General features: G+C 49.2%; 4 protein-coding genes across 8 annotated transcripts; 2 read left to right on the top strand and 2 right to left on the bottom strand.

The window, feature by feature from the left end:
• Positions 1–6,218: 6,218 nt before the first annotated feature.
• DOK4 (docking protein 4) lies at positions 6,219–19,892 on the top strand. 2 transcript variants are annotated; one of them, XM_059043852.2, is made up of 10 exons: positions 6,219–6,424; positions 11,438–11,545; positions 12,067–12,285; positions 16,126–16,233; positions 16,392–16,506; positions 16,772–16,891; positions 16,988–17,177; positions 17,873–18,011; positions 18,178–18,301; positions 18,417–19,892. In XM_059043852.2, exons 3-10 carry the CDS (start codon positions 12,220–12,222, stop codon positions 18,533–18,535), a joined length of 981 nt encoding a protein of 326 aa, XP_058899835.1. In that variant the 5' UTR covers positions 6,219–6,424; positions 11,438–11,545; positions 12,067–12,219; the 3' UTR covers positions 18,536–19,892. The 2 variants fall into 2 exon arrangements, with proteins under 2 accessions (XP_058899835.1, XP_066876218.1); XM_067020117.1 differs by lacking the exon at positions 6,219–6,424 and having other exon boundaries at positions 11,451–11,545; positions 12,070–12,285.
• Positions 19,848–28,955, bottom strand: POLR2C (RNA polymerase II subunit C). Its single transcript, XM_059043857.2, has 9 exons — positions 28,181–28,955; positions 27,947–27,996; positions 25,718–25,786; positions 25,523–25,575; positions 22,482–22,610; positions 21,983–22,034; positions 21,684–21,852; positions 21,465–21,539; positions 19,848–20,865 (listed from the first exon to the last, which is right to left on the bottom strand). Exons 1-9 carry the CDS (start codon positions 28,264–28,266, stop codon positions 20,721–20,723), a joined length of 828 nt encoding a protein of 275 aa, XP_058899840.1. The 5' UTR covers positions 28,267–28,955; the 3' UTR covers positions 19,848–20,720.
• A 1,571-nt stretch (positions 28,956–30,526) lies between these two features.
• Positions 30,527–43,756, bottom strand: COQ9 (coenzyme Q9). The gene is made up of 9 exons (XM_059043854.2): positions 43,600–43,756; positions 41,158–41,326; positions 39,851–39,986; positions 34,842–34,984; positions 34,497–34,581; positions 33,328–33,432; positions 31,889–32,044; positions 31,540–31,593; positions 30,527–31,231 (listed from the first exon to the last, which is right to left on the bottom strand). Exons 1-9 carry the CDS (start codon positions 43,667–43,669, stop codon positions 31,196–31,198), a joined length of 954 nt encoding a protein of 317 aa, XP_058899837.1. The 5' UTR covers positions 43,670–43,756; the 3' UTR covers positions 30,527–31,195.
• On the top strand, positions 43,296–57,494 carry CIAPIN1 (cytokine induced apoptosis inhibitor 1). 4 transcript variants are annotated; one of them, XM_059043855.2, is made up of 9 exons: positions 43,296–43,834; positions 48,484–48,665; positions 49,504–49,656; positions 51,049–51,128; positions 52,580–52,742; positions 54,184–54,257; positions 55,556–55,671; positions 56,166–56,247; positions 56,766–57,494. In XM_059043855.2, exons 2-9 carry the CDS (start codon positions 48,509–48,511, stop codon positions 56,874–56,876), a joined length of 936 nt encoding a protein of 311 aa, XP_058899838.1. In that variant the 5' UTR covers positions 43,296–43,834; positions 48,484–48,508; the 3' UTR covers positions 56,877–57,494. The 4 variants fall into 4 exon arrangements, with proteins under 4 accessions (XP_058899838.1, XP_058899839.1, XP_066876220.1 ...); XM_059043856.2 differs by having other exon boundaries at positions 43,580–43,834; positions 51,052–51,128; XM_067020119.1 differs by lacking the exon at positions 43,296–43,834 and adding an exon at positions 44,855–45,021 and having other exon boundaries at positions 51,052–51,128.
• The last annotated feature ends 6,918 nt before the right edge of the window (positions 57,495–64,412 follow it).

Genomic DNA, 64,412 nt, shown 5'->3' with positions numbered 1-64,412 from the left:
AGGGAAATAGAGGCTCAGAGCTGAATTCACACAGCCGACTCCTCGTCCCTTATTCATTGCCTCAGTTTCCCCAGGCAGCACATCCTGACTAGAGGTACCGACCACCAGGGCTTCATTGTTCCCTCTCAGCTGAGGAGGACCAGGGGAACCAGAGCAGAGGGAAGGCAGCAGGAATGCTGCACGTGGGGTGCTGGTGCCCTGCGCTGCACAGGTGTTACCATTACAATTCCTAGGCTTAACCATTTGTTGCCCAGAGAATGCCCGGCGTCTACTCCATCACTCTCCATTGCGGCTGCTCGGTCATGCCCCCTCCACCTGACAAATCAGCCATGAGCCAAGGCCCAGAGCACCCAAAAGCCCGGAGTGTGCTCAGGTGAGAAGCAGAGCCAGTCTCCCGACCTAGAAAGTGTGTTGGCTACCGAATGAAAATGTAAGAAAATGAAATCAGCCTGCCTAGTGGGGCTGGGCGGCCCCACTGCTCGGCAGACTTGAGCCTCAAGGACCTGATGAAGCAAATGCAGCCGCAGACCAGGAAACTACCCCAACCTCGTCCCGAGCCTCAGGCCCAGCATCAATGCTGGACTAAAACTGGGGCTGGGAACCCCTGCCATGGGCTGGAGAGCCAAGCCCAGTTGGCACCATCCTCATTTAACCTCCCCTAATCCATGCTGGAAGACGGATGGGCCAAGGTGGGGACATCCCTCGTCCCGCCCATGATCTTAAAAGGAGGGCGCTGAGGTTCTGGGAGGGGAAATGATTTGCCAATGGCCTCACAGCCAGAGGTCGCCAGTCTCCAGTGAAGGCTTTCCTGGTAACCCACAGCACCCTAGCCTTCCCTACCCTCACCTACACCCAGGGGTTGAATGAGCACCTACTGTGTGCAACTTCTGAGTTCAGATTTGGAAACTGGATCTTAGGAAGATTTTTCAGAGTAGTGTTTTGCACATACTTGATTTTAGGTAGCACATGACTGAAACAGCTCCATACTTCAAGACGTGATGTATATGTACGTATAAAATATGTTATATTGTGTGTGTGTGTGTGTGTGTGTGTGTGTGTATGTGTATGGAATCACACAATATGTCAATGTGTACTCCTTTTTTCTGGTTTCATTCACTGTCAGTATAATTATTTTGAGATTCCTCCACGTTATTGCATATATAATATTTCTTTGCTTTAATTGCTGTTGTATTTTACTGTAGGTACATATCTGTACAATTAGTAAAAAATGCAAACTAATAGTATATAGTGAGAGAAATCAAAGCAACAATTGCCTGGGGACTGATGAGGGTGGGGGAGGGGTAGAGGAGGAATAAGAGGGAGGGAAGAAACTATGGAATGATGGATATGTTTACTATCTGAGTTGTGCTGATAGGTGTACCTATGTCAAAACTCATCACACATTTTAAATATGTGCAGTTTATTGTATGTCAATCACACTTCAATAAAGCTTTACTATATACATTTTATATATATAAGTCAGCTACGCTTCCATAAAGCTTTTATATATAATGTATTATATATAGTACACATAGTAATATACATAATACATTATATATATTATATATTTACTGGCACAGTGCAGCCTATGATTTGAACAATACTATTGTTTAGTTCAAGGGCAGAGCAAGGAAGGTGTTTATGTTTATTTTAATTGAGTTGGCTCTTCTACTTCTGGAAAGATGGAGTAGTCCTACTTTTCTCTATACCTCCCACTGAGTGCAACTGAAAACTCTGGAATTTATACGTAAAACAAATACAAGAACACTCTGAAACACTAGACCCCCTCTGACAGCACCCCGGAGGGGAGGGAGAGGCACACCTTATTACTCCCAGGTCAAGTGCAAGTCCAGGTTCCCCATGACACTGCAGCAGGAGAGCCTCCCTACTGGCTGGGGAGGTGGGTGTCATTATAGCCTAGGCTCCCCATTCAGCCTTTGCTGGTGTGGGGGAGGGTGGGATCACAGTTTTCTTCTGTGGTTTTTGGTTGGAGTAGATAGTTATTGTCTAAAAGTTTTCTGTCTTGCCGGGATACCCCTTTCCTGGTCCTGTGACTAGAGAGAGTGGGCTTTTGGGGGGGCTTTTCTGTCTGTGCCCATTGGTATTTCCAGGTTGCTGGTGTTCTTCAGCTCTGGGTGTGCAATATATGAGGCAAAATGAAAACCCAGGGAACTTATCACTGTGTTTATGCACCAAACAACAGAACTATAAAATATGTGAAATAAAAACTGATAGAATTAAAAAGAGAAAAGGAAAAATCCACAATAATTGTTGAAGACATCAACACCCCTCTCTCCACGATTGATAGAACAACTAGATAAAAAATCAGGAAAGATACAGAATTCAACAACACCATCATTCAACAGGATCTGATATTTCTAGAACACCCCACTGAAGAAATTGAATGCTTTCCTCCTAAGATCAAGAACAAGGCAAAGATGTCAGCTTTCACTACTCTTATTCAACACGGTACTGAATGTTCTAGCCAGTGCAACAAGGCAAGAAAAGCAAATAAAAGACATACAGATGGGAAAGGAAGAAATAAAATTGTCCCTATATGCAAATGACATGATCATTTATGTAGAAAATTTCAAGGAATCGACCCCAAAAGCCTCAAACTCCTAGAATTAATAATTGAATGCAGCAAGATTACAAAATACAAGATAAACATACAAAAATTTTATTTCTATATACTAGCAATGAACACATGGGTAGAAAAATTTTAATATGATACCATTTAAAATCACCAAAAATAATTAAATAAAATGCTTAGGTGTAAATCTAACAAAATGTGTATAGGACTTGTATACTGAAAACAAAATAATGCTGTTGAAATAAATCAAAGACCTAAATAAATGGAGAGACATACTGTGTTCTTGGATTGGAAGACTTAACACATTAAAAATGTCAGTTCTCCCCAAACTGATAAACAGGTTGAATGCCATTTCTATCAGAATCCTAGCAAGATTTTCTGTAGCTATAGATAAGATTAGTCTAAAATTTATATGTAAAGGCAAAGGAGATAAAATAGATAAAACAATTTTGGAAAAGAATAAAGTAAGAGGACTCAGTTTACCTGATTTCAAGACTTATTACATAGCTACAGTAATCAAGCCTATGTGCTATTAGCTGAGGAATAGACACATAGATCAATGGAACAGAACAGAAAACCCACAATGGATCCAGCTAATTTTTGATAAAGTTGCAAAAGCAATTTAATGGAAGAAAGAGAGGCAGCCTTTTCAAAACATGGTGCTGGAACAATTGGACATTCATAGGCCAAAGTGGGAGGAAAACACCACAGCAACCTAAGTCTCATACATTCTACAAAATTTAACTCAAAATGGTCCACAGACTTAAATGTAAAACATAAAATGATCTAACTTTTAGAGTAAAACATAGGAAAGAGTCTTTATGATCAAGGTCTAAGCAAAGAGTTCTTAGACTTGGCACTGAAAGCACAATCCATAAAAGGAAAAATAATAATTTGGACTTCATTGAAATTAAATTTTACTTTGTGAAAGACCCTGTTAAGTGGATGAAAAGACAAGCTACAGACTGGGAGAAAATATTTGTAAACCACATATCCACAAAAGGACTAGTATCCAGAATATATAGAGAACTCTCAAAACTCAACAATAAAAAGGCAAATTATCAATTATCAAATTAGAACATGGGCAAAAGACATGAGCAAACATTTCACTGAAGAAAATACACAGATGGCAAATAAGCACATGAAAAGATGTTCAACATAAGCCAGCAGGGAAATACGAATTAAAGCCACAATGAGCTATCCCTACACACTTATCAGAATGTCTTGAAAAGAAAAAAAGAAAAGTGATAACAACAACAAATGCTGGCAAGGATGTGAAGAAATGAGGTCATCATACATTGCTGGTGGGAATGTAAAATGATACAGCCACTCTGGAAAACAGAGTGGCAGTTTTTAAACTAAACATACAATTACCATATGACCCAGTAGTTGCACTCCTAGGCATTTATCCCAGAGCAATAAAGATTTATGTTCACACAAAAACCTATACGTGAATGATTATAGCAGCTTTATTCATCACAGTCAAAAACTGGAAACAACCCAGACATCCTTCAGTGAGTGTGCAAAATAAACAAACTGTGGCTCATACATTCCGTGGAATACTATTTGGCAGTGAAAAGGACAAAGTATTGATACATGCAACAGCTTGGATGGATCTCCAAAGAATTATGCTGAGTAAAAAAAAATCCAGTCCCCAAAGATTATGTACTTATGATTCTAATTTTACAACGTTCTGGAAATGACCAAACTATAGAAATAGAGAACAGATTAGTGGTTGTCAGGGGTTAAGGAGGGGTGAGAGGGGAAGGGAAGTGAGTTTGGCTATAAAAGGGCAACAGGAGGGATCTTGTGTGACGGAAATGTTCTGTATCTTGACTGTTTCAATGTCAACATGCTCGTTGTGATATTGTACTCAGTTTTGCAAGATGTCACCATTGGGGAAACTGGGTAAAGTCTCATGGATTCTTTCTGTATTATAACTTACAACTGCATGTGAATCTTCAAATATCTCAAAATAAAAAGTTTAATTAAAAAAAATTTGGGTGACAATACTGCAGACAGAGAGTGGATTGGGCAAAAATTAGGAGAATGAGAGAATGAAGAAGTTTCAGAAACCCCACTCTAGAGAAGATGCTTTTTTATTATGAACACTCTTTTGGTGCTTGCTGTTGGCCAAAACTCCTCCAAAGGTTACTGGTGGTGAAAGGACTTTGCTGTGACGGATCAAGTGCTGGGGGCTTTATGAGCTGTGGTTTGAAGCAAAGCAGGTGGGCTCAGATTTGGAAGATGCATGGGGGAGGTCAGGAGGTCAAGATCCAGGCCAGCTTGGCTGGCAGGGACAGGTCGAGCACAGCCACCTCCTCCCCTGGCCACGTAAGACTGGTTAGCTCAGGCCCACGGCAGAGGCTGCCGGGAGTCCCTGGAGCTCCCTTGGTGGCCACCAGCATGACAGTGACCTCCCTGGGAAGTATTCAGGGGAAGAGAAACAGCCCCCTAAGAAGTTCCGTGGGCAAGACTAGGCCAGGCTGAGGCCCAGTGTCTAGGAGGCAGGGGCATGGACTCCATGGGTGAGTTCTGTGGTCCTTGGGCCCTGCATAGCTTGGAGGAAGCTTCTCTAGAGTGGGGTTTCCTTTGAGGAAACCTGGACAAGGGTTGGACTGGGAGGCATTTTCATTTTTTAGGATTTCAGTTGTTTAGGTGTGGTCTTTTTATTAGTTTTGTATATTTGGTGTAAAGCAGTGGTTAGGGTGCATTAGAATCACCTAGGGGCTTGTTAAAACGCAGATTTCTGGGCACTACTAGAGATTCTGATTTTGCAGGTCTGGGCTGGGGCAGGGAATTTGCATTTATAACAAGTTTCAAAGTGATGCTGATGCTGACCCTTCACTTTGCAAACCACTGGTGTAGAAGGGTGCAGACAAGAAAACCAGTAGGGTGACACAGTCCCTCCTGTGGGGAGGCCCTAGGCAAAGTCCTCATCCCTGCCTGGCACAGCTGGGGAGGCCTGTGGTTTGTGATTCCAGCAGGGCCGTGACAGGACACCTGCGCAGGACTGAGGGGCAGTGAGGAGAGTGTGTGTGCTGGGAGGTGATGGAGGGCAACGGGACTGGCACTTGAGGGCAAAGTCTCGGGGGACGTAGGATGGGAGTACTGGGTGTTTTGAGGGCGGTGAGGAGGTCAGGGGAGGAAGGAGAGGCTGGCAGACTGCTAGGGGAGCTGACAGGCTAGGAGAGAGGCGCGCACGAAGCTACTGGATTGAGCGGGGGTGGGTGGGGAGATAAGGAGGTGACTGGGGGTCCTGGCTAGGCTGTGGACGGCCCCTTAAGTCCTGTAGGGGATAGGGGAGGAGTGGGTGTGTGTATGATTCCTGTAGAAGTTGTCGGGGTAGTGGTTGAGATCTGGGGGCTGGGAGCTGATGTGTTCAGCTTTCAGGGGCTGAGAGGCGAAGTGAGATTGGAATCTGGGGCCCAGGGAGGGGCGGTGAGGCTGAGCCAGAGTAACGAGGGCTACCTGAAGGGGCCGCGGAGGCGAGCTGGGGATGGGCATGGGGGTTGGTTGGGGGCGGGGAGGGAAAGGAAGCTGGGGCGGAAGTGCGTGTCCCTCGGCTCGGAGGAATACGGCGGGGGCGGGCCGCCGGGAGGTGGAGGTGCCGCGCCGGAGGGGCGGGGCGGAGTGGCTGGAGCCGGGCTGCTGGGCAGCGCCGCTGAGTCCCAGCCCGAACAGAGCTGGGCAGCTGCACCTCTCTCGTAGTCCCCACCGGGTGCCGGCCGCCGCCGCCCCGTCGGCTCCGCCGGCCGCACTGTGACGCGGGCATGAGTCTGGCCCGCCGCCCGCCGAGCCAGCGCCCCCAGCAGGGGCCGCGACGCCCAGGTAACTGCGGAGGCGCGAGGCGGGGAGGGGGCTTTAGGCCGCACCGGAACCCTCGAGACCCTCGGCGACTCCATCCTGAGAACTCTCCAAGCCCGTGGGACCTTCCTACCCTGTGGGGGGCCTCAGGCGTCCACCTCCAAAAGCCAGCCCCGGCCCCTGAAAATTACCCCCTGAGCTCCACCTACCCCCAGCTCTCCTCTCCAGGGGAGCCCAGGTCGGGGCATGACCTCACGCCTACCCCACACTCACTCATTGGAGGAGCCCAGGCCCCTGTACTCCCTGGCCCTGGACCTGCCATCCCCAAGGGGCATAACCCAGCGCATCACAGCCCCCACCCTCCTCCCACCCTTACTGCTCCCATGGCCTCCCGCTCTCTCAAACCCCACCCCCAAATTCCAACACTTTCTCCATCTGCCCCCCTACTGCCCACCCTACCTGCAAATGGTTCCTACCCTACAACTTAAAGGAGGAGCCAGGTGCCTCCTTTCCTTGATTCTTCTTCCCTGGTCCTGGGGTCCTGTCCACTTTCTCTCCCAGGACACCCAAAAGCCCTGCTTCCAGATAAATGCTTTCTGTCACTGCAGAGGGGCATGAGCGGAGCCTGGGCACCTGAGTGATGTGGGCAGAGCAGGGCCTCTGTGCCGTCTCCCTGTCCCCAGCCGTGGGTGCGTGGCAGTTGTCAGGAGACTTGGATGGAGCGTTTCGGGTGTAGGGGGCTGAGAGTCAAGGGCAGTGACAGGCCTGGCAGGATTCACAGCAGCAGTTCGAGGCTGGGCTTATTTATTTAGTGCAGATTCCTTTCTTGCCCCTTTCAGGGGATGTGGCTCCAGTGCAGGCCATTCCTGTCCCCCACCTGGGATGGGTCTCAGGAGCTGTGCCCCCTCCCACCCAGTTGCCTGCCCCTCTGAGCCTGGGCACTGGCTACTTCTAGCTCTTCCCTCTCAGGCAGGGCAGCAGAGCTGGGCATGGCCTCATCCAACAACTGGGGCCAAGGTGGGGCCACCTGGCCAGGCCTGGACACCGTGTCAGCAGTGCTGTCTCCCCCCGGATCAGCTTTGAACCAAACTGTGGGTCTGGGGCCCAGGGAGATGGGAACCCACTACTGCTCACACATCTCTGGAAGTTGAGCTGGGTCTGACCAGGTGGATATTGATGGTGGTGGGAGAAAAAGGATGAGGAGAACAAGTCCTGGAGATAATTATGTTTTCAGTCCCCAAATACCGAGTACCTGCGCCACACTAGGCACCATTCTAGGTGCTGGGATGGAGCCATTAACTAGACAGACACGGCCTAGCCATCAGGGAGCTGACATTCTAGGGCGCTGTAGGAGACAGGGAGTGGCCGAGTAGCAAATCAGCAGATGAAGAGGCAAACCCTATAGTGATATGTGGGGACAGTGAAACTGGGCGTTGAGATAGAGGCTGACTGGGGAGCTCCTTTGGCCAGCGTGGTCTGGGAAGACCTCTCTGAAGTGACGGTCTTTGAGCTGAGACCTGAATGATTCAGTAGAATGAACCTTGGACCATCTGAGGGAGTAGAGTTTTAGGCAGGGAACGGCAAGTGCAGTGATCCTGCATGGGTAGGAGTTAGGCATGTTGAAGAACAGAAAGAAGGCCGGCCCCGGGGGAGATGAGGCTGGACGGGTGGGCAGGCAACCTGGAGAGAGCAGAGTGGCAGTGGTGTGGAGACATAGCACCACTTTCCTAACTGGAGGGCTGTTCAGATGTCCTCTCCTCCCACCAGTCTTCTCTGCCCAGTTTTTGTTTTTTTTAAAAAAAATAATTTATTTATGTATTTATTATTTATTTTTGGGTGCATTGGGTCTTCGTTGCTGTGTACGGCTTTCTCTAGTTGTGGTGAGCGGGGGCTACTCTTCATTGCGGTGCACAGGCTTCTCATTGCGGTGGCTTCTCTTACTGTGGAGCTCGGGCTCCAGGTGTGCCGTCTTCAGTAGTTGTGGCTCATGGGCTGCAGAGTGCAGGCTCAGTAATTGTGGCTCATGGGCTTATTTGCTCCACAGCATGTGGGATCTTCCCGGACCAGGGCTCGAACCTGTGTTCCCAGCATTGGCAGGTGGATTCTTAACCACTGCGCCACCAGGGAACCACCGCCCCCCCAACCCCCCCCGAACCCCGCCCTGCCACTAGTTGGTTTTTGATCTGTCTTTGCCACCCATCTTGGGATCTGCAGTGTTTCAGGTGGTGGTTGCTTGTGGGGATTTGCATGGGTGGAGGTCAGGGGTGGGGCCGACTGGGGAGGGGATGACCTCCTCCTGGCCCCTGATAATAATCACACAGGGGTAGAGAGGACCAGGCAGGTGATGGTGGAGACAGCGAGCCATCACTGAGACGGTGTCCAAGTGTCCAGGTAGGGCTGTCCCTGAAGACCTGATAAGATCCGATCTTTCATGGGGTGGGGAGGCCCAGCCAGGCAGGCAGCCGCGCCCGCTCAGTCATTGGTTGCCAACAGCAGCGGGTAGCGTTTGTTCTGGAGCCAAAGCCTCCAGGCAGAATCGAGGTGCAGGGAGGAGTGCTTAGACAGCTGCCTGCGCATGGGGCAGGTGAGCAGGGGGCCACTCCCCACCCCTCTGCTGGGCACCAGGGAGTCTCGTGCCCCCTCCGCATAGGACGCCTGCCCTTCCTGGGAGAGGGGGGCTCCTTCTCTTTCTGGAGGAGCCAGTGGTGGCCTGGTCCAGGGCGGGGACGATCTCTGGTTGAGCAGCTGCTTCGATGCCAGGTTGGGAGGAGGAGCGGGGGTCCCTGCTCCCTACCGCAGTGCTGGGGGCACTGCTGGGCGTCCTGAGTAGCCCCTTTGGGTGCTCAGAGCTGACCTTGCACACCTGAGACCACAGGCCCTCTCCAGTTAGCACGGACTTTTCCCCTGTTCTAGCCTCTTGAGAGGCAGAGCTGGTGGTTGTTCAGGAGTGATGGAGAAAGTGGCCCCAGGTGGGGCAGGGCGGGGGCTGCCTTCCCAGTTCCTGGCGTGCTGAGCTCAGCTGTTCTCCGTCCCTTGATGCCTCATTGGGTCTGCACAGGCTCAGCCTGGGGGCCACTTCTGTTGCTTAACACAGTGCAGTCCCTTTGGGGCATGGGTTGGCTGTGGGTGCCCCCTTTCACCTTGTCCTCATTGCCCATCAAATTTATGAGTCTACCTATTGGCTCTTCCCCCTCTCTCCCTCCTCCCCAGCTCCCCTTTGCTCTACCACTTTGGGCCCCAGCGTGGGTCTTGCTCTTGCATATTCATTAGGGACTGACTGAGTAAGGTCAGCACCACCTGTGACTCCAGGCCAGCGTGAGCTGCCAGGCCCTTTGACACCCAGGCTTCCCCTGAAAGGTTGCTCTTCCCAGTGGATTGTCTCTGTGGGTTTATTTCTAGGGCATGGGGTGTGGGACTGTGGACAGACATGGCAGAGGTGCTCCTGAGAGCTTGGTGACGGCAGTCACTCAAGGGCTGCTGCTGAGAAGGTAACTGGTGGAGCCAGGAAGGAGCAGGCCTGCACTGGGCAGGTGGAAGGCTGGGTTAGGGTGCTTTCACAGCCCTCGGCTGGGCAGCAGCTCTCGCAGTAAAAACAGCCCTTGGGGTTTTCAAGGCAGAAGCTCTGGGTCCAACGTGGGCAGGCAGGTGCCTCCTAGATTCATTTCCTCATTTAAAATAGGTGGATTTATCCTCTTTTTTTTTTTTAACTGATGGGGAAATTGAGGCGCTGAGGAGTTAAGCGGCTTACACAGGACCACCTGCCAGTTCAATTCATGTTCCTGGCTGGGCCACATCTATGGCTGCCTTGGATGAACCCAGGGGCCCCGTGTTTGCTGTAGGTGTGTTCTGAAAGGGGCCTTCCATGCTGTGGACCCTCAGCCAGTAGCCAGCCAGCTGGCGTCTTGGAGGGGGCTTTTACGGATCTGGTCCTCGCTGTGGGGACAAGGCAGCCCCAGGCGGTGGAGACAGAGCTGGGAAAACTTACTCTTCTCTGAGTGCCAGCGCCCAGGTATGGCAAGGATGTTGGGGGTCAGTGGCAGGGAGGGGACCCCACGCTAGACCTTATAGGAGGAAAGCAGAGCACTTGGGTTTGGAAGGGTCTTGGCCCCCGGGAGCTGGGAGAGACCGAGTGGATGGGCGGGGAGGCCACTGAGGGGTGCTGAAGAGGCTCTTGGGGTACAGGGGGCATAGGAGCACTACTGTCTCTCTCCCTCTGCCTGTTTTCGTGTGCTCACTGGGGTAGTCACATCTATTCCTTGTTAGGGACTCGACAGGCCTCCAGAAGATTAATTAACGCCAAGCTGCTGGCAGCTCCAGCAGGATGCTTGCCCCAGGGCCCTGTCCTGGCAGCACAGATGCCCAGCTGACCCCAGAAATGCTGCTCCGTTCCCACCCAGCGATCCTGGAGACACGGGGGGCCATGTTGCTGGCACAGCCCTGCCTCTGAGCCTGGATGGCAGAGAAGGCTTAGGTGGTGGCAGGCAGCCAGAGCCATGTGGCAGGGCATTCCACCCCCAGGCCTGCCTCCATCACCCACTCCGGAGCTTATTTGTCCCTGGCTGAACCATGGGCTTGCTGTGTGACCTTGGCCATGCTGCCTATCCTCTCTGGGCAGCTTTCTTTTCCCCAACTGTAAAATGATGTAGAATGGATGTTGGCCTGGGTCATCGCTGAGACACCTCCCCGCTAAGTCTGAGTCTTCGTTATCTGGTAACCTGCCTGATCCTGAGAGCCCCTGACGGCACCCCTTTCCCCGATGCATACTGACTGCCCCTTGGTGCCCCCCACTGCGGCCCAGCTTTGTCCTCTGCCCCAAGCCCAGGTGGCTGCTACTTGTCCATGTAATTAACTCCTGCCTGTGCTCAGGACGTGGGGCACCGCAAGTCCTGGCCAGACGCAGTGCCCTCACAGACCAGCCCGACCTTCCCAGCGCCGGGGCGAGGTGACTGCTTCCACAGTGGCCACCTCCAGCCTGCCCAGCACATTCCTCAGGCTTATCTGAGAGCCCGCCCCACTGGACTCTGCCCTCCCACCCAGGAAGCAGCACCCAGACGAGCTGCTGAAGAGTTCCAGGGGCAGAGAGCAGGGCCTGAGCGGGCTTGAGTGCCGATTCTCAGCCTCTCGCCTGGAGCTGAGGAGAACCAGGTATAGAACCGGCTGGGGCAGAGGGGTTGGGGGGTCTGCTGAGACTGACAAGGCAAGTTGTCTAACCTCGGGGAGCATGGGTCCCAGAATCTGTGCCATCTCCCAAGAGCCCCATCTCTGGGAGGGCTTTCCCGCGTGGAGGCTCCTGTGCACAGGAGGGGGGCTTGCTCTAAGTTTACCCCTATGTTGTAGCAGGAGATAGGGCCCGACAGCAGCTGGGACCACCTCCTTTCCTCTTGCCCGCACCTCCACAGCAGGAGCCGGAGCCAGTCCTCCCAGGAAGGGGTTAACCGCCAGCCCCAGCCGTGAGGGAGGGGACTGGGCTGGACCATTTTCCTCCTAGCTGCCTCCACCTCGGTTTTCCTGAATGGTTCTGTCGTCCTGGGGTGGTGAGGGAAGGGAAGGAAGAAGGGCGGGCTGAAGGGAGGGAGTAGTGTGGGAAGAGGAAGGAAGAAAGAGCGAGACAGCCAGGGGAGGAGAAAGATGTCACCGTGTAATCTCCCTGTCGTTTTTACTTCCAGCAGGCTCCGGGCGAAGGAGCTGCTAGAACAATGCTGAGGCAGCCCCGACCGAGTATCTCGAACAGGTGATCGGAGGGGCCAGGAAACCGAGGCCACCTGGGCATCCCTCCCCTCGCCTGGGCCGGCCAGGGCCTCAACGACGGTGGAGAAACCATGGCGACCAATTTCAACGACATCGTCAAGCAGGGCTACGTGAAGATGAAGAGCAGGAAGCTCGGGGTGAGCCACCTCCAGGGGGCCCTGCCAAGGAACTTGGTCTGGCACCTGGTGGCGTGTCCGGGGTGCGCGGCTGCCCGCCTGTGGCCCGGCATCGTGCATTGCTGGTCTCGAGGCTTCTGGCCAGTGGGCTGCCCAGCATGTGCCCGGGCCCGGCTCTGCCGGCTGCAGCTCCCGCCCCAGCCGGGCTGGCTGGCTGGCATCCCAGCGGCTGGGCCAGCGGTGGCAGCCGATGGGCAGGCGGCTCCCCCGCTATTGTTGAAGTTGTCGCCAGGGCAGCGGCTGGAAATGCCGGGCTGTGTCGGAGCTGAGACCGGGCTGTGTCCGAGCTGAGACCGGCTTCTCACTTCCCCTTGCCATCACCTCCTCGTTTCCTCCCTCCCCTCTCCTGGCCTCTTTGCTTTGAAGTACCTCATCTCCCTTGCTTCCCATTGCTTTCTGTGTACGGGCATTTATTTATTTATCTTTGGTGGTTGCTTTTCCGGTTAAAAAAAGCATTTGAGAAGGAGAGTGGTTGGTTGCTGGGGGTAGGGCAGTGGTGGGAGGGGTGCAGAAGCCGGCGCGTTTTACGTGGTTTATGAGAGAGAACCTGGGCCGGGTGGCCTGTGCCACTGGGACAGGCTGCTTTCCTCCCAGCTGTTGGAGGTGGCTGGGGGCTTGGAGGGCCTGTGGAGATGAGGCCTCAGACACACCTCTGCTGGGTGTGCACCCTCTCCCACCTCGTACTGCTGGAAAACCCCCAAAAGGCATGAGCAGGGGCCCCGGGGACCAATTTAATAATCTTGGTGAGATTGTCCCGAGAGCGGCCTTTATTCCCGGACCCTCCTCCCTCCTCCAGTGAGGGTTCTCCCTGGTAGAAAGGAAACCCTGGTGACTGAGGTGGCCCAAGTCTTGTGTTTTACCTGGGTCCCCTGCCCTTCCGTTCCCCCCTCCCCCATGGCCTTGATGGGGTGGGGGGATCCACCGCTCAAGGCTTCCTGGCTCAGCTGAGTGGGGTGGGGGAGGAGCAGGGCTCTGATACTCAGCTTCCCCGCCTGCGCACCGGACAGAGCAGGACTGGCCTTGGAGCAGGATGGTTCTTGTTGCTCCTTCCCCTCCTATGGCCCTCGCCCCCAGGGCCCCTGTGGGAGGCTCTTCTGTCTGGGCAGGAGGCAGCCGCTGAGCTGTTGGGCATGTTTGGGGTCTTAACTGGATTTGGACTATATCCCAACCTGGGCCGTGGTGGCCATCGGCCACCTTGTTCTTGCCCTGAGAGAAGGATGGAGCCCACTTTGCGCACAGAACAAGGAGAAGAACTAAGGCTGAGGTGGGGAAGCAAGGGGGTGGGGGCCCAGGTTCTAGTGTGGCGACTCATTCCTGAGGGCCCAGACCTGTCAGGTCCCCAGGGGCCAGCTGGGCTGCGGCCCTGTCCAGAGCAGAGCTCCCCAGGAAGGCAAGCCACTTGGGGTGGCCGCTTGGGCTCAGAACCAGGACTGTTCCAGGGCAGGCCTGGGAACCCATGGTGGGCACAGTCAGCGGGGAGGGTTTAGGGGCTGGGGCGTGGCCAGGCCCAGTCTGGAATCGCCCGCACTCAGGGAACCCGGCTTCCCCCTGCAGACCTGCTGTGAGGGGCTGCGGCCACCCAGCTGCTCTTGTCCTGGGGCAGCCATTCTTGCCTCAGCCCACAGAGGTGAGGGGGGAATGGCTGGGAGAGATCAGGAGCAGATCCTCCTACCTGCCAGGGCTTTCCTCCCAAGGCAGAGCTCTGGCAGAGTGTTTCTGAAGCGCTGATCAAAGACCTATGAGAAGTGGGGAAGGAGGGTTCTTGAGCACAGTGGCTCCCTAGGGCTCTGTGTGTGCGTGCTGCGTGTGTGTGTGCTGTGTGTGTGTGTGTGTGTGTGTGTGTGTGTGTGTGTCCTGTAACCAGGCAACCGGAGTGCTCAGGCCCCCAGGACTTCTGCCCCTGCCTCTGCAGACTGCATGGAGCCCATCCTGGCAGGGCATATCTGGGTCGGCAGCATTTGTGCATTCATTCATCCACCCATCCATTCATTCACGGTCCCTTCATATGATCATTCACTTGTTCAGCAGAGGTCTGTTAACGAGGTGACTGGGATGTGAGGATTTAATATGTGATGTGAGGATTTATTTGAGAATAAAATATAGTCTCTGCCCTAAAGGAGCTCCCCAGCTGAGAGCTGAGGCCTGCTGGGGTTTAGGTGGATAGACCAGAGGCTGAGCCAGGGTCATGGGGGCAGGGACAGACATGTCTCCTAGTCTCAGGGTCCAGAAATAGCCTGGTTGGGCTTCCCTGGTGGCGCAGTGGTTGAGAATCCGCCTGCCGATGCAGGGGACACGGGTTCGTGCCCCGGTCTGGGAAGATCCCACATGCCGCAGAGCGGCTGGGCCCATGAGCCATGGCCGCTGAGCCTGTGCGTCTGGAGCCTGTGCTCCGCAACGGGAGAGGCCACAATGGTGAGAGGCCCGCGTACCACAAACAAAACAAAACAGAAATAGCCTGGTTGTGAGTAGCTTCTTGGGATGGGGACTGCCTGAGCCCACTGCACCCTGGGATCCTGCCTGCTGAGGACCTGGTACCCACACAGCAGGGCAGAGAAGGGGAGAGGGCTTGAGCCTGTGGCCCAGAGGCCCCTTCGCCTCCTCTGCTCTGGGCCCCTCCAGTCTCCCCACTGTTTGCCAGTGAGAGGAGCACTGGAGGTTCCTGGGGAATGGCTCTGCGAGGCTTCTGGAGTGCTTGCTGAAAGAGTAGGTACATCCCAGCCAGACTTTGGGCTGGAAGAGAGCCTGAGGTGGGAGGGAGGGGGCCATGGGAGGAAGAGTCAGCAGCCCAGGCAGGTGGCTAGGGCCACCCCTTTGGGCAGGGTGGGGGGGGTTGTCTGACAAGCCAGTTTGCCCCTTAGCCCCGGCTAGTGGTTGGCTTCCCACTCCCTGGCTCTTGCCTCTTGGATGGAGTCCGTGAAGCTACAGAGAATTTGGGTGGATTTAGGTACGGGCAGTGGTTGGGACAAGGAGGGAACCTTGCCCGGGAAGGCACCATGCTCTGGGGTAACCCCAGGTTCTTGGCTCTGCCCCTTGACCTCTGAGAGCCTCTGGTTTCCCAGCTGGAACAGGGAACTAACCCTGATTCCCTACACTCCAGGGTTGGTCAGAGCATGAAAAGAGAGGGTTAGTGAAAGGTCCTAGAGACAAGAGGGGTTGTTACCCACATCAAGAGCCCTTCCCCGGCTCTAAGAACAAGGGTCACGGTGCTGTGCAGGCTGGGACCGGGCAAGGGCCTAATCCCTGTCCCCGCAGCACTGCCTCTGTCGTGGGGGGTGCTCCTGGGGCCTTGGGCAGAACCTTAGTGCAGCGGGCTCCCAGGACAGCCCTGGTTCTAGGCAGCCTGTTTCAAATACCAGCTCTACCATTCATTAGCTGTTACCCAATTTTGGGCTGCCTCATTCCCTGTCTATAAAGTGGAGATGATAATAGAAGCGACCTCAAGAGTGGCCCTGAGATTAAATGTGAAGAGTGCTAATAACAAAAAGTACAAATAGGAAGCACTCAATAAATGTTGGCTACTCACGTTAAACCCAGAGCTGAGCTCATAATAAACAGTAACCCAGGAGCACCCTTTATGGAACAGCCTTTCAGAGCCAGCCAAGAAGTGACTGACTTCAATTCGGGGAGGGGCCTCTTCCCCAGGGCAGGGTGTCATGCTGGTGTCAGCTGTCCCCAGGTCTCTTGGGCCTGAGCTCCCTGGCTGTGCGGCACTGCCCGCTGTGGTAGGCAGGGGTAACTCCAGGGTCACCGGCTGCTTTGGGAGTGGTCCGGGGTCTGATCCCCTGCCATCTTGTCCCACAGATCTACCGGAGGTGCTGGCTGGTGTTCCGGAAATCCTCCAGCAAGGGGCCCCAGCGGCTGGAGAAGTATCCAGACGAGAAGTCAGTGTGCCTCCGAGGCTGCCCCAAGGTTAGGGGGCCTGGGCCCTAGCTCTCCCAACCTGTAAGCAGTGACGATTTGTTCAGAGTCCTGAGGGCCAAGAGGACCCTCCTGGGGGTGGCAGAGCCGTGGGGGATGCAGAGGGAGGTGCTTCAACCTGGCCGAGTACCTTGTGGATGCTGTTCCAGGTGACAGAGATCAGCAATGTCAAGTGTGTCACACGGCTCCCCAAGGAGACCAAGAGACAGGCAGTGGCCATCATATTCACCGACGACTCAGCACGTACCTTCACCTGCGACTCAGGTGAGGGGATGCGGCTGCAGGCTGTGGGCTGGTCAAGGTCCAGTTGGTAGGAGGCAGAGCAAAGGCTTGCCCTGCCTGGGTAGGATGTGTGTGGGTGGAGGGCACCTTTGAGGGAGCAGCCCCAGGGTGAGGTGGGGCAGGCACGCAGAACGCACTGGCCTTGCCCTCTCTGCCTGGCGGGGTGGGATAACTCCTGCTAAAGCACATGGGGTGGGTTGCTGCGGGCCCCTGAGCTGGCAGCATGATGAGGGACTATCGTCTCCAGAGCTGGAGGCAGAGGAGTGGTACAAGACTCTCTCTGTGGAGTGCCTGGGGTCGAGGCTCAACGACATCAGTCTGGGAGAGCCGGACCTCCTGGCCCCAGGAGTGCAGTGCGAGCAGACAGGTGAGGCCTGGCGCTGGCACGGGATGGGGGTGAGAGGGAGACTCCCCCGCCAGCACCCCCACAAAGCTCCAGGCCCACTTGTCCACTCCCATCCAGATCGCTTCAACGTCTTCCTGCTGCCCTGCCCCAACCTGGATGTGTATGGCGAGTGCAAGCTGCAGATCACCCACGAGAACATCTACCTCTGGGACATACACAACCCCCGCGTGAAGCTCGTCTCGTGGCCCCTCTGCTCACTGCGCCGCTATGGCCGGGATGCCACACGCTTTACCTTCGAGGCTGGCCGGTAGGACCCACTCGCCTCCCCGCCGTCCAACCGTGGTCATGATGGTAGCTGCCATTCACTTGTGTCGGGCACTGTGCTGGAAGCTTAAGTTTTTTATCAGCATAGCATGCTGAAGGGGAACCCATTTTACAGATGAAGAAATTGAGACTCACAGCAGGTAGGTCAAGTGAAGCTGTTTACCAAGTCAAACTGCTCAGGCTCTAATCAGATGCTGGCACTGGCATTGACTAGCTCTGTGATTGTGGGCCTGAGTCTCAGTTTCCTCCTCTGTCAAATAGGGGATAATAAAAGTACCTAACGTCATAGATTGGGTGATGGTAAGGACTGGGTATAGCTTGAACCCTGGAGCAGCTTGCCTAGACTCAAATTTTGTATAATCCACCGTGTAACTTTTGTTACCTTCTGAATGCCTCAGTTTCCTCATCTGTAAAATGGCTTGAGAAAAATTATAATAACAAGGAAACTGTAGTAGCACACAGACCAGAGTGGGGTGGTGGGGAAAATGGAATGGATTAATCCTTGTAAAGCATTTAGACCCCCACCTGGCACATAGAAAATGTTCAGCATGTTTGAGCTGGGTGGTCAATCCCTCAGATGACAGCCCTGCCTGTTCCCAGACGAGAGCCTGACTGTGCACGCGCACACACGTGGGGGCATACCCACCACCTGGCTCTCGGTGCTACTTGTGTCCCCAGGATGTGTGACGCTGGGGAAGGGCTCTACACCTTCCAGACGCAGGAGGGGGAACAGATTTACCAGCGGGTCCACAGTGCCACCCTGGCCATCGCCGAGCAGCACAAGAGGGTCCTGCTGGAAATGGAGAAGAACGTGAGGGTGAGGCAGTGCGTGTCTCGGTGCAGGGTAGTGGGGAGGCTGGTGGGCGGGCGGGCCGGGGGCCGGGAGGGTGGCAGCTGTGTCCAGCTGGTGTGTCCGGGAGAGGCAGGCAGGGTCTTGGGCCGGCTGCTCTGGGCTTAGCCCCTGACCCTTCTCTGCCCCACAGCTGCTGAACAAGGGCACGGAACATTACTCATACCCCTGCACGCCCACTACCATGCTGCCCCGCAGTGCCTACTGGCACCACATCACAGGTTCCCAGAACATCGCTGAGGCCTCCAGCTATGCGGGTGAGTCACTGCTGGGCCCCACCCCCACCAGCCAGGAGGCTCTGCGGAGGACAAGGCATGTTGGGCAGGGGCCTTGCGTCCCGGGCCCGAGGCCTCAGCCTGCCTCTGTCCACAGGTGAGGGGTATGGGACCGCCCAGGCCAGCTCAGAAACGGACCTCCTCAACAGATTCATCCTGCTAAAGCCAAAGCCCAGCCAGGGGGACAGCAGTGAGGCCAAGGCCCCTTCCCAGTGACGGCAGAGCTGGCACACACAGATGACCACTGGGGCTGCCTGCAGCGTATCGTGGATGGCATGGAGGGGCTGTGGGCCAAGAGCCTGGGGAAAGGGAGCAAGCGGTCCCTTCTTTGCCCCAGACGGTGAGACTGGACCAAGGCAAAGGGCTGGCCATGCCACCTGAGCATGTGTGAGGGGCTGGAGCTACCATGGGACTATATACTGTTAATGATTTTAATATATATGGCTTATGACGTACTCTATATTAATAAGATTCCCCCTCTGACCCTCCCTGCCACCATGTACCCATTTTTTAACCCCATGACCAGGCCACAGTCAAGGCTGTTCTGAATGTGAGGGCAGCGGTTTCCCTGTCCCCATGGTACCAGCCCCCCTGCTGCCAGGACCTGAGCTGCCAGGGCCAGAGGAGGGAGACGCTCCACACTCCCGGCTGCTGCGCTAGCTGCTGGCTTTCCCCAAGCAGCCCAGGGGCGGAGACAGCAGGTGGCTTCTCAGTCCCTCTGGGCCTAGAGTGGCACAGGAAGGATCCGAACTTAACACTGTGCCACTTGGTAGCCTTGCACTTGGAGTTGTCAGCAGAGGTGACATCTGGTTGACACCTCAGGTGAAAAATCTGGCTTGAAAATGGTTTCTGCTCAGATTCCTTCCTGCTTAGCAGGCTGAGGAGACGCCCTGGGGGTGGTGGGTGCTGGTTACCTCGGCCCGGGGAGGACAGCCAGTCCCGGGCGCTTTCCCGTCCCCGGGCCAGGCCGGCCACGCAGGAGGGCTGTGGGGGGGCGGGGGGGGCGCCCTGCTGCCCGCTCTCAGTGACTGGCGTGGGTAGTGCTCCCACAGAGGGAGCCCCTCTGCCCTGTCTGGCCCCCCTCTGAAGCCGAGACCTCCCCATTTCCTCCTCCACCTGGTGCTGAGGCTCCCTGCTGAAATGCAATTAAAGCAACTGATTTTCTAGTGCTGGTATTTACTGACGACCGTGCAGAAGGGCTATCTTTTTACTCACATCAAACCTTCGGTTGTGTATGTGTTGGGTTGTTTTTAACATTTTAGGGTTCTGATTTGAGGGAACAGACCTTGTTGTAAATAACCATTATTCAAGTCGTGGCAGGAGGATGATAAAGCAAGAGGCCCCCTCCGACAGAGCACCGGAGCCCGGGAGGTGGCCACAGCCCGCTCAGCTCTGACCCTGACCCTGACCCAGGGAATGACCACCTAGAGGAATAAGCTAGCCTGAAGAAGGGAGCCCAAAGGCCACGGAGGGGAGGCAGAGCTGGCTGGCTTGGTTAGTGGCACGATGACGCATGAAGGCGATTACGTACGTTTTGCTCTTTATTGCCAAAAATAAAAACTTTTAAAGACAACTACTGTTAATAAATAACCCTTCCTTTTTGTACTAGATCTCTGATTTTCTCCAGGCTTCTCCTGCCAGGCTGCCTAATTAACTGCTTTGGGTATGTTCCTACCTATAAGGCTAAGTGGTCAAGGCCAGACCCCCATGAAGGCCCTTGCCCTCTCCCACAAATTAAATAACCTGGCCATTGTTGGTGACGTTCAAAACTCATGGGTAGAGAACAAAATACAAGGCTTACTGGCGGGAAGAGGGGGATAGCCTGGGCCTAACTAACACTACTCTCACAGGATTCTCAAATTAGGGATACTTGGGAATTTGAGTGAAGAACCAATAGGCTGGCCGGGGCAGGGACTGGAAGGGCTCGCAGAAGCCTGAGTGAGGGTTCTAGATTCAGTGCTAACGCAGAAGCCTAAGGTACAACAGTGAACATTCCAACTTGTGAAGAGAAAAGATTTGAAGTAGAGAACTGAAATACCCAGAAGACGAGAGTTCAGCTCAGTGGTTCTCAACGGGAACGCCGTGGCCCCAAGGCACACTGGGATACAGGGCAGAAGGGATGTTCCGGGCAGCACTACTGGCCATCAGCAGGCAGGGACGGGGACGCTCAATGTCTGGGAAGGGACCGTCCTGCCTCCAGCAGCAGTGCTTGCCCTGGTAATCTGTGACTGCGCAAGGCTAGGATGCACCTACCCTTCCCCGCTGCTACCTTTGTAATTGGTACTGAAGGCTTGCCAGGAAGCTTGAGCCACAGCTGTCCAGTCCCCAGGAGCCAAAATCTGGAGTCTCAAGAGAGACCTAAAATTCAACTGCTGTTCTGCTGAAAACAGGTGAGCTGCAGCTAGTTTATGGTCAGGACATCACTCTGGATCTCGTGGCTTAACTGGGTCTGTAAATCACTCAGCTTCTTCTTTAATCCAGACAGGGCTGATAGGACAATGGTTTCAGGGCGCAGAGAGCCACAGGACTCCACATTGTAGTAAAACCTGAGAGGCAAGAGTCTGGTGAGAGCCCTCCATGAGGCAGGCCGGCCTGAGCTATGGCCACAGGCCCGCCTCCCTTCTGGGTCCTGACTCCTTTCTCCCCGTGAACTCGACCTTGCCCCAGGGTTGACCTCCAACCAACCTCTTACAAACAGTGGTCCCAGGGCACTTTGCAGGACCTTAAGGAGGCCACGGCTACCTCAAAAAAAAATCTCAAAACACCTGTGTATGGACGTATTCTACACTGAGGGGAAAGAGAAAGATAAGTAAGCAGTGTCACCTGCTCCAGCATTTTCACGTTCGTCACTAGAAGGCTCTGGTCAGTTTTGGGCCCTAGGTTTGATCCTAGGTTGATCTTTCTTTGCGAGCTGAAAAATCAGACTAGGAACAGTCTGGATAACTGGAGGGCCCCCCTCCCCCCTAGCAACCAAAAGGGGGATGATAATCTGCCTGGATGTGCACATACCATGGGTTCAGCAGTCACCAGCCCCTCAGCTGAAGGGAACTGGGATGGGCGGGAAAAGGTCTCCCTAACTCAGAGGCTGCATCAGAACCGTACGTCCTTACGCACGTTACCTTCAAGTGCCAAACCAGGCTCTTACCTCTCCGGCTTGCCGTTGGGGTCGTAGGGCGCCTGCGACTCATCCTCATCCAGCTCTGAGTACTCACTCTTTGGCCTGAGGTCAAACAGAGATCAGCACAGGTTGCTCCTGCCGCTTTGAGGGCACCCGTGTCTCACGGTGAGGCTGCCCCATCTCGGTCACCAGGAGCCATTTCCACACCCGCCCACCCTGCCTGCCTGCACTCCCAGCGGAACATACCACTCCTCCGGCTTGGGGTACACCGTGTGCCTCAGAGCATTGTCGGGATCGTATTCAAAAGCCACGCCTGCAGTCGGGTTCCATTTGGCGTGTTCCTTGCCAAAGCCCTTTTTGGCATAGGCTCGAAGTCTCAGCTCCTGGCCCTTTCTCAGCTTGACGATGAGAATGTCTGTGGGGAGATGCGAGTCAGGCGAGGGCCAGCAGAGGCACGGCTCTCCACGGCCTGACCTGCAGTGCCACTGGAGGACCAGGCAGCACGAGAGACTGGGTCTGCTCTCTGCCTCTCTTGGGCCCCTTACCATCCTGTTCCACGTAGTCATTGGGGTCATTATCTCGGTTCCGGGATGTCACCTGCAGGGAGCCCAAACAGAGGCACTTATTAGCTGCCGCTCATCTCCCCATGCACCTCTTCTGGCACCCACCTTCTGGCACCTCCAGACCGCAACCTCTCGAGCCAAGCAAAGGATACCCGAGAAGGAGGTGGTAGAAGTGCCTACTAGGACCCAGTCTGTGCTGGTTACTGGCCTCTAACCCCTACCTCATGGCTTTGTGACAACCTCCCCAGTCAAAACAGTACCATGGCCTTTAAAAGGGTCCTTAGTGGACAGGGCCCACAGCACCAATGCTTTTGCCCACACTGGCAAGAGTCCAGAATTATTAGCACTTCTAGGCATCAGGCTTAGGTTAAGGCAGAGGGTAACACAGGGAAAGTCGGTGTCTTATAAGAATCCACCCCAATCTGGCCCACTTGGAGCCAGGAGAAGAGCAAAGGTCCTGGGTAGGGAGGGCGTTCCTGACCGGAATGACCCGGGGGCTGTTGGAGATGAGGTCTCGAGACGTGACGTGACGCGTCTGGTCTTCGTTGCACCGCACGTCGAGGGTGAACTCCACCGAGCACTCGGGGCAGAACTCTTCGCACGTACAGTCCTGAGGCAGGAAGAGAGGCAGGAGTGAGTGTCTGCGGAGAGACGGCGCATCCTGGCTTGGCTCCCCTCTTCTAATACCCTGTTCCTTAAGGTTCTTCTTCTGGGAAAGGGTGGATCACAGCCTCCAGGCTCTCGTGGGCTGGGTCCATCTGCACACCACTCTCAGGCTGCTCAGGGGCAGGCGCGTCCCAGCTCAGAGACCACCTGTACGCTGGCACCCACATGTCCTTCCCACCCCTCGCTGCCGGGCCACCGCTGGGAGACACACTAACATCTCCCCCTGCCCTCGGAGTGCTCTTCCTCAGAGAACCAAGGCGCTAAGAAGGAAGAGGCTTTCACACTGCATAGTTCAGCATCCCCTGAGCTAAGTGGACTAGCCTGGGAATGCAATTACCATTTAAAATAAAATAATCCAGGGAACAAAAGAAAAAAGTACATTTAAAATTCCAGACTACTGACCTTTTCTTAAAAAATTTCATACAGAAATTTTTTCACAAAAGCAGAGAAGAGTATAAGAGACTGCCACAATGTAAGCATCACTTGGCTTCAATAATTCTCAAGTTTGCCATTCTTTAAACTGATTCTTGAAACACTCCCGTATTAGAGATTAGCTGCTACCGTTTAACTTCAGGCAAGAAGAGAGTTATTAGAATGTAATCAAGCAAACTGCTCTCCCCCCCACACCAGTGTGGAAAATCCAACCTATTTTCAATGTTTTCAAGACAATGAGGAAGATCTAGGGGCCACACCTGGATAGTCTGCAATCACACACAGGTGAGATGGGAAGGCAACCTAGACCCTTGAGACTGAATCACTCACAAATATGAAATGAAAGAATCAAAATGTAAAGGAAGACAAAAATATGAAAAGGTACTTAACCTCAAAAAAAAAATGAAAAGAGAGGAGTCTGTTCAAGAGATCAAGAGACTAAAGAGGTGTAACAACTGAATGCAATGCATGAATGACAGACCCACAAACAAAAAACAATTAAGGGGAATTCCCTGGCGGTCCAGTGGTTAGGACTCCTCGTTTTCACTGCCAAGGGCACTGGTTCAATCCCTGGTCAGGGAACTAAGATCCCGCAAGCCGCATGGTGCAGCCAAACAAAAAAAACAGTTAAGGACATTTTGAGGATAACTAGGAAAATCTGAACTTAGACTATAGATAGATAGTACAAATCATGGCTAATTTTCCTAAGCATGGAAGTGTGGCTATGTAGGAAAATATCCTTATTTTTAGGACATGCATGCTGATGTAGCTAGGGGGGGAAATGTCATGATTTCTGCAACGTTCTTTCAGATGGTTCAGCAAAAATCACATCTATATGAAACACAAAGCAAATACAGCAAAATATCAACAACTGGAAATTACAGGTGAAAAGACAATGAGTACTTATTCTACTTTTCATTTTTCTGAAGATTTTCAGAAAAAAAAACAAACAAAAAAATCCATACCACCTTTGTTCAGTAAATGCAATACTAGAAACAAATTTAATGGAAGGAACTGTTAGGTCATGGGGGATGCATATCTTTATATAAGATACTAACTGGTCTTCAGTTGGTTGAACAACCGTCTTCACCAATACATGTGATTATTTATTTCTTAAAAACAGACTCTGGGGACTTCCCTGGTGGCACAGTGGTTGGGAGTCCGCCTGCCAATGCAGGGGATACAGGTTCAATCTCTGGTCCGGGAGGATCCCACATGCCGCGGAGCGACCAAGCCCGTGCACCACAACAAACAGTAGCCCCGGCTCACTGCAACTACAGAAAGCCCGCACACAGCAGCAAAGACCCACTGCAGCCAACAATAAAAATAAAAATAATTAAAAACCAAAAAACAGACTCTGGAGACGTGAAGCAAAATGGTGAAATGTTAAAATGTGACAACCGGTTTGGTGGGAGCATGCCTATTTGTTATATTAGCTCCACACTTCGCTGTGGGCTTGAATAGTTCTTTTAAAAAACACATATAGGGCTTCCCTGGTGGTGCAGTGGTTGATGGTGGCGCAGTGGTTGAGAGTCCGCCTGCCGATGCAGGGGACACGGGTTTGTGCCCTGGTCCAGGAAGATCCCACATGCCGCGGTGCGGCTGGGCCCGTGAGCCATGGCCACTGAGCCTGCGCCCCGCAACGGGAGAGGCCACAACAGTGAGAGGCCCGCGTACCCCCCAAAACACAAAAAAACAAAAAATAATAAAAAACACATATAAATTTACAAAATATATCAAATTAGCCACCATAAAAATGACGTGCCCTCGGGAATATTAGAAAATGGGCTGATTCAGGATCACTTAAAGCCATCAAGAAGGAATAGTCTCAAGCTGTTACCTAATGCAGCTCTGGTGAAAGGGTGCAGGTAACCTAATCCTGTCCTACACTCTCCCTAGTTCTAAGTGTGTTAACACAGCACGGAAGTGCAAGCCTGGCCCTAGAGGAAGGGAGCCATGTTTAACTAGCAGAACTTCCGGGGTGAGGCATAACGCTGCATACGCCAGGACCCATCACTCAGGTGCTGCTCGCTGGGGCAGCTCTCACTCCCTCTGCTCCTTGTCCCCAGCCCCTAACCTTCTGTCGACTTCCTTTAGCCTCCTAGGCCCCTGTCCCTGGGAAGAGATGCTCTGGAAAGCAGAGTCTGAAGAGGAACAGCCCCACCTGTTCTGTATAAATGGGCAACCAGGAGTATGCCCCCTCTTACGTGGCTGGCTAATGAGACTCCCCGATGCCCCTTGAGACTAATCAATCTGAGGTCCCATCAGAACCAAAGACCAATCAATGCCTGCTTTGGGCTCTAGACAACATCTCCACATTGTCTTTCTAAAAGCTGAAAGCAAGGTGTCGGGAAAAATCCCTGTAAGAACTAAGGTTCCCTGCCTCCCCTCACTCCCGACCTTCCACCCAAGCACACAGCATACCCGGGAGTACTGCAGTTTGTCCACAATGTCGTCACTCGTGAGGGGAATTAATCCTGGAAGACAGAAAAGCACATTAAAGAAGGCCAAGGGGCCAAGCCAACAGGAGAACCCAGAAGTCCCCCTGGGAGTGAGGAGGCTTCCTCCTCTGACACCGGCACAGCCCCCTCCCTTTAACTCTCCAAACCCAGCACTCACCAAGCCTGTGAGCAATGAACTCGTCGTGAAGGACTGAGGAATTGGCATCAATCTGAACCCAGTCAATTGCTAAAGAATGAAGCAGAAAAGGAGACGTGCAGTTTAGCCACCACCTTCATCTAAAGACTTAAGAGCAACAGTTCTCCAGATATAAAAATCATCTAATGCTTCTGAAATTGCAGAGGCCTGGCCAGGCTGCCAGAGACTGATTCCACAGCTCTGGAGTGGGAACCAGGAAGCTGCATTTTAACAAGAACCACACATACCACACCCTACTTCCCTTCTCAGGTGGATCTGATGCAGAGAATTCCCTGTACCTCCCAAAAAACACTGACTTATTAGAGAATACCACGGGATTGGGAACATGTTTCTTTGAGCTGAGTATTTCTGTGGGAAGCACTTCAATCTGCTATTCATGCCAACACCAAATCCAAGAGCACTTGAAAGTGAGACAAACCTCACAGAACTAACACAGACTTATGGTCCACGTCTTATTTTATGATATAGTGACCAGATTACTCAATTTAATACTTTATTATCACTCAACCAACTAATGCTTACAGAATCCTTTAATGAGCAAGGCATACTAAGTATACAACCCAATTCCTACCAGCAATGAGCATTAGGACGGTAAGAACTGTACCTGTCACACACGCCTGACTTAAACACACATTCACTCATTCATTCATAAATAAACATCTGCACATAAACAATTAAATTCATTAATCAAATAGCACTGGAGCCCAATTGCCCTATGAGGGGCATGGACACTAGGTACAGAGGTCAGAAAAGGACCAGACATGACCTAGCCCCAACCTGCTTTGTCCTATGCTTCCTATTGCTTCCTCAACCCAAGCCAAATAAGGACCATGAGCCAAGCTTTTCTGCCTCTGCGCCTTTCCTCCCACCGGCATGCCCTTAACCTCTCCTGTGCAGCTGAAAATCCTCAAAGCCTCCTATAAACCAAGCCTTGCCAGCCCTCCATGATACAGAGACGAACACTCTGTCCCTGTAAGCTCCTCCCTCCCAGAACTCTGTCCAGACTTCTCTTAAGACACCTCTCATATTTTGCCTTGTGTTATATTTGTGTGTCTTGTCTCTACCTCATGCTTCAAAAATTCCTTCGGGCAGGGTCTTCAGATGCCTTAACTTCTGTATTCCTAGCTGGGGCCTGGAATGCAGCAGGTGCTCAATATTATTTGTGGGAAAAGTGGCACTTAGAATGTCAGGGCTGCATCCTAAAGCACGAGTCCCTCATTTTACTCATGATGGCACTAAGGCCCCGGGACATGGAGTGATTAGGCAGAGAAGGAGGACCAGCCCTCCAAGCTCTGAGTTGAAAAAGTCTCTGGGGGTGGTAATGGTGGAAAAACTATAACGTTCTCTTCTCTACCAATCATTTGGCCTGCTTATTTCCGTAGGAGTTTGCATGCTTGATGCAGCAACTATGACTTACATTTCTTTTTCCTAACCCAAACTCTCTGAGCTGACACTCAGAAGATATTTGTAGTGTATCTGTAAACGTGTAGAACACCTAGTGTGGAGTGGCTGGAACCAAAGCAGAAACAGATTCTCCCTCTTCTAGGCGCCAAGGGCCCTGTAGCTATGCTTCTCCTTAATTGATCCAAAAGTCTGTCTTGCATTTGGGTTGTCTGTGAATTCATCTTTCCCCTGCAACTTCACTGTGAGCCTTTGGAGGGCAGGAACCCTGTACTTTACAGCTCTGCGTTCCCAGTACCTAGCACCACTGCCTGGTGCTTATATGTTCCCTAAATACAGGTGACGAAACAGATTCACATCTACTGGTACTAGACACTCACTGAACACGATGCACAGAGATTACCTCCTTAATACTTGACATCACCCTGATAACTACTATTAGTGTCCGAACGTTAGAGAGGAAACTGCAGCACACAGTTTAATAACTTGCCCAAATTACACAGAGACAGTAAGTGAAAACAGTATTCAAACCCAAGTCCACAGACTCCTGAACCCGTGCTCTCCACCAACGCACGCGGAAGAGTGGAACTAAATAGCCCGTGGGAGCCAGGGAGGTGACCACAGCGGCCCAGGGCCAAGGGCACAGGGTCCAATCAAGTCTGCAGCATTACTGTTCTCTCAGCTCCCCCAACCCCGGCCCAAACCAAGGCTGGAGGCAGGAGGGTCAAGGTATGGGGAGGGTTGCGGGGGAGACCTGGTGGCCCTGGCAACGAGGCGGGGGTCGCTTACCTATTATGGGAACCTCAGCGATGAAGACCCTCCGGATAGAATTTGCCACCCTGAGGAATGAAAACCAAGCGGTGTGTGGGCACCGCACCCTCGACAGGCCGGCCCCGCGACCCACGGTTCCCAAAGCGAAAGCCCTGGCCCGGGGGCCAGTTCTGGGAAGATGACCCCCCGCCCCACCTAGGCTGGGGCCCGCGGCTCTCCAGAGCCGCCAGCCTCTTCCCTCAGCAGCCTTACGCCAGGTCCGTATTCTCGATGATGAACTTGACATTCTCGTCGGTCAGCTCCGTGATCCGAACGGTAGGCTGGTTGGCATACGGCATCGCAGCTCACCACTCGCTCGGCCTCCGGCGTCGGCTGTACTGCGCCTGCGCCAACGCCGCCACCGGAAGTCGGTCGGCGCGGCCTTGCCGCTTCGGCAGAGAGGCGCTCAGAACGCCACCTGCTGCTCGGAGGCCCAACTTTTTTCCACCCCCGCCCCCTTCTCTAAAGGGCACCAGGTTCAATCATTTGGAGGGCGATTTGGCAAAACATGTACACGCGCTTGACTCAACAATAACACTTCTAGGAATTCATACTGCAGAAGTACTTGCAGTTGTAAGCAAACATACATCTACAAGGACGTTCACTGCAGCAGTCTGTAGCAGAAGATAAAACTACTTGCCCATTGACAGAGACCTGATTAAACATACAAACATAGGAAAACAGTAGCGTTTTTAAAAGAAGGAAGTCTGTACATTTATGGAAGAATAAAAGTAGTCGGTCCTCCGTATCCAAGGGTTTTGAATCCGTGTATTAAACCAACTGAAGATCAAAAAAAAAAAAAATTCCATAAAGTTCCCAAAAAGCAAATTTGCTGTATGCCCAGCAACTATTTATATAGCATTTACATTGTATTTACAACTATTTACATAGCATTAAACAGTGTATATTAGGTATTATAAGTAATCTAGAAATAATTTAAATGATATGGGAGGACATGTGTAGGTCATATGCAAATACTACACCACTTCACATAAGGGACTTGCGCATTCACAGGTTTTGGTGGGGAGCAGGTGTCCTGGAACCAATCCCCACGGATACCGAGGGATGAACGTACACTTTAGGCAAAGTATACTTGAACAATAGGTTTATACCCTTTCCCTTCCACCCCCCAAGTCTGGATCATGCACTTCTGAAACTGCAAGAAGATACAATGCTCTTTAATGTATTGATATCATCTACAGTTCTGTGTAGCTGCAGTGGGTAGGTATGAGTTCTTCACCTCTGCATCTCCAGTGCCTGGCAGTGTGTGTCTCATAGGTTGAACATTCAATAAAGAATTACCAAGTCCCCTAATCAGCCTAGAGAGAGGTTAGAGTGGACTTCAAAAAGGTGGCAGCAGCTTTTTTTTTTTTTTTTTTTGGCCGAGCCCTGTGGCTTGTGGGATCTTAGTTCCCCAACCAGGGATCAAACCCATGCCCCCTGCAGTGGAAGCAGAGTCCTAACCGCTGGACCGCCAGGGAATTCCCAGGTGGCAGCAGCTTATACAGAGAAGCCCTAAAATAGAACTTGGCAGGGGACAACATTTAGTGGGCAGAAGGAGAGTAATCAGAAGAGATGAGGAGGAGTTTGCCTTAGCAAGGAGTGACACCTCCTCCTGAGACAGAGGGGAGGAGCACTGAGGGGGCCCTTGCTACACAGCCTGTGTCATCTCAGTAAATTAAGAAAGTAGTCTTCTGAGTGTGAGACAGATCCTGTAAAGGAGAGAATGGAATGAAATTTGGAATAGCTACTGCAGGGAACTTGACAGGATGTCGAGGTAAAAGTATTAGAGAGGTGCAGAAAGGGCCCAGAGGAAGGTACACAAGAAGAGACTGGAAATTCCTACTAGCTTGTTACTCCCCCCATCATTCAGTCTACTTGGGTAGGAGACAGCAAAGCAGAAGACAGATGCTGTGGGATGCTGTATGTACCAAAATGTTGAAGCTCTAACCCCTAATGTGAGGATATTTGGAAATGGGGGTCTTTGTGAGGTCATGAGGGTAGGACTCTCATGATGAGATTAGTGCCCTTATAAGAACAGGGAGACATCAGAGCTTGTTCTCTCTCTCTGCCATGTGAGAATATAGGGAGAAGGCGGTCATCTGCAAGTCAGGAAGAAAGTTCTAAGAACCAAGTTGGCTGGCACTTTGATCTTGCACTTCCAGCTTCTGGAACTGTGCCATATGTCATCATAGCAGCCTGAGCAGACTAATAAAACAGAGTTAACTAGACTGAAAACGGAAGCCCAGCCAGTGTAGAGGCTGAGAGAATTAGTAAAGCTAAAGACTGTGTCACTGAAATAGTTAGTGACAGACAGGAGTCAAAGGAGCTAATGGTGAGGGGGAAAAGGCCCCTGCCACCCACATTTTACTGATGGGAAGCCTGGGCCCACAGATGCAGAGCTGTCCTAACTGCCCCGTATAGTATTAGGCAGCACCAGGACCAGAACGCAGGTCTCCTGGCTGCTAGTTTCAAGCCTTTTCCACAACACTGCTGTCTCACTCTGGTGTCTTGGATACCTGCCATGGTCTATATGGAAACTACCTACACAACAGGAAATTGCTTTAAACATATTTATTATAATTTTTACAGACTCTAAGTTCACTAATAGTCCTGCAACGCGTGCTGGTGTAACTCGACACAGGGCCTGGAATCACACCTCTGGCCAGGCTGGGCAGCACCGTCCAGCATGCACCTGTCTCAGGTGAGACAGCTTGCAAGGGGGTTTCCAGTGCAGCACGTCAGGACACCAGAGAAGGAAAGGGCAGCATGGTTCCCTTTGGGTGCACAGGTCTGTGCTGTGCTATGGAAGAGCTGCCACCTGGGGTGGCTTCAGACCCTGACTCTGACCTGGGAGCCCCAGAGAGCATTTCTAGGCAGGTTAAGACATGATCAACGTGCCTGAGAGACCAGGAGAGGGGCATGCTGGGTTTCTGTGGCTTGAATGCTTGATTGAGCGCTGCATTTTTAATCACACAGCTGCAATGCAGAAAGGCATCAGGAGGCCTGGCCCGGTGTTAGGAACTGAAAAAGTGGCCCAGCCCTGGGCTACAACTGTATCTATCCTCCAGTGCACTGTGGTTTCCAGGTGGTTGTGGGAGTGTGTAGAGTCCTTCGGTGTTCTCTCGTTAACAGCCTGTTTCATGGATGGCACCTCATACGTTTCAAAGCCCTTTAAATATATCCTTGGGTTTTCTTCTGGGCACTCTAGCTTACACCCCTTCTTGCTCACCGACGCTGGTTTAGACCTGTCAAATTCTTGAGCTGACAAAGGGATGGAAACAGAGAGTGATGAGACCTTGCCCTGACCCTAGGACTCCAATGGGAAAGACTGAGATTTCCAAGGCAGCATGTGTGGCTACGACGCAGAGACCTGACATACCAGGGTCCCGGGAGTAAGCACTGTTTCCTGATGCCAATAAAAAATAGAAGTGGGGTACTTGGGATCTAGAGATTGGGACTGAACCACTGTCAGTCTTATTGTTAGCTTTCCAGTTTAAGACTACAAAACTACTTGGGGTCAGTGACACACGTGAGAATGGATGGGCAGGGATGAGCTGGGCAGTACTCACCGTCACCGCTGCACCCATGAGTCCTTGCACCAGTGCCTCTCCAGTGGACTTTACCTAGAAGGAGTCAGAGTCAGGTTCTCTCAGGCCCCCACCACTAGGTCAAAGGTGAGACAGGTAGGACAAATCAGGCCTACTAGCCCCGACAGGTGGAGTCAAGAGGGCTCTGTGTACTGGAGGAAGCCTATGGACAACACAATCACAAATGGGCCAAGTGTGGCTTTCAGGGAAGGCCCTGGGGACTGTCAGCTGGAGTCAAAGGGGAGCACGAGAACAGACAAGTGACCAGTGTGGCCCAAGGAAGACAGTGTGCCTAGTGAGGAGGCTTCCCAAATGCCTAGCCCCCAGCTACCTGCTTGGCAGCGTGGCCCACGTTCATTGCATCATTAATTCGGTTTTCCAGGAAGTGCCAAGTGTCCTCAAAGTCTGGGGAGGAGTCCTGCATCATCACCAACTCTGTCGTGTTGTAGATGCCAGCCAACGCTGCTCGGCGGGCGTACCAGTTAAACTGCAAAGAAACCCATCAGGGAGGTGGGTCATCACTATTGCTGCAGGTTGGGGGAAGTCTGGGTAGTTCCTACCCAAAGCCCCTGGCACTCCTGGGTTTCCTCCTGATTTCTTCTGTTCCTCACAGATACACATGGCCCTCTAGACAAGACTGCTGTTCCCAAACTAGGCTGGGTGTCAGAATCACCTGGGAGATTAAACATGCAAGCTACTGGGCCCAGCCTCCTAGAGTTTAGAGTCAGGAGATCTGAAATAAGTGCCAGGATCTGGATGTTTAATAAGCACCCCACGTGATTTTGCTACATCCACTCGGCTTTGGAAATGCCTAAGTCTCAGGACATCTAAGTTCCAGGGAGGCTCTGTGGTCAGGCAGTTATGACCAAACCTTCGTGTGTTCATCAGTGAAGTGAGGGCTGAGACAGCATCATGGACAGACTGGAATACCTGGGAAGAGCTGAGAGTTCAAGTCCTTCAGCAACTTCTGACTGTCCTGGCAAACCACTCTTTAGAGCACTAGCTCGGCTGCTTTGTGTGTTATCCCTCTGATTTCTTAGCTTTCTAATTTCATTTTCCTATCATCTCTGTTGGTGATATATTCCCACACGATGGAAGTTTATTAAAACACTTTGTTAGAACAGTGGTGGGAGCATCTTTTTGCCTCCCATCCTGGATTCCACAAAGTACCATCACACATTAATTTCTTTTATGAAGGGGTATATATATATATATATATATATATATATATATATATATTTAATTTCCTACCAGAAATATGATAGCATTAACAAGTCAGATTCTTTCCTGGTGCCTGTTTAAAGGCTTATTGATCTCTTAGCAAAGCAGGCCAACATGAGAGAGTTTCTTTTTAAAGCAATGAGTGTCTCCATGGCATTCTTTTTTTTTTTTTTTTTTTTTTAAATCAGTCATAAAAGACACACACTGAGAAAGTCTGCTATACAATCTAAATCATAGAAGGCTGAGGGGGAAACGATTATAAAATGGCAATCCAATCACAAGGCCCTCTGATGCCTTGTCACCAGTCTAGGGGGGGGAAGGAATACCAATGGTTCATGGCTACAGCACTGGTCCCTGAATGAAGACGACCTAGATCCCACTGTGGCTCATTGAGGGACCCTCCTCATACCTTAGCCTCTCCTTTCCAATATGGGAATGACACTGTAGTCCCGTGAAGGGATTTGTTATCAAAGAAATGTCACAAACTTCCTGAGGAAATGATTAATCCAAGCCTTCCCAGTAGCCTGTGGGCCTGCAGAGAGCACTCACGTCCGTGGACTGGTCCCCAGCGTAATGCCACATGTCATCCACCATGCTGGTGAGTAGGCTCAGGCTGGGCGGGATGTTGTGAGGGAGCAGGAGGATGCTGAGGGCCTGAGGAGAGATGACAGACGAGTGGTACTGCATACCGGTACCAGCAGCGCTTAGGTGGCCAGCGCCTCACCTCTCCGCGGAGGTAGTAAGGGGGCCTGCCCAGCCCTCATTCTGAGACTCACCATCTCCACCAACTCGTGTGAGCTCCTGGCGCCTAATGCTCCCGACTACAGCTAATGGGAGCCGGGGCAGATCCGACCCTCAGCTGACCCAATCAGCTTCTCAATCCCTAGCATGTGGACTGGGGAATACAGACAGCCAGCTCTAGACTGGTGTCTTTGAGTACTGAGAGCGGCCCATTCTGTAACATGGAGAAAGAAGCATGGATAGTTGAGGAGTCTGGGGGTGGAATTCGAGGTGGAATGGGTCAAGCTGGAGATCTGAAATCAAGCGTGGTAATAAGCATGGGCAGGGGACGGACTTGACTCTGGACTGGACTCCCTCACCCCCGGCCCACAACTGAAATTACGTGCTCAACCGTCTCCCAGCTGGGCAGAGGACACTAGATGATCCGTGGGCCCTCTCAGTGCTGATGTGCTTTGAGTTTCTTAACTGAGAGAATGGCCTGCACTGTGACACGCTTTGAAACAGGAAAAAAGGACCTTTAGAAAAGGGGGGTGGGAAGCCCTTGGAATGAATACTCCAATTCTCTAAGCATCACACTGACATACTGAAAAGAAGTGCCGGTTCCCTGAGATCTAGAATGCGACAGGCCTGTTAATGATGATGGCCAGTAAAATCTTCTGACTTTTCTAGTCCCCTTCATGGATTCCTCCTCACTGAAGACCTGGTGGCACACTTGGGCCACTAAGATCCCACCCAGGACGTGATCTAGGACCCACGCCACCCACGTTTCCAGGAACTGAGACACAGCTGGCTCAGAGGTCCTCTCTTCGGCTCTCACAAATCTGAAACCTAGCTCTACCAAATGCACTGCGAATCCCTAGTTTTGTGGAGATTCATGAGCCAACTTCTGAACAGTGTGCCAGACCCTCCACGTGAAGGTGCTGAGGATCATAAACATGAATACTTTATGCCCTGGGGCCTGGATATGGACTCTGTACCCGAGGCCAATGCTCAATGTACGGGATCAGCATTCTCAGTCTGGTTTCCACAGCGTCCCTCAGGAACTGGTCTGTTTTCCTCTTCCTGGAAGAGGGAAAAGAAAACAGTGTGTCTCTGGATCAAAGGCATGGGCTCGGTGCTACACTGTTTACTCAGCCCGAGTGGGGAGGGCCCCACCAGCTCCTGATGAGACGGGCAGCTGCGTTTCAGTCCCATCAGAGCAGCAGGGCTGCTCAGTGCTACTCTCTTGGCTCTGCTTGGATTGGCCTCCTGGGGGCAGCTGGTGGCGCCGAAGCTCCTTGAACCTTAGCCACCACCCCGAGCAATGATGCCATGGGACTTACTCTGCCTGGCCCAGCTGCACCAGCTTCTGCTCCTCTTCCAGCACGCGGCTGAGCCGAGCGTTGCACTGGGTCACAAAATGCAGTATCAGTTCACTGCCATCATTCCCAAACATGTTGGCAGCCGCACTGGAGAGACCCAGAGACTACAGAGGGGGAGAGGGAAAACAGGAAAGTGGTGGGCAGGCGGAGTGGACATTTGCCGCCTGTTCATCACTCGTGCCTCTTCTTCTAGTAACAGCAGCTTGGTTCTCAGTGGGACACCCCACTCTTCACTCTTGTCCGTGTGATCTGGGAGAAGCTGACCACCAGTCCCTCCACACCCCATCAAGCCCCTGGGTGTGATGCAAAGCAGGGGATCCTGACCTAGATAAGTGGAGTTCACAGCAACTAGTTCAGGAAGGTGCATGTGACCAAATCCAGCCCTACGAGGCCGCCGCCACACTTTTGCTAGTGCCGATGAGAAAGGAAGAAGTACCCTCTTTCCTCTGGGGCTGCTGAGCCATTTTTAGTCCTGCATGGGAAGCCCCTGCTGAGAATGAAGCTCACAGAGAGGAAAGCAAAGCAGATATGCTGTAGAGACAGTTCCCAGCAGCAACAATCTAAGAACACCAAGCCAGAGCTACTTCCAGACTTTTCTGTTATTAAATGAGCCAAACACTCCCTTTCTTGCTTGAGCCAGTTGAGTTCGAGTTCTGACACTTGTAACCTAGAGTTGTAACTTATAAAAAGGGGCTTGGGAAGAGTGCTCATAACTCTCTTCCTCACCAACTCACTTAACCTAAGTCTCTTGGAAAGTAGGTCTCTCAGTTGTTTAAAAAAAAAAAAAAGCCTCACAAACTTCCCCCCCCACCACCACACTGCAGCATGTGGGATCTTAGTTCCCCAACCAGGGATGCAACCCGCATCCCCTGCATTGGAAATGCGGAGTCTTAACCACTGGACTGCCAGGAAAGTCCCTCACAAACTTTTCCAAATGAGTTGTCAAAGAGTTAACAAAGCCACAGAGATCCTTTACTATTCCTCACACACAGGACTCACTGGCAGCTACTGGAGGGAGAAACCTGATGGCAGCAGGGACAGAGGACAGAAAAGGAACCCAAAAAACCATGAACTCTAAATTCCCACCGTTGGGAAAGTGCCTCTCTTTGGGTGGAAGTACACAGCCTTTTTGGAGGGCAGTTTGGCAATATTCACCTCAACATCAGAGCCGCAGGAGCATCAGTACTAAGGGTGACTGCGTGCTCCCTGTGTGCCTGGTGCCTGGCTGAGCGCATTATATACACGACCTTGCTGCAGCCCCATAGCAATGCCAGCAGGTGGGTATTACCATCATCCACATTTTACAGACACCGAGGCTTAAAGCTCTTAACCACCAGGCTATACTGCCTCTAACATGTATGTAACAGGAACCTCAAAAATATACACTCCCTGGGCCAGTTGTTGAGCTATTGTCTCTCAGCTCCAAACCTGCCCTTCCATCCTCAGCTTTGTGATGCAGGGGCTAGGGCTCTGCATGCCACACTCTGGCTCCATGTTAGGTCCGCGGATAGGGTCTCTAGAGGGAGACTGCAAGGCTGGAGGAGGAGGATGGGCCTGGCTCCTCGCAGTTTACTTCCTGTCCGCTAGTGGTCTGTGTGAGCAGCGCCCTCCTTCACCACAGCAGCGCTTCTGTCCAGTGGCAGCAGCTGAACCCAGTCTGCAGTATTCTCAGCAGGTGCAGACCTAGTTTCATCGAGCCACCATCCTCTCCCTGCCCTCCCAACTGCTCCGCCACTTCCCCAACCCCAGAGGTCAAGTGCCAGCCCCAAGGGACCCTTCCTCCAAGGTCAGCGACACCAGCACCCGCTGAGGAGTACCTCCTCCTGAGAGGTCGGAGTTTCATCTTCACAGGGACCCCAAGCTCCTAGCTGTAATCATTCCAACTCTTCCCTTTGTTTCCTTAGCCCTGGGGATGAGAGCTCCTCCCTGCAGGTGCTACCTCTACAATACCTTAGTGTTATTTTTATCCTTTCAGTTACCTGGTTACCAATTTCACATCTAGTTAACAATTCTTTGTGTTAAATTCTCTCTACTGGAGTAACTGGTGTGATTTCTTCTGATTGATGCACTCCCTGAAAGACCAACTCCACTTCTCAGAATTTGTCCTAAAGAAACCAACCAGAAATGTATTTAAATCTATCGTACAAATAGGTTTATAATATTAAAAAAATTGGAAACAACCCAAATGTTTATCAATTGAGTCCAAGTAAATGCAATAGGTATTATGCAGCCATATGAATGGAGATATGCAGGGTGAAAAAAGCATATGAAAGAGTGAAAAATTTAACCATAGAATATTCAGTAGAATCAGACTTTTCCAAACAATCCTGTTACATTTCTGTCCTCTCCTGGTTCCACCCTTTCTGTAATGATTCTCTCAAACCTTCTCTTGCTACCTCCAAACCTCTGTCTCCTCCCACTGTTGCCTAACTTCAGGATCAGGAGACAACCACACCTACACCACAGAGAAAAACAGAAGCCATTCCCTGGGAACTCCTTAAAGGTTCTTCTAGAAACTAAGCCTGCAGCTGTCTTCTCCAACTTTGCCCCTAATACATCGAAGGCTAGTCTTTCCACCTGTTTTCCAGATTTCATAATCCTTGCCTTCAAGGAACCTCACGTTTTTTATTTTGCCACTTTCTCTTGTATCTTCACCGTCACCGGTGTTTCTGTGCCCTCCTGCCAGTATTCAAACATGCTCATCAAACTTCCATCCCACTTCCCCTGCTTAGTATACTAGCTCTCTTCTCCCCCTCGCAGCCAAACGCCTCTGCACTTCCTCACCTCTACTCACTCCTCAACCCACCCGTTATTTCGGACCTGTACTCCCTCCAAACGGCTGCCGCTGCCGTCACCAATGTCTAGCCGCCTCATCCACATTCTCCTGCTTTGCCTCCAGCGCAGGCTCCTCTACCTCGGTCTTCTTTGCCACCCCACCCTGTTCCACCCCACCCTTAAATGTCAGTGGTTCCTGAGGACCTAGACTCCTCTCTCTTTTCACATGACATTCTAGGCACATTCATGCCACCCTAGGCAATCTCACTCACTTCCATGGTTTAATGACCACATACATATGTGGATTATGCCCCAACGTATATTCTAGTCCAGGCAGCTCCTCCAGTTTCAGGCCTGTATGCTTGAGGTTCCCCACTGGCCGACCCAAAGACCCCTCATATTCAACAAAGCTCAAGACTGTACCCGTGGGCCTTCCTCAAACCTGGCTCTTCAGTGGCCTTAATCTAAGAAAACAGCACCACCACGTACCCACGCATGCAAACCGGCTGGCAGCTCTGGTGACATTTTGTCACTCCCTCCTATGTCATCCTCTCACCAAATCTACCCACTTGTCTCCACGTTCACTGCCACTGCTCAAGGTCAGAAAGCCCTCATCTCTCCTGGAAGACGAGCAGCAGCTCCCAGTGACTCTCTGACTCCAATACTTTTTCATCCAGCAGCCAAAGTGATGGTTTTGAAATGTCGAATTGAATTCTATATCTCCAATTATTCTTAGAATAAAAGAAAGCCTAACTCTTCAACATGACCTCTGAACCTTGCCTGATGTGGCCTCAACTGCCCCTTCCCCAGCCTCACTCAGCTCAGATCTCCTCCTGCCTCTCGCCATGATGGTTTTCTTCGGTTCCTCTAATGTGCAGGCTTCTTTCCACTCTGCACATGTTGTGTCTCTGTCTGGACTTGTCCATCCCCCACCCCACCAAATCAAGTAAAGCCTTCTCACTCCTCAGCTCTCAGTTCCAAAGCCTTTCCTCACTACGTTCTCACCCCACCCCGAGTTAAATTCAGTCCCTCCACTGCATGTCACAATAGCACCTTTTCCTGATAGCCCTTACCACATTTTATAAATATGTATTTGCATATATGTGATTAATGTCACCAGACTGGAAGCTCAACAAGGGCAGAACTTTGCCCATCCTGACTACTACGATGCCCTTAGGACCTAGCACACTCTGTTCAATAAATATTTAAAGAGTGAATGATTAATAAATGAAAGGGTTTTTTTTTTCTAATTTGAAAGATCAAAATGTTGATCTTTGTTATCACAGACAATTTTTAAGTTCTTTTTTTATATCTGTTTGTATTGTTCAAAGCTTTTACAGTGAGCACACAGTGGAATCATATAGTATACACATTTCACTTACGTGACTTCTGTTACCACATGTGCTCTTGGGAGAATGAGAGAAGACAAGAGAAATAACAGTTAAATTTTTAAAAAGCAGCAAAGTTGCCCACTGTCCCATTTCAGGAGAAGATATCTCCCGTGCTTGGGGTGGGAGATGTGAATCTGCAATTCCATCAGTCTCCATCCTCACAGACCTTTCATAGGACGGTATGTGGCTATGCTTGAGGATTCTGCACAACGAGGCCTAAACATGAGGCTATGGCTTAATCTAAAGGAGCAGGCTGCTCCACTGCAGGAGGAAACACTGATTATTAGACTTACACAGAAAAATAAGGTATGCTGGTCTCCAAGGTGGTGCCTTCTTGGGAGTTTTCAAACACCACATTTTGTCAATTCTAGGATCTCCACTGTTTTTTTTCATTTTAAACAATCAGTGTGAATCATAAATTGATGATGCACCATAGTTTAACAGACAGCATTTTTCTTTTTTAGTGATGCATAAAATAATGGTGCTTCTTACAACCAATGGCATCTTAGAGTCCATGAAATATGGCAGTTTTGATCATAGGCAATTCTTGCCTAATGAGCTGCCTTTAGAACCTAACTCCCAAGAACTAACTCCATGGTATAGTCTTTGTATATTAAAAAATAATTTAAAAATAAAGCCATTCTTACCCTCTTGGGGAAAAACAAACAAAACAAAACCAGAAAATCTTATAGCAGTGAGGAGCTCTGGGGCTCTAAGCTGGGCTGGAAGAAAGCCCTGCTCTGGCTGCTGTGATCCCCTCCTGGCTGATCTTGGTCAGGCTCCCCCGCCCGCACCCATACACACCTTGGCTCCTTCTGCAATTGCCTCTGCGGTCCACCCGTGCGCGGGCACAAACTCCAGCGCTGCCGTCAGGATGCGGCACTGCAGCTGCTCCTCACTCTCGTAGTCCTCCTCCTCCTCGCCGCCCTGGTCTGTGTACCTGAGACCCAAAGGCAAGAGACACATGGGGACACAGCCCGGCACACCTCACCTCACCGCCTGCCGCCTGGCAGGCAACATGTGCCTGGCATGTTGAAACCACAGGCTCTGTGCCTCCCCTCAGCACATGTTGAGAGGACATTTACTTATGTGTTGGTATCAGTGTTTGAATGCCAACAGAGCAAAAATCGTATCATCCTTTGTCTCCCACAGAGTCACTGAGAGAAAGGAACCATGAGCGAGGAGGTCAGGTGATAGGAAGGTACATGCTGCCACAGCACCCTGGATTTCCCAGTTTATAGCCTTACCACATTGTTTCTTTATCTGGATTTGTACCAAACTGTAACTCCATTGAGGACAGGGACAATGGTTACGTTATTCACAGGGCCTGGAACAAAGTAGATCCTCAAACAATATTTGTTGAATTGAAATGAAAACTACTGTCATTGGGAGACCAGAAAAATGACTGGGAACACTAATTTCAGAGCTAGAGGAACTTCTCAGTGGCAGGACTAAGTAAAGACGAAACAGCTAATGGAGATGTAAATTATTATTTCCCTTCTGGAGGGCAATTTGGCCTCACATGTGTACAGAAATGTAAAATGTGCACATCCTTTGACTCAGTGCTCCCACTGCTGAGAGAATCATCTACTTTATCACATTATTTTTCATACCAGTGAAGGAAATCTAAATATCCATTAATAAAAGATAGGTCAAATAAATTTTGGTACTGCCATTTGCTGGAATATTATGCAACCATTAAAATAATATAGATTGTGAAATGGCATTATAAACATACTGTTGAGTGAACAAACAGGTTCTGGAACAGCATGTATAGTGTACAGTGTAATTAATCATTTATAATATATACAGGGTTATATATGAAATACATTAGAGAAAAGGATATTCACAAAAATGTTAGAGTTACTTCTTGGTTTGCGATTTCTGATAATTTTTTTACTCTTGTGAACTTCTTTGTATTGTTTAGAATGGTTTAGAATGTACAGGTACCGTTTTCATAAAACAAAGAAACAACAGGTTCATTTCAAAGATAAGGTTGAAAATGATGAAAGGTGTGAAGGGAACAGAGAGGCTAGAAGGAAGGAGAAGCACAGATTCACCCAAGCACGCAAAGCGGTCAAAAATGGGTGGACTGGGTTTCTACTGCCTACCTGGGGGGTGAACGAGAAGACTCCTGATTGGGTTCTTCTGTGCCCTGTGTCTCAGAATGTTGCTGAGAAAAAGAGGGGGGAGGTGGCTGCTTCTGCTGATCTGAAGACCTCAGCTGTGTAGCTGAAGCATGGAAGGCACGTGGCACCAGGGCTGGTCGGCAGCGGGACACTGAAACAAACTGGGCTGGTCAGCCAGGGACACTCACCAGAGAAGACACTTTGAGACCCAGAGTGGTACGAGGGATGGGGAGGAAGAAAAGCAGAGGAAAACCAGAACCAAGTGTTGGATCCCAGACAAAATTCTTGGGTAAACTCAGAACCTTTCGACATGATGTGGTGGCAAAAGCATGAACCAGGAAACAGAAGACCTGTCTTCTAGGCATGTTTCCATCATTTGTTAGCTGTGTGTTAATGGGTAAACCATTTCACCCCAATGAGGATGACTTTAAAATATGCAAATTAAGAGAAATAATCTCTACTTACTCAACGGGAGGGTTGTGAGGCCCAAACAAAAAAATGAAAGTGACTTGAAAACATTATGTATTTATATATCATGGCAAGAGCACTGGACTATAAATTAGAAGGTCTGAGTATTGACTCCCTAGTGGTTATGTGGTGTCTCTATCTGTTTTCTTATCTGCACTATTGCAACACCCATTTACTTTAGGAAAGGGCTTTTGAAAAGTACAGTACTGTATTTCCTAAGCAAAGGCTCATACTACTTTTTTCTTTCCCAGCATTTTACTATAAAAAAAATTTCAAACATACAAGCAAGTGGAAAGAATTGTGGCATGAATACCTGTATATCCATCACACTCTTCACACATCAAACCATCTTATTTATTTTTTTGGCCACGCCACACAGCTTGTGGGATCTTAGTTCCCCAACCATGGATTGAACCTGGGCCTCGGCAGTGAAAGCACCAAGTCCTAACCACTGGACAGCCAGGGAATTCCCCAATTCATCTTATTTTTTGATGCATTTGTTGCAGACTTCAGAATTCTTTATCTTTAAACATTTCAACATGCACATCATTAACTAGAGTTCAATATTTATTGAATATTTACTGTTCTTTTATTGAGGTGATATTTACATTCAATGAAATGCACAAATCTTAAAAGGGCCAATTCTGAGTTTTGACAAATGTATACACCTGCCGAATTTAAACCCCTATCTAGAGATTAACATCACCCCAGAAAGTCCCCTCTTATTCCTTTCCAGTTATTCCCCACCCACACTATTCTGAATTTTTCATTCTAGTCTTGCCTGTCCTAGATATTCATCTAAACCGAATCATACTGTGTGTCCTGTGTATGTATAAGACTTCTTTTGCTTAGAATATTTTTTAGATTGATTCATATTTCTGTGAAAATCAGGAGGTTGTTACTTTTTACTGCTGAGTAGCATTCCACTAAGAAACACTATTCTATTGAACACCTGGGCTGTTAGCTATTATAAAGGTGCTATGAATATACTTGTTCAAACCTTTTTGTGGACATTTTGCTTTCATTTCTGTTGAGTAAAGACCTCGAAGTAGATTTTCTGGGTCATAGGCATTACTTTTACTGAACATATTTAGTTTGGAGCTTTGTATAAAAACAACAAAACAGCACTCATTTAAAAAAAATCTATGGACCAACTCAGGAAAAAATGATTTTTAAAAGAAACAGCACGTATGTGTGAAAATATCAATTATTTTAGCATATGTACAGAAAAAAGCGGACCAAATATTCATAAAACTTCGGAAAGGACCTGGGAGGTCCCAAAGCAATATTGCTTAACCACTACAGTCCACGAGAAGATTTTAGGTGAAATACAGGAGAATATTATTTCATTAGTTATATATTTATGTTAATATGTTGATTCATACGTTCTATTTGTGGAAGGTGACATTGGTTTTCCATTTATGGTAGTGGTATAAAGTTTCCTCTTTTAAGTAAACGTCTATATTTTTAAGTATAGACGTATAAACAACACTACTGACTATATGGTGGCAAAGGTGGTACGAGGATACTGAAGAATTACTGAAGAGGTGGGGAAATGACTGACTTGGGAAAAAGTAGACTAGGCGCTCTCTGTGTCTGCTTCCCGGGATCAGGGCCCAGGGACTTGATAAGAGACTGGGTACAAGTGTGCCAGTCTGCAACCGAACGAGCTGTGTGACCTTGGGCACCCACAGCCCTCTCTCGGGCTGCGTCAACTCCATGAATTGGGAGTGACAGGCCCTTCCCTGACACTCTCGCTCCTCACAAGTCGAGAATGGGGTCAAAAGCCAGGCAGGCGGCCACTTCAAGCCCGAGGCGCCGGCGTGAGCCGCTATGCCCTTCATCTCACCTTGCTCTCGAGCAGCCACGAGGCTTCTTCCGCCCCTCACCCAGCCCAGATCGGCTTCGCGCCCCCTCTCCTCCCCTCCCCGCTCCCGGAATCTGCCGCCCTCTCACCGAGGAGGCACCGCAGCTGCAGGAGCCTCCACCCCGCCCGGCCGAGCGCGCCAGACACCGTCGCTGCCATCTTGGAAGCGGGCACGCTGCCTACGGCGCCGCTCCGTGTAGCACCGAGTCAGCTGCATGGCCACTTCCGCCCTCCCCGCGCAGCGGGAGCTTCGTCCTCTCGCGAGAGGCGCGAGGTGCGGAGCCGTCGGATGCTGAGAAGCCGGGAGCAAGACCCGGGTGGCAGGTGAGCGATCACCAGGTGGTCCGAGAGCCCGACCTTCCCCAACGCCCCCGTTCCGGCCCACCCTCTGCCCCATGTCCTCTCATTTCCCATCCCCAGCCCCGTCCTTCGGCGGAAACGTGGCTATGGCCTCCTCCCAGAGGACCACAGCGGGCTTTCGCCCGGGCGAAGCCGGTGTGAGGGGTCGGGCCCGCCCTGCCTTGTCACGGGCTTCTGGCGTGGTGGCTTCTGCTCTTCGCGGGCTGCCTTATCTCCCGCGCTGCCGGACCCGGCCTGAGGCCCCGGGGGACAGCGCTGAGCTGGGGTCCGGGAGACCGGAGGCTGAGATCCGCTTCTGCTAGTAGCCAGATGTTGTGACCTTGAGTCTCAGTCCCTCTTCGCAAACATCAGGGAAGCTGAAGTTTCCGTCTTTGGGGGTACCTGGACCCCCAGGTTGTAATTTTGAACCTTTGACTTCCCTGAACCTCCCAAGTGTTGAGTTGATATAATTGAGTATTCCCAAACTTGCCGGATTGGAAAAACCATCAGGACGCTTGTTAATAAATCGGATACCGAGGTCTTTCTCCTGGAGAGTTGATTCAGGTACATCTGGATGTAGCCCTGGAATATTATTTTAACAAATGCCCCCGGGTGATTTGGATGATCTGCAAGTTTGGGAAAGGCTGGTGGCCTTTATTCTGACATGGAGTGCCAAGCTCTGCGTGACTCAGGGAGTTCATGGACTAGTCACTGAGCAGACATGTAAATGCGGAGCGCCTCACTGGGAAACCTATCACCAGGGAAGGCTTCATAATAGTCGGAAAAAGTAAATGGTTTGGGGATGAGGGATAACCAACAGCTGGAGCTAAGCATGCCATTCTGTAAGTTTATTTCATCCCAGGGACTTGACAGTACTTGTTAGACCCTTGTCTTTGTATTTTTGCACACTCCTTATCAACCTTTTCAGAACCTCTTACTCTCCCCTGCGTGAGTGTGGGGGAAGCCTCCCGCTAAGCCAAAACTACTCCCCAAATGTTAAAATTTCAGATCCATGTTTCTGGATTTCAGTAAAGCACTACTGATCTCTCCATGAGGTTTTGTTTTCTGAGTTCTGTCCACTCATCTTCGAATGAATCTTTCCTGTGGAAAATCTAGCACTTGGATATCCTTCCTGAAACCCTTGAGTTTGACACACACCTAATTGCCTGGAGGCAAGTCTTCTGTTTCTTTTCCTTTGAGTTTACTGTTTCCTTGCAGACTGTCACCTTTTTTTCTCTCTGTGTGTGTGTGTGTGTGTGCGCAAGTGCGTGCTTTGGTCACTTCATTTTAATTAAATTTTTCTTTCTGATAACTGTCAGTATTCTTAGAATATTTTATGCATTTGACTTAAAAGGATTTGATCCTTGGTTTGAACTGATACCCAAACTTCAATCTTATTTTTTTTTCTTTTGGCCCTCTTCATCCTTAAAAGGAGCCAAATGCCTCAGGATTTGATGTTTACTGGGTGCCTTAAAAATAAACAAGTGTATCTCCAGAAGTTGTTCTCAGACATCTGCTTTCACTGCCTGCCCACAACATTTTAGAAGGGCTGTGGGCATGTGTGTGCAGCAGTCAGAGTTGGAGAGATGCTTAACAAGTCCAGTGACGTGACAATGACTTCTATTCCACCTTTTTATTTATGAAACTGGGCTCTGAGTCACACTTCTAAGTATGTTGACTTAGGTGCCAGACATTTTTTCCTTGTTTTCTTAGAAAAGACATTGACAACAACATAAAACTCTGATGATGAATAGTATCACACTTTGGCTTTTAGATATTTAAAAGAACATTGTGTCCCATTTTATTTGGAAAATACTGACTGAAAGTGGTGGCTGTGTCTTTTTGAGAGCTAATGTTTAATAAATGTATTTTATGAGCTCCCTGTTGCCATAGAATATTAGTTTGGGGGGATATGGAAGACAAAGCACTTTCCATTCTTCTAATTTACAGACACAATCCCACTGGAGTACTGTATAAGATGTCATAAAGTGCAGCTATTATGTTGTATAATTTTAACAATAAAAAAGCAGCTTCACATTTCTCCCTGGGGTGTCCTCCCAGCAGGTATGGCTGAGGAGGAAGAACAAGATTTTATAGGACTGTTTGAAGCAAAGGCAAATAAACTGGCCACAGAGAAGTGGAGGCTCAGAGTTCTCTTAGAACATTATTTTATTGAGCTCTGTGTGCCAGGTCCTGCTGAGTACATTGCATATTTTTATCTTCTCATTTACTTCTTGCAGCAGCCTTGCAAAATATAAGATTATTCTCCCTACTTAATTAATGAGAAAAGAGGCTAATCACTGATCCATTGTCATGCAGCTAATAAATAGAAGATCTAGTGATAGGTAGAACCCCAGTTCATCTGTATTCGAAACTTGTGCTCTCTAAAACTCTTCCTGATAAATTGGGAGATAAATTGGGAGATTGGGATTGACATATATACACTAATATGTATAAAATGGATAACTAATAAGAACCTGCTGTATAAAAAAATAAAATTCAAAAAAAATAAAAATGAAAAAATAAAACCCTGCCTCCATTAAGGTTGCTGAAAAGGTCTCGACATCTGGCTTTTTGTGTTTCTCTAGTTAATGAGTAGCCTTTGGCCCCTTGGTTCTTCCATCAGGATTTTTCTGAGAATACAGTGCAAGGTTGTAGTAGTGGGAAGGGAACTTCTCATCTCTTTCTATTGTCCCAAGGGAGAGGCTGTTCCAACATCGTTCTAGAAGGAGATCATTTATTTCTTATAACTTCATACCCAGCAATCCATATTCCTATCTTCCGCAGCTGGTTCTTAAATGTGAGATTGATCCAGAGTTGTTCACTTGAAAGATTTGTAAGGGTTCTTCCTCAACATCATGTTACAGTTGAAAGCTTAAAGTTTCAGTTCTTGATTGTGTGCTTTTTAGGGATTTAAAAACCACAATTCATTGACTAAGGAATCCTGTTTATCTGATAACACTTGGCATCCTTTTACACTACCACGGCATGCAGTCAGGTCAGGATAATAAAGAGGGCATTCCACAAGGAAGGAACCAGATAAAAAGCATGATAGAGTGAAAATGCCAAGATTTTTCATACAACAAGGAAGGATTCACTTTGGGGAGGTGGGAGATACAGGTGGAGCCAGATTACGGAGCACCTGAATCCAGAAGACGGAAGAGTTTTGATTTTGCTCTGGAAAATAAAAGCCTTAGGAAATGAGCAGCAAAATCAAAGTACTACAGTATTTAAGGATGACTGGCTGACCTAGGCATGTTTTGTAGGCTGAGGAGCAAGTCATTTGAAGGGAACATTTTTTTTTTTTTAAGACTCTGCACTCAGATTGCTTCACGTGTCTTTTTTTTTTTTTTTTTCTTTAAGATTTATTTATTTATTTGGCTGCGCTGGGTCTTTAGTTGCAGCACGTGGGATCTTCGTTGCAGTATGCGGGATCTTTAGTTGTGGCATACGGAGACTTTAGTTGTGACATGCGGGATCTAGTTCCCTGACCAGGGATCGGACCAGGCCCCCTGCATCGGGAGCACGGAGTCTTAACTGCTGGACCACCAGGAAAGTCCCTGAAGGGAACATTTTTAAAGAAGGAAGAACTTGGTCCCGGAGTGTCTGTGGTGGCATAATTGTCACTGGGTTAGCCACCTCTGCAGAATACAGAAGTATTCGGCTTAAGACCCATCTATGTGTGATCTCTCTCCCACAGCTTTGGTCTCATGTCATTTGGTAGAGCTGTCTGAAGCCGGGGACTTGGAGTCATTAATGTTTAAGAAAGAAATGGGGAACTGAGTAGACTGCTATCTCCTGACCTGATTGCATCATGAGGACATTCTATACTCATCTGAGTATCAAGTCAAAGAGAAAGTTGACCCCGGCAGGAGGAAATTTCCATAGGTTAAAAGCATGGGTTTTACAGTCGTATAGACTTGGATTCAGATCCCAGCTTTTACTTTTTCCACACAACACTTACTAGTTGTATGACCTGGGCAAAGTCAACAGCCTGTTTCCTGACTGTAAAATGGGAGTAATATCTAGTTTAAGGTTGTACTGAGGTTCATTTGAGATAATGTAGGTAAAATGCTTTGAAGAGTCTGGCTAATATTCATTGTTAGAGATAGTAGATACTATTGATCAATGCAGAGTCAGTAGAACTGAATTTTCATATCTTGATGAATGGGAAAATATCATTATTCAGTTTGCTAAATTTACATATGTTGTCTCTTTTTAAAAAAAACACTAAGCTTGTGGTTGGGTTATATCAGCCAATTTATTTGCCTCCCTTGCTGAGTCATACTTCTGCCTAATTAATGTCCTGTGTGTTTTACATTCTGTTCAAGCTGAGTTGTCTCACACCAAAGAGAAAATAATATTTGTGCCTTCAGCCTCCTTACTTGACTGCCCAGTCAGGATTCTCACCAAGGAAGCCACCTGCCATATTTGGGAATGTTGGGGTTATGAAACCTTGGGATAATGGATTTATTTATTCACACTTTGGTATCTACAGTGAGGTTTTCTATTGTGGTCAGCATTCCCTGGTGGGAGGTCGGAATTAGGTTGCAATTCTAATCACATTTGGTAGTACCCCATGGATTGAATTGTGTTTTGTCTCTGCTCACTCTTGACTCTCCTTTGGCCCATAGCTTTTAGGTCCACAGCACTGCAGGAATGGCAGATTTTGGGATCTCAGCTGGCCAGTTTGTGGCAGTGGTCTGGGATAAGTCATCTCCGGTGGAGGCTCTAAAAGATCTGGTGGATAAGCTTCAAGCGTTAACTGGTGATGAGGGCCGAGTGTCTGTGGAAAACATCAACCAGCTGTTGCAGTGTAAGTACCTACCCAGGTTGTCTTACAGGGAGGGCAGTTTTGATGGCAGTGTTGCATTTCTTGTCGTTCCTTGATAGCTGGGTTTTTTGTTGTTGTTTTTTTTAAATAAATAAATAAATAAATAAATATATTTATTTATTTTTGGCTGTGCTGGGTCTTCATTGCTGAGCACGGGCGTTCTCTAGTTGCTGCGAGTGGGGGCTACTCTTCATTGCGGTGCACATGCTTCTCATTGTGGTGGCTTCTCTTATCGCGGAGCACGGGCTCTAGGCACATGGGCTTCCGTAGTTGTGGCTTGCGGGCTCTAGAGGGAAGGCTCAGTAGTTGTGGTTGCACGGGCTTAGTTGCTCCGCGGCATGGGGGATCTTCCTGGACCAGGGCTCGAACCCATGTCCCCTGCATTGGCAGGCGGAGTTTTAACCACTGCACCACCAGGGAAGCCCAATAGCTGGGTTTTTTTTTGGGGGGGGTGGCACATGACAGTAGTTTTTTCAGTTGAGATGCAGTGGACTTAGGAGTATAGTTGATGACTTGTATAAGTAAGTTCTTATTTCTTATTAGGTGTTCCACATTTTTTTAAAAAGCTTGGTTTTCGTCCACCTTCCTTTTTTACTTTTTCCCCTGAGCATACAAAAGGAGTTGAAGGTAGTAAGACTGAGGGAGAGCAGGGCAGCAGTGTCCTTGCCCCTCTTGCTAGTAACAGTGGTATAATAGCATTTGCTGAACAGGTAGGTATTTATTCTACTAGGCCACGTATGTAGCCTTTGTGGGGACTTGGGAGGGACTGGGAGATTCTGGGGCCAAGGTGATTGCTGATTAGAGTCTTCCTTCTTTTCAGCTGCCCACAAAGAATCTAGCTTTGACATTATTTTGTCGGGTATAATTCCTGGAAGCACCACTCTGCACAGTGCTGAGATTTTGGCTGAGATGGCCCGGATCCTTCGGCCCAGTGGATGTCTTTTTCTGAAAGAGCCGGTAGAGACAGCTGTAGGTAAGGAAATTTTCACTTGAAAGACTAAAGTTTAACAGGGTTGAATCGTTAGGTATGTTTACTGCATCTCTCTGAGAAGGAGGTATAATTTGGAGATCAACAGTCCTATACTGAACCTTATCCTTAGGGATAAGGGATGAATTATTGTAAAACTCTGAACCAACACATCTGAATAAATTGTGATCTTTGACCCATTAGGTAGTAGAATAGAAGGAAACTGCTCATCTGAAAATGGCTGGATCCTTCAACAGGTGAATGCTGAAACTGGTGTATCCACACCGTGGAAAACTATGCAGCGGTAAAAAAGAAACAAACTATTGCCACATGCAACAACTTGGATGAATCTCAGAGGAATCATGCTGAGTGAAAAAAATCCAATCTCAAAAGCTTAGAGGCTGTACGATTCTGTTCATGTAACAGTCTTGAAATAACAATGTTATAGTGACAGAGAACAGGTTGGCCATCGTCGGGGTTAGGAATGGGAGGGAGGGGGTACGTGAGGCTGTAAAGGGGGTGGTGTGAGGGTTCCTTTTGGTGATGAAGACTACGCACACACGCAAACAAGTGTGTGTAAAGCCGGTGAAATCTGGATAAGCTCTGTGGACTATCAGTGACAATTTCCTGGTCTTCATATTACATGAGAGTTGTGTAAGATGTTATCGCGGAGAGAAGAGGTGAAGGGTCCTTGAGACCTCCCTGAACATTTTTTTTTAAACTTCCTGTGCATCTCTAGTTATTTCAAACTAAAAAGTTAAAAAATAGTGACTAGAAGTATGAGAGTGATGAGCTAAGTATTGATTCATGTGAAAGTAAAGATAGAATCCAAGAAATAAAAACCTCTTTTTTGCTCAGTGGTAAACCTGTCAGAATCATTCTAGATTTTTAGCATTTTTAACTAGACTTTCTATCAAAATGTGATGACTTATTTCATCAAATAATAGAAATAAAAGTATTTTGAAATGTGTAAAGGCATTTATGTGGAAATATAAGCTTGTGATGTTAATAGCAGCTATAGCCTTCTTTGCTGGGATGTAAACCTTGGGTGACTAAACACAGTGTCTGTCAGAACTATACAGAGATACTTGTATAGTTTACAGTTTCTCAGCCTCTTGGTCATTATCCAACAGCCCCTGGAAGGTTAGGTATTTCAAAGAAACAGAGAGTGATATGAAACAATAATAATGGAATTATTATATGACACTAAAGAGCATCAGTAAGAGCACTTTGAACAACCAAAAGGAGTTGTCCAATTAAAATATTATCACTAAAATAGATATACATTGAACAGAACAGAATATTATTGTTTTAATGCCTGCTTACCTGAACAGGAGAGAGCCTTTGTTATTTTTCTGCTTTGACCTATAAAGCTATTAACTGGGGTTTTCCTCTTAGCAGTTAACAATAGCAAAGTGAAGACGGCATCTAAGCTGTGTTCAGCCCTGACTCTTTCTGGTCTTGTGGAAGTAAAAGAGGTATGTTTGTAGACAACCTTCTTTGCTGGGAATTTAAGCCTTGGGTGACTAAACCCAGTATCTCTTTTGTCAGACGATACAGAGAGAATCTGGGAGAAATAACAACCCTGAAGGTGAGGTGATCAGTGTCACTCAACTAGGAAACAAGTTGAGACGTGAGAAACCAGATGCCTCGAAGGACGAAACCTCTGAAATCAATCTCCTCTGAAGAGACTCAGCTTGGGCCCATGTCAGTCGGGACATATTTTGGCCTCAGTACTAGTGGTGACCACTGAGGCATGGAGAGAGTGACACATCTCTTAGTGGACACAAATCTTAGGCCTCAGTGAAGGGCAGTTGCCTGTATTTTGCTCAGCTTTTGGGTGGGAGGCTAGAATAGGTTGGAGGGGGAAATCCCTTTCTGACAATTCATTAGAAATATTAACATTAAATAGAGGTATTTATGGTTCTACATTCTTCTCCAATGCTGAAATTTTCTTGTGTGAGAGGTGTTATACCATGATAGCTGTTATACCATTGATCTATACATGACCTAGGGCTTCAGTTTCTTCACGCCTACGCTTTCTTATTTTTCTTTTTAGTTAAAGTTCTTCCATTTTTTTATTCCAGAATATAGGATGTTCATAAAAATTCAGTTAAGACTGAAGAATATAAAGTGACATCTCAGGCCTTGCTTACTCTTTCCTCCCCAGAGGGAGCCACCAATACATTTTTTGGTGTGGCTGTTCGGACTTCTTTTTATGTATTTACAAGTGTGTTTTGTGTGTGTGTATACACATTTTTAAATGTAAATAAGGTCGTATGGATACAGTGTTCAGTCACTAGCTCTTTTCCCCACCTTTAGCTGTCTTCGACAGTATCCACCTCAGAGTATTGACCCACTTTCTTACTAATGATGGAATGGCATTCAGTGCTCTAGATGGACTGTGGTTTATGTAGCAGTTCCATAATTGTCGGACATAGAGGTGGCACCCCCAGCTTCTTCCCAACCTTTCCTGTCTGCTGCTTCTTCCCAAGGAACATAGAAAGCATTTCCCTCCCCCTGCGGTTCTCGTTCTCTACTGTGTATTTCATTTCTCGCATCTTCACTGTGGGCATGCTCCCCCACCACAGGCTTCGATTCCATTCAACAGCCTCTTCAACAGGTCCGATGCATCTCGATAATCATAATCATTACAACCTCCACAATGCCTCGCACAGTGCCTTGTACCTAATAGACAGATAATTGATAAAACTCTCCAAGGGGCAGGCTCAACATAAACATGTAGACAGAAGTTACACTCTAGGGTCGTGATCAGTGAGAAACTGAATGTGAGGCACGAGGCAATGTCTGTGATCTCCTGTCGTGCGCTTACTACAGATGTGAGCATTTGACACCCATGAGGGGGACATAGTACATCATCATACTGTAGAAGAAGTGTGGCCTAATCCTCTGATATCTTGAATTTCAGCTGCAGCGCAAGTTCTTGAGCCCCGAGGAGATTCAGTCTGTCCGAGAACACCTGGGTTACCACAGTGACAGCCTGCTCTCTGTGCAGATCACAGGAAAAAAGCCCAATTTTGAAGTGGGTTCTTCTAGTCAACTTAAGCTTTCTACTACCAAGAAGTCTTCCGGTGAGACTGGCCTAGGGACATTGTTCTGTCTGAGTGGGCCTGGAAGGCCCTATTAAAAACTGAGCCAGAGATCTGAATGAGATGGTGATATCTTTAGAAGATCATTCCCTTCCTTAATTTCCCTCATTTCCAAATGGAAGAATGCATAATGTACTGTTGTTCTGGGCATATTCGGATCCAAAACTGAAATGATGCATAGATATTACCTAGTTCAGCCCCTTCTTCTGCACCAGAGGACACTGAGGCCTCCAGATTCTAGAGGTCAGACTCCCATAGCTTCATTAGTTAATGAAGTCTTTCCAGACCCCAGAATTATCACATTTACCCTCAGAAGACCTCACAGTGATGTTCATGGCAGATAAGAGTGTGCCATTCCTCTTCCCAGGTGTCCTTTTCTCTGTGCCACTGAAGTCAGCTTTTCTTTGAGGATCTTAACACACTTATAAAAATATCTCTTCTCAGAAGATTGCACTCCACCCTTTGTCACCATTCTCACCCTTCCTATCACTATTTTTTAATGCCTGAGTTGAGAAAAATCATCCTAGCTGTGAGGTGTGCAAAAATTTACAGGTACCTTCACACTGCTCTGTTTTGACTGTCCAGCCTAAATCTTCAAGAAATCCTTTAGCGTCCTAACCTTTGGAGTCACAGTTCCAGAATGGGTAGGAGCAGCTTAGATGACCTGCCCTGTGGGAGATCTGAGCATCCAGCTGTGACAGTGATCTCTGGGGGGGTGCACTTACCCCCCAAGGCCCATTCGTGGACTGGCCCACACTGAACCCTCAGCTCTTTCAGGCCCAGACAGAATCAGGAGGTGTGATTTGCTACTGATTTGTTGTTACGCCGCCGCCATCAGCTCTTGAGTCCGTTTTCTTGTCCGTAACAGGTCTACATGAGACCGGAGCTTTGCTATTTATAATGCTTTTTGGCACAGTTTCTTGTTTAATATTCAAATCTCCTGCAGTGGGTATAGGGAATCCTATTAGCCCCATGTTCTAGGGATGGGAACTAAGAGAAGGAGTAGAAAGCAATATGGAGTGGAAGTTAAAAGCGTTAGGTAGACTCTGTCTGTACTTGTGTATTTGCGGCTGTGTGTAACTGGCCTAAGTATCTCAACCCCTTTCCTCATTTATAAAATTAGGATGACAAGAACTTTCCTCATAAGGTGGTGAGCAGGACTAAATTAGACCATGTATGTAAAATGTTTAATGTAGTATCTGGCACAAAGCAAGTGCTTAACAAATGATGGCTTTTATTACCATAAAGTGATGGGTCCCGCTCATGCCTTTACAAGTGGTAGAACTGGGCCTTGAACCCAGGTCTTTTGACCGCCAGTCCAGTGTGTTCCCTGCACAGCCTCAGTAGAAAGCACTTACATGTGCTTGGAGTTTGTTTCCAGCTGCTTTTCTGGAGCTTGTTTTCTTTCATTGGTTGGATTCAGGGAAGCCTGCTGTGGATCCTGCAGCTGCCAAGCTCTGGACCCTCTCGGCCAATGATATGGAGGATGAGAGCGTGGTGAGTCAGCACTGTGGTCACCTGATTGCTTTCTTTTAGGCCCCACTTTGGGTGGAAACGTTGTTTGGAGTGGCCTCTCTGGGTTTGTAAGTATGAAAGCATTTAAAGCCCAGCTTTGCGGCTGTGCCTGCCACTGGCATTTTTAGACTCAGAAGGAAACTCCACATTAGTGGCATTTTAAATTTCTTTTTCAGCATCTTTCCCCCCCCTGCAGATTTTCTTTTTTTTTTTTTTTTTTTTTTCCCTAAAATTTATTTATTTATTTGGCTGTGCTGGGTCTTAGTTGCAGCACGTGGGATCTAGTTCTTCAACCAGGGGTCCAACCCGGGCCCCACGCACTGGGAGCATGGAGTCTTAGCCACTGGACCACCAGGGAATTCCCCACCTCTAGCCCCGCAGATATTCTTGTTCTCACTTCATGTGATACATTAAAGACTCTTGTGGGCATGCGTAAACCTGAAAAGAGTGACAGCTAAAATATTTTTTGGCTCCTTTGTCTGGGCAAGTCACCAAATGTTCACTGTCTTAAAAGTAATGCTCAGGCTTCCCTGGTGGCGCAGTGGTTGAGAGTCCGCCTGCCGATGCAGGGGACACGGGTTCGTGCCCCGGTCCGGGAAGATCCCACATGCCGCAGAGCGGCCGGGCCCGTGAGCCATGGCCGCTGAGCCTGCGCGTCCGGAGCCTGTGGTCCGCAACGGGAGAGGCCACAACAGTGAGAGGCCTGCGTACCGCAAAAAAAAAAAAAAAAAAAAAAAAAAAAAAGTAATGCTCTTCCATCTCAGATCAATGCTTTCTGTAATAAAGTTCTTCATTCCTACAACTATTGAAGTTAGAGTGGTAAGCAAACTAGGCGATGGTTTGTGCCCTCACAGAGCTTACAGATTAACTGTCTACACGTTTATCAAAGAACTACACAAGTGTATATATCATTATCTGCCTTTTCGTCTGGAATTATATAGAAAATATCCCATTCCCTTTTCTCACATGACAACCCTTTATATATTCACATAAATATAACACTTCTCTCTTTGTTCTTCCTGCTCCCTCCCTCCCTGCCCTCCACACACATATTCTCTACACATCATGAATGAGTTCCCAGCCCCCTCACAGCCTAACACAGCTTCTGTGCACGTAGTGTACTCACTATGTGGTCAGCTTGGGTGTGATGATCAAGCCCAGGTAGGACGATGGGTGCCTTCTACGTAGATGGGCGAACTGCTACTGTGGACTGTGACCACTTCACCTGTTCATTAGCAGAGACCGTGACTGTGTCATTAATGGCTTCAAACATTCTCCAGGATCTCATTGACTCAGATGAACTGCTGGATCCAGAAGATATGAAGAAGCCAGACCCAGCTTCCTTGCGGGCTGCTTCCTGTGGGGAAGGGAAAAAGAGGAAGGCCTGCAAGAACTGGTAAGCCTTGGGGTGAGAAGAGGCTGTCAGGCTGCTTCCAGCGCCTTCTGATGATCAAGGAATCGCTATACTTTACAATTACTAAAACATGTTTTATCGTAAAATGTATCAGACGGTTGGCTAGAAGAGTATGTTAAATAAGTACATTTTAATGAACACGCATGTACTGATTACCCAGGTTAAGAATCAGGAACATGACTTGTTCCTTAGAAGTCGCCTCTGCGTGCTCCCTCAGCTGCATCTCCCTCCCTCTCCTTACAAGAGGCTACCATTCTCCCAAATTTGTGCTAACCTTTCCTGGATTTTTCGGTAGTTTACTGTCTATGTGTGAATCTCCAAACAATACATCGTTTAATTGTGGAGCCCAAACCTGATTAGGCCGGGAAAGGTCAATACTCCATATCTGTGAAGGCTCCCAGGGAAAAGGTCTGTCGAGGATTTGGAGTTTCTGGGTGGTGGCACATCCCACTCATCAGCTGCTAACTTTCCCCCAGCACCTGTGGCCTCGCAGAAGAACTGGAAAAAGAGAAGTTGAGGGACCAGATAAGCTCCCAGCCCAAGTCGGCTTGTGGAAACGTGAGTATCTGGTCGATTACTCAGTATTCACAAAGGCTTAAACTAAACACAGACCAGCTCCAGCTCTACAGAATTCACTGCCCAAGTATTTTAATAACCGGTGAACATGCGAGAACGTGTCTGTAGGTAGTAATGGGAAAGAGGGGTTATCTCCTGAGAGTGGGTAGCACACTTGTGCCCGTAGGGGAGGCACTTGTCATTTCTTATTTTTGGCCCCTTTCTTTCTGCTTCACATTGGGCCTGATGCTACTCAGCCATTTGCTGAGTGTGGCTGTGATTTGAACTGCTGAGAATATAGAAGTATGTACACCTAAGGAACTTCTCTAGACTTCTGTCTTTCATGAAAAGAGAGATCTTAAAGACTCTTAGTATTTGGATCCCAGTCGGACCTACAAATGTACCCAGTTGTTCTCTTCAGGCTGCTGTGGCCATACTATGAAATTTGGGATCCCTTTGCTCTGGCCTGTATCTCTGGGAGAGCTGACACTTGGCTTCCCTTCCTTTCCTTCTTTCAACAGTGTTACCTGGGCGATGCTTTCCGCTGTGCCAGCTGCCCCTACCTTGGGATGCCAGCCTTCAAACCTGGGGAGAAGGTGCTCCTGAGCGACAGCAACCTCAATGATGCCTAGGGGAGGGCCCGGCCTGGGACACACCTGCTCCTCCGCCAGCTCCTGCCCCTCACATCCCACCACGTGGTTCCTCCCGTCTCCTCTCGATTGGCTCACTCTGGCTTAGGTCCGTTGTGGAGAGGGTGCTCAGCGGACAGAGTGGAGCTGGCTGGGCGCAGTGGTATGGAGCGCTGCTACAGATCAAGACCACGGTATCCTGGGGCCCTGTTACCCTGAGCGGGGGTCTCCTTCACCCAGTGTTAGGTAAATGGGGTGCATCCCAAATAGGCCCCTCTCCCCAGGTCAAAATGCTGACATTTTGTAACAGTCTCCGAGCCCACCATCCTTGAGTATTAACACTATGACAGAGAGGGCCCCACCCCATTCTAAGCTCCGCAGTAGTGCCACGGCTTATCTTCCAGAGTTGGTGGTTTATTCACCATGCAATTTTCTTGGTGACAAGAGGCAAGTGTCTCATGACCTCAGAGCACCAAGGGAATCACTCCTTGGTTGCTGTGATCATACCCAGTGCCCCTCTGCCCCTCCAGTCCTAACCCCCATCCCTATTCTACTGTGTTGCATCTGTGTCCTGTTGTCATTCCTGTTAATCTCCAGGTATTAAACTTACATACTAATGTATATTCGCTGTGAAGAGGGGATATGTCTCTGTGTGTGTGTGTGTGTGTGTGTGTGTACGCGTGATGTCTGACACAGCCATCCAAGCTCACCTGGGACCACAAAACTCTTTTCTGGAGAGACTGAGTCACACCACATGGGGCCAGTCCTACACTTGTAGATCAGGGCCTCTCTCCATCTACTTTAGAAGAGTCCAGGTTGGTGAGCATTTAGAGAGAAGCAGGACAGAAGTCTGGCCCAACAATAAATCTCTGAGCAGGAGACCCTTTGTTCTTCTTGTTCCCCACCAACACAGACTTGGAATTGATCTTGCCAAATAGCGAGAGAGATCATGTCTATTTAAGAGGCCTGGGTTTTTCTATTTTGACAATAAAGAAAAGTGTTCATTGGTATTTGTCCTTGAAACTTGACTTGATCCTCTAAGTTTGCTTTTGCTTATCCTGGTCCCTGCTGGTGGATTTTAGTTATGGGTGTGGCTTGACTCTGAAGCCCCTGTGGTAGGCTGAGTTCTAAGATGACACACCAATGCCCCACACTTTTGTGTAATGCCCTGCCCTTGAGTTTGAGCAGGACCTGTGAGTATGATGGGACATCACTACTGTGATTAGATTACCTTGTGTGGCAGACATGAAGGGATTTGCAGATGTAGTTAAAAGTCCCTCATGGAACCCTCGAACACTGTTGGCAGGGGTATAAATTGGTGCAGCCACTGTGGAAAGCAGTGTGGAGGTTTCTCAAAAAACTAAAAATATAATTACCATATGACCCAGCAATTCTACTCCTGGGTATATATCCAAAAAACCAAAAACACTAATTCAAAAAGATACATGCACCCCAGTGTTCATAGTAGCTCTATTTACAATTGCCAAGAAATGGAAGCAACCTAAGTGTCCCTCAACAGATGAATGGATAAAGAAGATGTGGTATATATATATAATGGAATACTACTCATCCATAAAAAAGAATGAAATGGTGTCATTTGCAGCAACATGGATGAACTTGGAGGGCATTATGCTAAGTGAAATAAGTCAGAGAAACACAGATACTGTAAGATATCACTTATATGTGATATCTAAAAAATACAGCAAACTAGTGAATATAACAGAAAAGCATACACACATGTAGAGAAAAACTAGTGGTTACCAGTTGGTGGCGGGGGGAGCAATATAGGAGCAGGGGAGTAAGAGGTACAAACCATTAGGTATAAAATAAGCTGCAAGGATATATTGTACAACATGAGGAGTATAGCCAATATTTTATAATAACTATAAATAGAATATAGCCTTGAAAAATTGTGACTCACTATATTGTACACCTGTAACATTTTGTACAGTGACTATACTTCAATTAAAAATAATAGGGGAAAAAAAATCCGTCATGGACCTTCAGCCTTTTAAAAGGGAGATTATCCTGAGTGGGCCTGCCCTAGTCAGTTGATCCTTTATAAGAACTGGAGGACAAGGTTCTCTTGCTAGCCTTGAGTTGCCATGGTGTGAGAGGTCCCACAGGCAAGGAACTGCAACCTCTGGGACCTGGGAGCAGACCCCACTGACTGTCAAAGAGAAAACAGGCCCTTAGCCCTACAATCATGTGAGAACAGAAATCTGAACTGAATAACCACGTGAGCTCGGAAGAGGACCCGGGTTCCAGATGAGACACAGCTGGTGGGACCCTACATGGGGGCCCAGCCTCACTGCACCTGGACTCCTCACCCACAGAGTCTGAGACCATAAATGTGTGTGGTGTTAAGCCGCTAGATTTGGGGTGGTTTGTTACACAGCAGTAGGAAACCGTTCCAGCCCCCGACTAGGCTTAAGTTGCTTCCACTGCAGTTGCCAAGGTGAGGAGGAAAGTCTCCACCTGCAGGTTGAGGAGAGGAGATCCTGAGCCAAAGAGCTTCCTGGGCTGGGTTTAGCAGAGCCCCGGGCAAGTGCCACAAGCTCTTGCTGAACTGATTCTTGTTCAGTGTCCCCGCCGCTGCTGGCAAAGTGGGTGACACCACCTCCTGTCTGCTGCACCTGGCAGTTAAGGGTCCCGGGCTGGCAGCTGCTGGGTCGCCCCACATGAGGGCTCAGAGCGGGGCTGGCCAGCTCAGAGTCAGGGCCAGCATGCTGCAGAGCATGGCCTGCTGGCCTGGCCGGCCAGCAGCACACACGTGGCCTTGGTGCCCAGCTGCCACTCAGCACAGCAAGACCACGGGAGGGACACGGGTCCTCACACCTGCTGACTTTGGAAGACAGCAGCTCTGAGGGGAGGTTTTGGAGCCAAAAACCGTCTCAGATACCACTGAAAACAACCTCAATTTACATTTGGGGACACAGTGAGACCCTGAGAGTGACCTGCCTCCACCAATCACCTGACGACCTTTAAAGGTACAGGTGGCTGAGGTCCTTAGGTGGGCCTAAGTGGGGCTTGGGAATCTTAATTTTCTGGTCAACTCTCTCAGGTCATTTCCAAAACCTGACGGCAAGCAGTTGGGACATCCCCTTTTCTCTGAAGTCACTCCAAAGCACCAGGTGGAGTGGGAAGCCGAGCACACCACACCTTCCTCGGGTTTAGCCGAAACGGAACCACAAGAGGAGCCACAGGATAGTTGGAAGGGGGCCAAATTCGGGGGTTTGGGAGCTGGCATGTGGGAGGAAGACAGGGAGGACAAGTGAGAACACAAAGCTGCTCCAAGCCGAGGGCCGCTCTTGAATTGCAAAATCAAGCAGCGGGTTCCACGCGCCCAGACAAGCAGCGGGGCTGAAGAAAGCACCCCACAGAGCACCAGGGGGCAGCACTCTGCTTGTTGGGCAGGAGATCAGAGGCTTGGCTTTGTGATCATCCTACAGCCACCTGCTTCTTGTGGGGTGGGGGGAGGAGGGGAAGCTACATGTGGCGCTAGTATCGATGAGGGAGTGACCCTGAGGGCACTCTTCCACAAGGCCGCTGGGATTGGTTTGGACAATTACCCCCCTAGAGTGTCAGTTTCATCGCTGGCCATGTATTAGAATCACCTGGATAGCTTGCCCCTTCCAGAAAAACAACAGAAACACCATTGCCTGGGATCCCTCCTTTCCAAAGACCAATTAAGTCAATCTTTTGGAATAGGGCTGCAGGTGTCAGGATTTTGGCAAAGCTTTTCCAGGTAAGTGCCTCCAAAGTTGACAGCCACTGCCCTGGAGAAATTCTTCGACACATGCACCAGAAGACAAGCTAAAAAATGTTTAAAGCAGCACTGTTTGTAATAGCAAGAATCTGGAAATAATCCAAGTGGCCATTACCAAGAGGATGGGTGAAGGAATTGGTCGTCACGAGGGGTGGGGGGTGGGGCGGAAATGATGAGTTGTAGCTGTCTGTGCACATCAGCGTGGAAGAATCTCGGAGAACAGGGAGCCACAAAAGCAAATCACGGGAGAGCATGTGTATGAGATATGTTACATTTACATGAAGTTCAAGAGTTTAAAAACATACAGGGCCTGTGGGCCATGGCCGCTGGGCCTGCGCGTCCGGAGCCTGTGCTCTGCCACGGGAGAGGCCACAGCAGTCAAAGGCCCGCGTACCGCAAAAAAAAAAAAAAAAAAAAAAAAAAGAGGGAGACAGGATCAGTGGGAAAATGATTAGGCACAGAAGGTAGAAGAAACACCAATAAGGAATCAGAATGAATTACTTAAAGACATAATTCAAGACCTTTTCCAGAAATAAAGCAAGAGTTGATCCATAGATTGATGAAAAAAAAAAAAAACCAGAACGTTCAATACTAAACCTAATAGTTTTGTTTGATAGCATTTCTAGTCCCAGAACCCATGCACGCAGAGGGCTGAGCATTGCAAGGGGGCCTTGTTAATGCTTAGGGTCCCTTACCGTGAAAGCCGTGTGATAATCTCTGTAAATGAGCAGAACAAACATGCTTGTTTTGAGTCCAGAAATGTTTCTGGTTTGTGCTTGTTTGTGTTATCCTCGCCGCTCCCTCAGTCCTTCTCTGCTTCCTTGCTGTCCCGTCGCAGCGACAGACTTGCAGGGTAGGGACAGTGCAGCTCTGTAGGCAGCTCTTCACCCCTCTCGCTACACAGTGGGGACTGAATGCTCCACTCCAACCTCAGTGGCCTCAGACCTCACCTTCTTTTGTCACTTCCGGGCGGTCAGCTTGTGGTCTGGTCACCACCCTCCAGCGTATGAGGCCTTTACCTCTGCAAAGCCCTGTGATGATCTGGAAGCTGCGTTTAGACTCAGCTGGGCGCAGAAGTGCTCAGAAGCCCCTCCCTCCCTTCCTTCTTTTCTCTTTCTCTCTTTTTTTTAAACAATTAATTAAACTTTTCTTTCTTTTATATTACGACAGATTTCAGATACAGAGAACTACAGATACAACACAACAGACAACCGGGTTTGCCATATTTTGATTCAGATCACTCTATTTAATAGGTGAAATATCACAGCTATGTCATCCATTTCCCCTCCCTGCCCTCCTCAGAGGTGTTCTCCATCCTGAGGTCATATATCACACCTGTGCCTACGTTTCTATTGTTACTCTGCAGAAAAGAGGTTGTATGAAATGTGTCCCTTTTTTTTTTTTTTGAGGTGAAATTTGCATAACATAAAATTAACCATTTAAAGTGAAAAATTCAGTGGCATTCAGTGCACTCACAAGGTTGTGCAACCACTGATTCTGTCTAGTTCCAAACATTTTCATCACCCCCAAAGGAAACCGTGTACCCTTTTAGCAGGCTGCCCTATGCCCCTGCCTCTGGCGAGAAGCGATCTGCATTCTGTCTCTATGGATTTGCCTATTCTGGTCCATGTAAATGGAATCACACAATATGTGACCTTTTGTGTCTGGCTTCTCTCAGCAAGTGTTCAAAGCTCATCCACTGTTCAAAGCTCATCCACGTCGTGGCAAGTACCAGTACTTCACTCTTTTCTGTGGCAGAATAATATTCTGTTGTGTGGATATACACTATTTATCCATCCATCCACTGATGGACTCTTGGGCTGTTTCCACCTTTGGCTTTGGTGAGTAGCGCTGCTATAAATGTGTGTGTCCATGTGCTGAACATGTCCTTTTAAGGCTTACTTCTCAACAAGGCCCCAGCCCCTTTGCTTGTCTGAGTGTCTCATCTCTGCAGTGTGCATGGTGGTTTTGGAGAAGGGGTCATGGCAATTCAATTATGGGGAAACTGCAGGTTTTCAAAGCCTCTGCTCACCCAAGGGCAATGTGAGAGGCAGGACGGCAGCAGACTAAGCCCCATTCTCTTGACTGGCTACACCCTAAAGCAGGTTAGAGAAGGGTTCGATTTCATCATTCCATGGAGAAACAGGCCCAGGAAGGTGAAGCGATCGTGTCAAAACCCACAGCCAGTCAGTGGCAAAGCAGAGACTGAACAGGTCCCTGACCCTCTTCTGTTAAAATGTACCCATGGTGCAGCCACTATGGAAAACAGGATGGAGGCTCCTCAGAAAACTGAAAATAGAATTACCATATGATCTAGCAATCCTACTCCTGGGTATGTATCTGGAAAAAACTATAATTCAAAAAGGTACATGCACCCCTATGTTCATAGCAGCACTATTTACAATAGGTAAGACATGGACAGATGAATGGGTAAAGAAGATGTGGTACATATATACAATGGAATGCTACTCAGCCACAAAAAATAATGAAATAAGGGGTCTCCGTGGTGGCACAGTGGCTAAGAATCCGCCTGCCACTGCAGGGAACGTGGGTTCGAGCCCTGGTTTGGGAAGATCCCACATGCCACGGAACAACTAAGCCCGTGCGTCACAACTACTGAGCCTGCGCTCTAGAGCCCGTGAGCCAAAACTGCTGAACCCACGTGCCACAACTACTGAAGCCCGCGCGCCTAGAGTCCGTGCTCCGCAACAAGAGAGGCCACCGCAATGAGTAGCTCACGCACCGCAATGAAGAGCAGCCCCTGCTTGCCACAACTAGAGAAAGCCCGTGCGTGCCACGAAGACCCAACAGAGCCAAAATTAAATAAATAAATTAATATTTTTTTTTAAAAAAGAATGAAATAGGGCCATTTGCAGCAACATGGATGCAACTAGAGATTATCATACTAAGTGAAGTAAGCCAGACAAATACCGCATGATGTCACTTATATGTGGAATCTAAAATATGACAAAAATGAACCTATCTACGAAGCAGAAACAGGCATAGAGAACAGACTTGTGGTTGCCAAGGGAGAGGGGACATGGGGGAGGGATGGATTGCGAGTTTGGGGTTAGTAGATGCAAACGATTACATAAAGAATGGATGGACAACAAGGTCCTACTGTATAGCACAGGGGACTATGTTCAATGTGCTGGGATAAACCATAATGGAAAAGAATATAAAAAAGAATGTATGTATATGTATAACTGAGTCACTTTGCTGTACAGCAGAAATTAACTCAACATTGTAAATCAACTGTACGTCAATAAAAATAATAAATAAATAAATAAAATGTACCCATGGGATTTAAATGTATGTAGGTGACTGAATGCCATTAAAGAAGAATTTATTACTTACATTTCCCAAGAGAAGGGGCCACGCCACACCACGCAGGGCAGAAGGTGAAGCGAGGGGAAAGCCGAGGCTACAGCCCTTATTGTGTTTCCATGGAAAAAGCAAGGCAGGGCAGGGTCAGCAATTGAGGACTGGCCTGTGGGAGTCATTCCAGCGGGCTTCGGGGCGTGGGCGTCCCTCATTGTCTGGTACCCAGCCCTGGGTGATTTGGGGAAATATTCATTTGGGGAGTGAGTTATATAAATGAAGTGGATGGGGGATTCAGGATTGGTTGGAGAGTTTGAAATATGATTTTTGCATGCCTTCGAAAGCTGGATCACAGGGGAGGTGTAACTTGTGATGAATGGATGCCAAATAGACAAATACAGAATCTAAGAAGACATGGTGAGAACACCCCTGGCGCACTGCTCTCAGCA

This window comes from Kogia breviceps, chromosome 18 (genome assembly GCF_026419965.1).
Source record: "Kogia breviceps isolate mKogBre1 chromosome 18, mKogBre1 haplotype 1, whole genome shotgun sequence".
Taxonomy (NCBI): domain Eukaryota; kingdom Metazoa; phylum Chordata; class Mammalia; order Artiodactyla; family Physeteridae; genus Kogia; species Kogia breviceps.
The sequence above is the reverse complement of the archived record's forward strand: the minus strand, read 5'-3'. Positions and strand labels throughout refer to the sequence as shown.

Bases quoted from the DNA above. Each gene is read 5' to 3' on its own strand.
- POLR2C (XM_059043857.2), bottom strand. From the start codon at position 28,266: ATGCCGTATGCCAACCAGCCTACCGTTCGGATCACGGAGCTGACCGAC. The intron at 25,576-25,717 runs GTGAGTGCTGGG...TCTGTCTTCCAG, and splicing joins GTTCATTGCTCACAGGCTTG to GATTAATTCCCCTCACGAGT. The intron at 20,866-21,464 runs GTAAGAGCCTGG...CTTGCCTCTCAG, and splicing joins CCCAACGGCAAGCCGGAGAG to GTTTTACTACAATGTGGAGT.
- CIAPIN1 (XM_059043855.2), top strand. From the start codon at position 48,509: ATGGCAGATTTTGGGATCTCAGCTGGCCAGTTTGTGGCAGTGGTCTGG. The intron at 54,258-55,555 runs GTGAGTCAGCAC...AACATTCTCCAG, and splicing joins ATATGGAGGATGAGAGCGTG to GATCTCATTGACTCAGATGA. The intron at 56,248-56,765 runs GTGAGTATCTGG...TTCTTTCAACAG, and splicing joins CCAAGTCGGCTTGTGGAAAC to TGTTACCTGGGCGATGCTTT.
- COQ9 (XM_059043854.2), bottom strand. From the start codon at position 43,669: ATGGCAGCGACGGTGTCTGGCGCGCTCGGCCGGGCGGGGTGGAGGCTC. The intron at 34,582-34,841 runs GTAAGTCCCATG...TCCCTCTTCCAG, and splicing joins GTGCAGCTGGGCCAGGCAGA to GAAGAGGAAAACAGACCAGT. The intron at 32,045-33,327 runs GTGAGTGCTCTC...GTTTCTTTGCAG, and splicing joins CTGGGGACCAGTCCACGGAC to TTTAACTGGTACGCCCGCCG.
- DOK4 (XM_059043852.2), top strand. From the start codon at position 12,220: ATGGCGACCAATTTCAACGACATCGTCAAGCAGGGCTACGTGAAGATG. The intron at 17,178-17,872 runs GTAGGACCCACT...TTGTGTCCCCAG, and splicing joins TTTACCTTCGAGGCTGGCCG to GATGTGTGACGCTGGGGAAG. The intron at 18,012-18,177 runs GTGAGGCAGTGC...TCTGCCCCACAG, and splicing joins AAATGGAGAAGAACGTGAGG to CTGCTGAACAAGGGCACGGA.